The following is a 55,821-nucleotide window of genomic DNA, read 5'->3' on the forward strand; positions in this document are numbered from 1 at the left end:
GACTCTGTGGTCCTCAGGCATCATCCCAGTGATGAACAGGCTTCCGACTTCCCTGTGCACCCACCTGCCAGCCTCCACCCAGCAGCTCCCTGGAAGGCTGTTTCCTTCAGATATGGGCACAAGTGTCCTAAGCCTTCACCACTCAACCTGCAAGTAGGTTCCTGACCTGGACTCTCCAGGGTTTCCCTGGCAGCCTCTGCCATCAGTACCCCAGAGGGATGTTTCCTACTGCCCTGGAGGCTATGGATCAGGCCTGGCCTGTGTTCCTGGCACACCTTACATCACGACACATGTTTTCCAACAAGGTTTGAGTCCCAGCTTGAAGGAGAGGTCATCTTTTCAATTTGTTCCTTCCTTGGACACTCCCTCAGCTTTAGAATATTCTGTATATTTCTCTTATCACCTTCTCTAACACTTGAAGAATTAATAATTTTTAACATTCAACATTTCCTTGTTCAAGTAGCTATGTGGTTTCATTTTTTTGATTTACTCCTGACAGCTACATTAGGCATTTGTGTAGTTTCCAACGTGGGGCTATTATGAATAAAGTTGCCATGAGCATTTTTGTCTTTGGGTGGACATAGCCTTTCATTTTTCCTGATAAACAGCTAGAAGTGAAATTTTGGGTCTTGGGGTAAGTGTATAAGAAAGTTTAAAGGAAAGTTTAAAGTGAATAAGAAAGTGTTAAAGAAAGTTTAAAGTTTAAAGAAACTATTTTCCCAAGTGATTATACCATTTTATTTTTCTATCAAATTGGCAATTTGTATAACTTCTTTTGTGACCCATCTGTTTGTCTTTCGCCCATTTTTTTTTTACTTTGTCTTATTAAGTTGTCATCTTATTTTGAGTCATAATGGTATATTTCAAAAAGAAGAAATTTTAATATTGATGAAATCTGATTTATCTTTTGATTTTTATTTTAGGGTTACTGCTTTTTACGTTCTAAGAAATTGCTGTCTACCATAAAGTTGAGAAGATATTTTTTCCTGTATTTTCTTGTAGAAGTTTTATAATTTTAACTTTTATATTTAGGTCTATGAACCATTTTGAGTTAATTTTTGTGTATATCATGAAGGGTTCATATTTTCCACTCCAACATCCAGTTATTGCATCACCACTTGTATAGATTATTGCATCACCACTTGTATAGATTATTGCATGACTTTGGCACCTTTGTCAAAAACTATTTCTGCAGTGTTCTGTTCTGTTGATCTATCTTTATGCCACTACCATTGTTACTTTATAATCAGTCTTGCAATCCGATAATAAAATCTTCCAACTCAGTTCTTCCTTTTCTAAATTCCTTTAGCTATTCAAGGTCTTTTGCATTTCCAAATAAATTTTAGTATCAGCATGCCAAATTCTTCAGAGAAAACCTGTTGGGATTTTTACTGAAAATGCACTGATTCTAGAGGTAAATTTGGGAGGAAATGATATCTTCACAATATAGTGCCTTTCAGTCCATAGACAGAGTATGATTAACTATCCATATCTTCAGGTTTTAATTTTTGTCACACTACGTCTCTGTCCATCCTTCTGCAATCACATCTCCTTTTGACCACAGCTGGGAAGTTTTCCATTTTTAAGACCCAGATCATTAGACTGGACCCATCCACGTAATGCAGGCTAATCTCCCTGTCTCAAAGTGCTTAATTTAGTCATATCTACCAATTCCCTTCTGTCATGTAAATTAACGTAGTCACAGGTTCTGGGCATTAGGATGTGGGCATCTTTAGGGGTTTCACTATTCTGCCAGCCACACTTTACCACAAATAATGTCATGATGAATATTCCTTGTACATGTGCCTTTAATGGAGATATATACAAATGTATAGGTCATAGGATCTGCATATAATTAGACCAGGTAATGTCAGCTTGCTCTTCAAAATGGCTACACCGATTATACCTCCATGTCCTTGATGTCCCTTGGCATTATCAGTTTTCTAATTTTTACCAATTATTATTAGTATAAAGTGATAGCTCATTATTTCTTTAATTTGCATATCTCCTATTATAATGATTCTGAGGTTACTTTCATATGCTTATCAACTTTTGGAGTTTGCCTGTTTATTTCCTTTGCCCATTTCTCCATGGAAGTTGTTACCTTTTTATTGTTGATTTGCAGAACTTCTTTGTATATTCTACAGCTGTTAGTCCCTTGCCATTTTTTGGCATTGTAAATTCCCATGCTTTAATCTGTTTATCAACTTCTGTCCTTAGTGCCATTCATTAAATAGAAATGTTTACTTTTAATGTAATCAGATTACACAGTTTTTAAAATTATAGTTTGTGCTTTTGAAATACTCAAAGTTCTTGTTTTTCTTTCACAGAACTATTTATCTTACATTTTTCTCTCATTAACTTTACATTTCACCTTTCAGTTTTGGGCCTACTGAGGCATCTAGGGTTTATCTTTGTGTCTTGGTTTAGGTGGGCATGCGGTCAGGTCACTCGAGATGGCTGTTCTCCTGCTCTCTGTACACCCCTGCTCCACCGGGGCCTGTTTCACTCCCATGATTATCCGGGCCTCTTAATTATCGGGCTTAATCAGTAACTGCCTATGTGCTTGCCTCCTGCTCCAGCCACAGGTTTCCCCAGTAACTGAGAAGCCAACCTGACTTCAGTTCCCACTGTAAGTGGCAGCTCCCCTCCTCCCTGAGGAGCAAAGGTTGCTGCTGTGGCCGGCCTGCCTGCCAGCCAGCCAGCCACAGTGGGGTGCTTCAGACATGTAAGATTTCCCTATCTGATAAACTGCTGATGTCTCTGTTGCTATCTCCAGGCCCTTTCTTCCATCTTGAGGCTGAGCAACTACAAGGTTTGTAGGCCTGCGGGGTGCAGCCCAACAATAGGTGTCAGGAGACTAAGAGAACTCCTGTGAGTGCCGAGATGTCAAGAAGAAATAAGGATGGGGACTGGAAGCTTGTGGGGTGATCTTGACATTAGCTAGGGGCTCTATGGCAGCTGACTACATGAAGAAATGTCTTTCTCTTTCATTATATTGCTGGTATTTTCTTAACCTCAGAGTCTCTTTCCAGTTAAAAAGTAGCAGCCCCACGCTTGTGACTCATCTGATTGCATGGGGATGGCTGGTGAATACAAAGGCGAAGACCTGGATTATCTACAAAATACAAGTATACCCCCGACCCACCACCCCTAACCGAGCACTGATACAGATATCAACTCGGGGATAGGGACAGGCTTGTGAATCAGACATGGCCAGTTACTTAGAAGGGTTTGGTTAGGGCCTTTGGCAATGGCAAAATAAGGGGCCCCTTGGACTTCTGGTCCCAGCTAGGGAAGGGGACAGAACCACCATTGAGACAGGAATCCTGCTCTCAACCTATGGGCCAGGAGGCTAACTCAAGTCCTACAAACTATAACTGGACATCCCAGGAGTGATTGTGAATGCCACGTGAACCCAGAGGCAACTAGTCAGCACGGTCTGAGTTCAACTGTTTCCTTCCGAAGGACCGTTGCCAACCGTTGGTCAGCTCACTTCTTTGCTATCATAGGATCTGCCCTCGGGAAACTTTATAAAATGGCCCTGGGACTGGCAGCTTAGCTCTGGGTGGTTTGGATCTGCCACCGATGAGGAGAAGAATTAGACAGGGACCTAGAGATTTCACCTGTCTTCTTCCCGACCCCACCCAAGATGACTAAGATAATTAACCTGGAACCCTACTAGGGAAAGATGCCCCCCCTCCCCGTTCTATTAACTCTGTGCCACTGTTATACCACCTCTCCAGGATTGGCACCAGCTACGGGGACAGAGGTGGACTGCTGCTGCTGCTGCTGCTAAGTCGCGTCAGTCGTGTCCGACTCTGTGCGACCCCATAGACGGCAGCCCACCAGGCTCCCCCGTCCCTGGGATTCTCCAGGCAAGAACACTGGAGTGGGTTGCCATTTCCTTCTCTAAAGCATGCATGCATGCTAAGTCACTTCAGCTGTGTCCGACTCTGTGCGACCCCATGGACAGAAGCCCACCAGGCTCCTCTGTCCACGGGATTCTCCAGGCAAGAATACTGAAATGGGTTGCCATTTCCTTCTCCAAGAAGTGGGCAGGTGATATGGCATTTCAGGCCAGGACAAACACCTCAGGCAGGGATGGTATTATCTCAGAATGCAGTTTCTGTTTTTATTTTGTATAGTGGTCATGATCTCCCCTGTACTGTGCCTGTTAAACATCTCACATTTCCTCCCTCGCCTGAGTGGGGGGAATCTGTTCACGGACCGCGTGATAATGGTGGCTTCACTGCGAAATGAGTCAGACTGGTAGGTCTGCAGCGATTTTCCACAGAAGAGTGACCCAGCTAATGTGACCACGTAGGGATGACTGACGACTCTCACCTTTCTCCTGTTCTGCATGCCTAGTGCCTGGTTCTAAAATTGCCCACCTCTTGGTAGTCCCTGTTTTTAGTGTAGCAAGTATCTTACTCTTGATACCCTCTAGTTGCTGCTGTCTGTATGTCCTTCATGGTATTTGCTTGCAGAGCACCTACCTCTACATACCTGACCCCAGGGATATCATGAAAGAGAGCTGGACCGAGATTTTAAGGGTCCAGCAAGGTATATAGGTGTGGTATATGGTCAGACCACCCAAGATGGCTGTTCTCTTGCTCTCTGTACACCCACCCTACTCCACCAGTCACATGACTATCCAGTCCTCTTAATTATAGGGCTTAATCAGTAACTGCCTACGTGCTTGCCTCCTGCCCCAGCCACGGTCTCCCTGGTAACTGATCACATCATTCCCCCATAAATGGTAGCCTCCCTCTCCTCTCAAATAGCGAAGATTGCTGCCATGTCCTGCTGGTCACGTACAGTGGGGTGTCACTCCAGGATCTTTTGCTTTGGATGTGTGATATCCCCTATCCAATAAACTGATTCTGGAGCTGTCTCCAGACTCCTCTTCCCTCTGCAGGCTAGGCAGCTACAAGGCTTGCAAGTCTGTGGAGTGCAACCCAACAGCAGGGATTTCTTTCTTTTTTTGTCCAAATAGTGAAAGTGTCTCTAATATATATTTTAAATAATCCACTTTTCCTCATTGTTTTAAGGTACCCCCTCATCATATATTAATTTCCTAGATATATTACATGCTAATCCTTGAGTTTTCTCTTCTTTAAACAGAAGTTGATCTAACCATTAATAGACTTATATTATTGCACATAAGTTGTAGAGTAAGTTTACTTAACATACCAACTGAAATTTTTAGCTTGTGTTGAGTTTACAGATCAACTTGGAAAGCTAATATCTTTATATTAAACTGCCTTATCCAAGAACGGGGAATGTCTGTTCATTTATTCAGATCATCAACTCTTAAGAATTCGAAAATTCTCTCTCTAGAGGTCTTATGTATTCTTAACTATTATTTAATAATTTGAATTGTTATTGTGGATAATATATCATGTTTACTGATTATAGCTGTTACAGGAAAAAAAAAGGTGCAACTGATTTTGGTAGAGTGATCTTGTATCCAGCAACCTTGTTGCTGAATACTCCCATGAGTTCTAATAATTGTTATTCTTAATAAGGTAGTAATCAAATTATCTATAAATAATAGCTTTCTCTCTTTTTCAATCCTTCCTCTCTTTTTTTGCTTTCATGGCTTTCTACAGAATTCCTGTACAACTGTGGTGTTGGAGAAGACTCTTGAGAGTCCCTTGGACCGAGAGGAGATCCAACCAGTCCACCCTAGGGGAAGTTGGTCCTGGGTGTTCATTGGAAGGACTGATGTTAAAGCTGAAACTCCAGTATTTCGGCCACCTGATGCAAAGAGTTGACTCATTTGAAAAGACCCTGATGTTGGGAAAGATTGAAGACAGGAGGAGAAGAGGACGACAGAGGATGAGATGGTTAGATGGTCTCATGCACATAGGTGTCATAGATTTTCAAATTCTGCTGGTGATCAGTTTTTTAATCTCCCCTCTCGATTTGGGGCTTCCCTAATAGGCTGTGTCTTCCGGCTATTTCAATGGTAAGCCATTAGATCCCTGTTTGTAGGGGATAAGCTGTGGGGCAGAAGAAGCCTTCTATAATATGATTGCACCTCATTCTTTTAATGGGTCTATTTCCCTATGTCATGACTTTCACAAGTGTTTTTTGAGCTTTTCATCTCCTCTTAGGTGAGAGAGGAAATCTAGGGGGCTCCTGAGTGGGGAAAATGCCCTCCCCCAGGGTTGGGTCAGTTCAGTTCAGTCGCTCAGTTGTGTCTGACTCTTTGCAACCCCATGGACTGCAGCACACCTGGCTTCCCTGTCCATCACCAACTCTCAGAGCTTGCTCAAACTCATGTCCATGGAGTCAGTGATGCCATCCAACCATCTCATCCTCTGTCATTCCCTTCTTTCTCCTGCCTTCAATCTTTCTCAACATCAAGGTCTTTTCCAATGAGTCAGTTCAGTGTTTTCCCTGGACAGTAGGCCTTTGTCATGGAGGAGACTCTGGATGTTTTTCAGAACTTTTACCCTCTCCCTGAAAAAGATCACTAGATTTTTCTCGGATCTCTACTGTGGGTGCCTAGAAAAAAAGCCCATAAAAGTTTGCACCCTTCCCAGCCTCCAATTGTTGATCATACCTAAAGTAGTTCACACTCTGCCTTCAGAAATTTGTTAGTATTAACATTTAAGTGTTCCCATCAGGTTTTGGCTCTAGCGGGTTCTCCTGGTAATCATGCTGCTGCTGCTGCTAAGTTGCTTCAGTCGTGTCCGACTCTGTGCGACCCCATAGACGGCAGCACACCAGGCTCCGCAGTCCCTGGGATTCTCCAGGCAAGAACACTGGAGTGGGTTGCCATTCCTGGTAATCATAGACTAGCTCTAATTCTGTGTGCTCACCAGATTTCAAGGTAGCAGTTTGCCTTCCAACATCACTTGTCTGCCAGGTCCAAGAAACATCACTGATTCTTGTTCTGTTGATCTTAAAGAGAATGCATTAAATGTTTTCATTAACACAACATTTACCACAGGCTTTTTGGTGTATGTTGTTGTTCAGTCACCCAGTCATGTCTGACTCTGCGACCCCATGGACGGCAGCACAGCGGGCCTTCCTGTCCCTCACTGTCTCCCGGAGTTTGCCCAAATTCATGTCCATTACATCAGTGATGCCATCCAGCCACGTCATGCTCTGATGCCCTCTTCTCCTTCTGCCCTCAATCTTGAACTTTTCCAATGAGTCGATTGTTCGCATCAGGTGACCAAAATACTGGAGCTTCAGTTTCAGCATCAGTCCTTCCAGTGAGTATTCAGGGTTAATTTCCTTTAAGATTGACTGATTTGATCTCCTTGCTGGAGAGTTTGAGAGTCTCCAATGGACTGTCAGAGTCTTCTTCCAATACCACAGTTCGAAGGCATCAATTCTTTGGCACTTTGCCTTCTTTAGGGTCCAGCTCTCACAACCGTACATGACCACTGGGAAGACCATAGCCTTGACTATACAGACCTTTATGGGTAGACTAATGTCTCTGCTTTTCAACACATCGTCTAGGTTTGTCATCACTTTTTTGCTAAGAAGCAATCGTCTTCTGCTTTCATGGCTGCAGTCACGATCTGTAGTGATTTTAGAGCCCAAGAAGAGGAAATCTGTCACTACTTCCACCTTTTCCCCTTCTATTTGCCATGAAGTAATGGGGCCATATGCCATGATCTTAGTTTTTTAATATTTAGTTTAAGCCAGCCTTTTCACTCTCCTCCTTCACTCATTAAGAGGTTCTTTAGTTCCTCTTTGGTTTTTGCCACTAGAGTGGTCTCTTACCAAATCAAGGAAGTTGCCAATAGTTTTATTACAAATAGGACTAAACCTTACAAAATGCTTTTTCTGCATTAGGATAATTATTTTTCTCTGTTAGTCTATTGATGTGGTGGTGAATTACAGTGAATTTTTCTATTGAACACCCATATATTCTGGGACAAACACCAGTTGATCACGCGTGTGTGTGTGCTCAGTTGTGTCCAACTCTTTGCAGCCCCATGGACTGAGCCCATCAGGCTCCTCTGCCCATGGACTTTTCCAGGCAAGAATACTGGAATGGGATGCTCTTTTCTACTCCAGGGGATACTCCCAATCCAGGGATTGAACCCATGTCTCCTGCATTGGCAGGCAGATTCTTTACCACTAGCACCACCTGGGAAGCCCAGTTGATCATGATTATATCATTTTTAATACACTACTAAACTTCATAGTTTAGGATTTCTGAATCTACTTGATTCTATTTGCATTTTCTTAGTATTTACTCTAGATTTTAGAATGGATACTTAAGGAAGATTGAAGTTATTCAGTATCTTTCACCTCCAAGAACATTCCAAGGGCCAATTTATGTGCTATCATTCTCTAGTATTTTAGTTCATGACTATATTTAATTTTAAAAAGGATTATTAGTTTTCTAATCTGTATGTTAATAGTTACTGATCTTACTTCTTTGCTCATCTTTCTTTCTTACATTTCAGCCATTCCATAATTTTCTTTACAGCAGCAAACACAGTAAATGCTCTGTGCCAGGGACTGTTCGGAGCACTTTAAACATATCACCTCACTTGAATTCCCCCAACAACTCTATGAAGTGTGTACCATTTTCCTTCTGTCTGAAGAACATCTTTCAGAATGTCTCTATGGATCTCAGTTTTGTTGTCTGTCCCTCTTTTCTTAATTTTACCCTCTTTAAAATTTTTTTTTTTTCCACTGGCTAGAAGCATGGAAGTTCTTAAAACCCATGAGCGTGTATGAGATGTCTCAGAGAGCAGAAGTGGGAAAGAAAGAAAAGACAGAATGCTGGGGAAGCACCAGAGCTTAGATCCAGGTCTCATGAGCCTTCCAAGAGATGGTGCCCAGTGGAACTGCAAGGCCAAGGGCCAGAGCCGAAGCAGTGGAGTTGACTCTGAAAGGCTCTTGGTAGGCAGGTGCCAGCCTTTCTCCTGGCAAGCCTGTGCTGTGACATTGCTATACTTTATCCATCTTCCATACCCCTAGATCCAGTCCTAAGAGGACAGTGGTACTGCCCAGAGTGACTATATCCTTACTTGAGGCAGGGAGAGAAAGGGGTATTCCAGGGGTCACAGCACTGGAGGTCAACAGCTTATGCTTACTGCTTGTATCAGGTGTGGCTGAGCAAGCGAGACTGCCCCAGCCACCTGCCTGAGCAGAGCTTCTGGACCCAAGAGCTCAGAAAGCTGCAGTGGGTCAAGGGCAGTGGCCTCAGCTCCATCCTTAACTTTCCCTCTATTTGGTTCTGGGCATTCCTCATGGAATATGTGGGAATAGAAGGCTTTGAGGGCCTGTAAGCAGGGATCCTGGGAGACAGAACCAGGAAGCTGCCTGAAGCAGTCAGACTCCATGGCCCAGTGACATACTGTGACAACGGATTTCCCAGATGCCCAGGTCAGATCTTTCAGGGCTTTTTCTGAGATGTACTTCTCTCTTCTGCTTGTCAGCCAAGGCATCTTCCTCTTCCTTGTTTCAGTCCTCGAGAACTGTTTGCTCTCTCCTAGAATTAAGAACCATCTTCAGAAAGCAACACGTGAAACCATTTTCAAACTGACTTTAATAATTTTTTTTTTTTTTTGCTGCCCAAATACTGTACATGCAGAAGCCATGTGAAGGATTTTCTCCTCAAGGGAATTGGCAAGAATGTTGTAAGAAACAGCCGGTAGTCCTTCCCAGCCATCCACCTGCCACCTGGGAGCCACAACGGGTTTGGGAAGATGCTGCATATAGAAAATGTAAAAGGCTAATTGCTTCTTATCTAAACAGTGTGCTTGTCAGTCCCTATCTGCTCTCTCTCTTTGCAGGATGCATTTGGAAATTCTAAAAAAGGGGTTCTTGCCTCCTGTGAATTTACATTCTCAAGGAGTGGATGAAACAATCAGGCCAGCTTTTCCTAAGGAAGCAGCAGCCACTCTGCCTGTTGAGATGGTGTCTGCAAAAGGCATTCTGGAGAAGAGTGGTATATATATATATTTATTCAAGAAGCAAAATACTTTGAAGAGAAATAAGTTCCCTCTCTCCTCCCATCAGAGAGCCTCTTATTTTAAGATTCTCCCACCGATCCCATTCTAGAAGCAGAGATGAGGACTGACCCAGCATCGTCTGCTGGTGGGGATACTGACCTACGCAGGATGCAGCTGACGCTGTAACCTCACATCAGCCCCTTGGAAATTGTCCATTGCAGACAACCCTTAATTATCTCATCACATAAGAGGAAGAGAACAATAAACCATGAGGAGGTGGAAGGAGTAGAGTCCGCTAGGATTCCCAGAGTTCTTGTCAGAAGCAGCATCTGGGCGTGGGTGGGTGAGGACCTGCCCACAGGGCTGGAAGGAACCAGCCTGTGGGACCAGGTGCCAGGTGTATCAGTCTCACAATCCTCATCAGCTCCAGATCAGACTTTAAAAAGTCCATGGTTCCCTGGAGGGAACCATGGAATAACTAGCAAATGCTCTGGTTCTGCCGATGAGGAAGCTGAGACCCAGAAAAGGGAGGAGACTTGCATAAGGTCACAGTTTCTCTGTATATAACAGCCTTGGATTCTCTGTAGCTGGCTGTCCAGGCCATTGACCTTTGGGGCGGATGCTCTGTTGCCTTTGGGATTCCCAGGGCCCATTTCTGTTTGCCAAGCTCTCTGGAACCCAGGCCCAAGGACTTCCCTGGCATCAGTGCAAACTGCCTGGGAGGCTGAAGGCTCCTGTCCTTGCTGGCCAAGTTTCCAACCAGAACGTGGGGGAGGTTCTCCTGGAGCAGTAACACGCATGCTTTGTGGCGAGCATCCTCCCCAAGCCAGTCTGGGCCCCTGGGAGAATGCAAGTTTCCCTCACAGGCACAGCCTTACTGGGCCCACAAAGGCCTGAGCTCAGGGTTGAGGGGAGAGGAAGTTGCTTTGCTACATGGAAAGATTAAGCCCTTTGTCAGAGAACAAGGTCCCACCAGGGGGCATGCCGACACCAACACCCGAGCCGCACGTGTGTGGCTCAGCTGGCAGAGCTGCTGCCCCAGGAGGCCAAGTTGCTCTCTTTGGCATCACTGACATCACTCTGAGATGCTCAGGCACTCTTTCAAAATAACCCTTGCCCAGCCAGCCCAGGCCGATCCAGTCCCCATCAGGCCTCACTGGAGCAGGCGGGGCACGCTCGCTCTTCAGTCACGACTGTTTTTGTTTTGCCCCAATCTCTTCTGACCTGAGTGAAAAGCAGACTCGAGGGAGAAGGTAGGGGACGAGTCTATGTTCCTATCTCCTCCCTGATCATGCAGGTGAACGGTAGTCCAGTACAGGAAGCAGCATTTTAAGGAACCTCTTTCTGGGTCAGGATATTGGAGAAGAAAACTCCGGGGAGAGGCAGAGAGGGAGAGAGAAAGGAGCCCGTGGCGGGCAGCAGACCTCTCCCCCTCCCTCTCCTGGCAGCCGCCGCAGATACCCGGCCGGATGGCCAGCCTCCTGGTCCTGAAGGACACGCCCCCCCCTCCACCGACGAGCAAAGGCAGCAACTTGTCCACAGGGTTACACAGTGCAGAAAGCAACCGAAGAAGCAGAAGAGCAACCTTTTTGAAGCCCTGCTGCCTTCTGGGCTGAAGAAGATGGGGACTCAGAGGTTATCAGGAGCTCTGGAGCCCCGGCTGGGGGGTGGGGGGCGGGGGCGGGGAGCCCAGCTTCTCCTGTTAAGCAGGGCGTGGAACAAGGACCCTGGTCGCGTGCCAGGGCTCCTGGTAATGCAGTTTAAGATTGTGCTACATTTCATTTCCAAAGAAGTGCCCTTGCAGGGCTCTAGCATCTTTAAAGGGGGCGGGAGGCTTCCGCTCTCTCCAAGGCTGGCAGTAAAGAACTCAGGCATGCTGGCCCTGGTTGGTCAGGCCCCGGGGAGAACCAGTGATCCCACTAGTGGTGAGCGAGAGGGGCAACCCTCTCTCTCGGCCCCTGAAATGCTGGCAGTGCCTGGGCTTGCTGCATACTGAGAGCCTCCTTTCCTAAGAGTGCTGGGTTGGGCGAGAGACCGGGTGGGGAGTAGTTCGGGAGATGGTTTGACAAAAGGGATGCGATCCTTCAGGGAAGAACCAAGACTTGGCCCCATTCACTGGAGTCTGATTCATACCAAGAGCCCATCACAGCCATCCCTTTAGGAAAGGAGTCTGTGAAGGAAGCGGGACAGATTGAACACAGCAGAAACACGAAGACAGATGCTCTGAATCATCTGTCATGGTTCCTGCCCACAGCCCGACAGCGCTGCAGGGCTGTCTGTGCCACGTCTTCCACGAAACCTGCCTGAGCAGAGGGAGATTGAGTGACAAAAAGCCCAGCCTGTCATCAGCCCCAGGGTCCCCTGGGGTAAGGAGCGGGCACGTGGAGCTGTGACACTGCATCCAACAGTGCCTGGGAGGAATCATGTTCCTCCCCTTCCCACCGTGCCCTCCTCAAGGGATGGATGCTCCCCCTTCCAGGGAAGGCCAGCAGTCACACGTGCTCCCTCCTCCACTGGGACAGGCTTGTTGCAGAGCAGCCTCTCAGACAAGCCCCTGCATCCAGGAGGCCCAGACAGACCCGTAAGTCCAGTCGCTTACTACCACACATATATGGACCCTCACTAGACTTCACTCTCATGGGAGAAAATCCAGGTGGGGTAACTGGATTAACTTGATTTGGTACAAAGGGTTAAATATAATCCCCCAAGGTTGATTTGGGTAGGGAATGACTTCCCATTAGTGAGGTGGAACAGTGGAGTGGCCCACCTCTCGGACAGGTCAGGCCACCCCTCTGGCTAGTATGTGCCCCCTGCTAGCCAACCTTCCCCGGAGGCAAGGGGCCAGCAGCCTTTGACTCCCCAGCAGCAGCCTCAGCTGGTAGCTCCCCATCTTTTGTCTTCCTGGGTCCCTAGGGGAAGAAGGGTGACACCCTCTCTGATAGTCCTCGTTCCCTGGGGGTGACCGCATAGTCGGGGTGTCACCGCTCCATGCCACATCAGGAAAGATCTACACGGACCTATGGGTCACTAATAATCCCACCACTCCAAAGCTGTCGAGTATTTGCACACCATTCTGAGGGTGACGGCTCTGCGTCACTCACAGGACATATAAATAATCTTCTGCAAGCGGGTTTCCTTCTTCTCCCCGCCCAAGGATCCAAGACCATAGAGCCCTTGGCCATAGACACATGAGAAACACATTACCCAGTCCCAACACCAGAAGAGAATGTCTGAGAAAGAGAAAACTCAACCCAGCTGTCTCCTCTCTCTCCACAAACACAATAGTTCCTGTCCAGCTCCGGCAGGAGTCAGCCCAGGCTCTCGTTCTGTTAGTTCTTATTGCCCTCACCCACATTTTGTCCATGGGCAGTTTTCCTGGGAGGGAGGTGGTCAGGCCCTGGCTTCAGCCCAATGTGGATCCTGCCAGAAAAGGAAACCCCTTGGTGGAGAAGGGTCTGTCTGAGAGAGCCTCTGCCTCCACGTGCCCGCCTCAGCATCCATCCCCACGTACACCTGGCTTTGGTGATGAATGGAGTCCAAGCACCTCTCCATGGCTACCCCCATGTATGTGGATGAGAGTCATGCCGTGCTTGGGAGTGATGTCTGGGGAAGGGGCGGGGGGCCCCAGACCTTGACCCCGCCATGTCCATCTCCTGGGCAACCTTTCACCTTTCACACCAGACCTGAGGAGGCAGAGGGACAGATTTGGGCTCCCGAGCCAGACTTCAGGATTCCCAGCCGGCATCTCACAAGGTCCAGTCCAGGCCCTGGTGCCCACCCCGGGGGGCCCAGCTGTCCAATCAGGTCAGGGTTTGAGTGGCTTTGGAAAGCTCCAACCAGACAAGGGTGGAAAGACAGCAGAGACAGGTGCGGCATCAAGAGCAGGCCCAGCCACCCTCCGGAGGGCAGCGGCAGAGCACAGGAGGCGGGGAGGCCAAGGGGGTGAGTATTGCTTGTGCAGAGCTGGTGACTGTCATGGTCTGTAGAGTACAGAGCCAGGCTGTGCGGGAGCCCAGAGGCTGGAGCCGCAGTAAGTCTGAGCTCTCAAACACAGACCCTGGTCTGGAAATGAGCAAAAAAAAAAAAAAAAATAGAGCCCCTAATAGTCAGCTTCATGCAGCTAATCCCTGAAGGTCGGACAGGATTCTTAGAGCAAGTCAGTCCCAGCCCTCCTCCTTCCTGCCAGCAGCCCCGCCCTCCATGGCCCCTCAACAAGCCAGGCCCCTTCAGGTTGAGCCCCGAGGGGCACAGGGCCACCCTCGGGGCCTGGGAAGGACATGGGTACTGTCAGGGGCTGCCCACTCTGGTAGACAACGTGCCCTCTGAGGCCAACCTCTTGCAGGTTAAGACCATCCAGTCCGCACCTCCTGGGGTCCACTGGGAGAGCTCCTTTGGCATGTCGGGAGCAAGGAGGCTTAAAGGGATACCGGAGGTGAGCAATGCAAAATGAGGCACCCACACTTCCTGCCAAGGCACCTGGCCTGCAGCCCTGGGAACCACGCCCCCTCGGATCTCACTTTTAGGAAGGGGGAGGTGCTAGCTGGAGGGAGAAAGCTATCTCCAAGCCCTCAGCTCCCCAGCATCTTCTGCTCCCCGGGGCCCTGGCCAGGGCCCTAGGTGAGCTGCTACATGCTGTGGATGCATTCGGTAGGAAGAGCGGCTGGAGAGCTCGGTGGAAAGGAGGGTGTCAGGGTTCCCAGAGGGGCCTCAGTGTGGCCGGCTGCAATGGATGCTACATTCCTCAAAAAAGAGCAGCAGTGCTGGGACAGGCAGCGGTGGAACAAAGGACAAGACGGAAAACTAAGCAGAGACCACCAAGAACAGGCACGGGTGGGAACACGCAGGCTCTGCCCTGAGCCCGGGGCCAGGCGGGAGGAGCCAATGACCGTGTCCCCCATTCCACCCCTGGACTCTGCGGGGTGGGGTGGGGGCGGAGAGTCCTGGCCACACAATTCTCCTTTGGGTTTCTTCACAACGAGACACGGAGAGATATGGGTTTCAGCCCACATAATCACCAAGACAGGCTACACCCAGACAAATGAATAGATCTAACATGGTCACACACAGGCACACACACACACAAACACACGCACACGCGCTAGAGTCTCCAAAGACAGCTGGGACAGGCCCAGTAGCCAACAGGCATGCAGCAGGGCAAGGGAGCCAGAAAGACGTGAAGACTATGTACAGGGCGGAGGAGGCGGGAGGCAGCCACACCCCTTCTCACGTCGCACCCCGGCCTCTCCCTGAGGTCCTTAGGAGCATGAGGGGCTGGTGGCGCTCTCCAGGGAGGACTGGGACAGGCGCCTGGTGAGGGAGCCGAGCGTAGAGTCTGCCACTGAGGACGTGGGGAAGAGTTTGTACCAGCCGGTGACTGCGGCACTCAGGTCCAGCTCGTCCAGCATGATCTGGGCCATGCCCATGAAGCACTTGTGGTCCATGCGGCCGTAGTCTCCCCAGACGATTACCTGCCAGGGGGAGGAAGAGGGAGGAGCTGAGCCAGCTCTCCAACTCCAGGGCTGGGCGGTGGGCCTAGGAATCGTGTAGAGATTTTGCCAGGGCACAGATGGGACTGCGAGAGGCAGAACTCAGACTGACTCCAGGCAACAACTTATTAAGCACTTGTGGTATGCCAGGCTTATTAAGCATTTATGGTATGCATTATGGTGTACAGCCTTTATATATATTCTCTCTGTTGTTACAACCATCTAGGTAGAGGTGCTATATGGATTATTATTTCCACAAAAAGGAAATGTAGCTCAGAGCGAACAACTAACCCAAAGATACACGGCAGTTGGTGGCACAGCTGGGATTAGAACCTGGCCCTGACTTCCAGAGCCTCCTAGCATCCAGGATGACAGGCTTCCAGAGCTGGAAGCAGGCTGAGAGTCCAGGACCTGGGCCACAGCTATTGCTCTGCTGCTGGATCACAATAGGAGGATAAACATTACCACCTGGTGGAAGAAGGCGGTGGTCAAACTCTGCTTCTAGGGGACTTTCCTGTCCCCTAGGAAAGTCCCCCAGTGGTTAAGAATCTGCTTTCTAATCATGGAAGTGCATATTAGATCCCTGACTGGGGAGTTAAGATACCACATGTCTCTTGGCCAAAAAAAACAAAACATAAGACAGAAGCAATATTGTAAAAAATTCAATAAAGATTTTAAAAATGGTCCACATCAAAATAAAAAAATCTTAAAAAAATAAAACCTGCTTCTACCTACCAGCTGTGCAACCTGGGGGTAATCAAGTTATCCCCCCAAACCTTGGTTTCCTTATGAATCAACAGGAGGCAATAACACCTCACTAGGTTGTAACAAAAAATGGGTAAAGGGTATAAAGTGCTGGCACAGGATAAACCATAAATAAATTTTAAATGACAGTCTGTAGTCTTTGAGAGTTGCCCCACCCCCTGGCCTCGTGACGCTCACCTGCAGCACCTTGCCCTGGGGTCCCTCGTCAAAGAGCAGAGCCTGCTGGTACAGGGGGTCACAGGTCTTCTTGGCCACCTTTGTCTTCTTCTTGGCCAAGCAGGCCCCATTCTCGAGTAGGTAAACCTTGATATAGGTGGCTGAGGGATGGAAGAGAGCATGATGGGGAGGGGTCCCAGGGAAACTGCTGTGGCCTGCCCCATCCCCTGATTTCCACGTGATCCTGGAGGGGAGCAGGGTGAGCAGGAGGAGCTGACCAGTGGACAGCAGGTGGACAAAATGGACTCAAATACCAACTCCTCTGTCCTCCCCTCCCATTCCTGCCCCCGACTGGCCTTCCAGGCAATCGTGACTCCATTATTGAGAATACTGATTAGGCCAATGGGGAGCCAGGACTTGCTAGACCCAGAGCTCAGCTGTTAATCCCTCCCTGGCAGGACCCCATTTCCAAGATCCCTCATCCCAGCTGCTCTGCCTCACCTGGGAGGGATTTGGAGCCGGGTTTGGGGGTCAGGCCCCGAGCCTCAATCACTTCCACCTCCAGCTGGCCACTCCGGTCCATGATGGCAATGTGTACATCCCCTGCAAGGGGGAAGGAGGACAGTCGAGGCAGAGTCAGACCAAGGGGCAGGCTGGCTCACAGCATGCAGTCTGCAGAGGATGCTCCAGTGCTGAAAGGGCACAAGACAGACGAAAACTGCATGCGCTGGAGCTGCTCTCCAGAGGCCAATTTAAAGCAGTTGAGAAATGTTTTGATAGGGCCCTTGGGGTGGAGTGGGGGCGTGACCCTCCAGAGCCCTGCTTAGGGAATCACAAAGGTAAGCTGGGTTGGGAGAAGGGAGGGGGCTCTGTTTCACTGAGCAGAATAGCAAGTTTGGGGACAGATTTCTGTATCAGGAAGACAGGGGAGGCTGTGTGCTCAATAGATGTCTTCACCTTCTACACAGCGGCCATCAGCTACTCCCCTAAATAAACATCAAATAGATACTTAAAGAATGTCGGTTTGGAGAGGTGACGAGACACAAGACTGCCCAGGCCATGAGGCACGCCCCGGAAATGAAGGCCTGTTCCCACCCTTGATAAAAGATGGGAGAAGGCAGGAGATGTCCCAGGAGTACAGAGTTGTTGTTCAGTCCCTCAGTCATGTCCAACTCTTTGCAACCCTATGGACTGCAGCACGCCAGGCTTCCCTGAGCTTCCCCATCTCCTGGAGCTTGCTCAAACTCGTGTTGATTGAGTCAGTGATACCATCCAACCATCTCATCCTCTGTCATCCCCCTCTCCTGCCTTCAATCTTTCCCAACATCAGGGTCTTTGCTATGAGTTGGCTCTTGGTATCAGGTGGCCAAAGTACCGGAGCTTCAGCTTCAGCATCAGTCCTTCCAACGAATATTGAGGATTGATTTCCTTTAGGATTGACTGATTTGATCTCCTTGCAATCCAAGGGACTCTCAAGAGTTTCCCCCAATATCACAGTTCAAAAGCATCAGTTCTTCAGTGTTCAGCCTTCTTTATGGTCCAACTCTCACATCCATACATGACTACTGGAAAAACCATGACTTTGACTAGACGGAACTTTGTTTGCAAAGTAATGTCTCTGCTTTTTAATACACAGTCTAGGTTTGTCATAGCTTTTCTTCCAAGGAGCAAGAGTCTTTTAATTTTATGGCTGCAGTCACCATCTGCAGTGATTTTGGAGTCCAAGAAAATAAAGCCTGTCACTGTTTCCATTGTTTCCCTGGGTCACGAACATCTTTTTTATATAGTTCTGTATATTCTTGCCACCTCTTCTTAATATCTTCTGCTTCTGTTAGGTCCATACCATTTCTGTCCTTTTTTGTGCCCATCTTTGCTAGTCACTTGGGACGTCCTTCAAAGGAGTATAGAGGGAATTCTCTGGCAGTCCAGAGGTTAAGACTCTGCTTCCACTGCAGAGGCACGGGTTTGATTCCTGATCAGGGGATTAAAATCCTGTATGCCGCGTGGCCAAAAAAAGGGGGTTCAGAATCATAAGCATGATGCAGCAAAATTAAAATGGGCGAGACTTTGGGTTCAGCCACTCATTTTAGAGTCTCTGAACTATTATGCCACTGTGTATTTGCACACTTTGGAAGATGGGGACTTATGACTTTCAGGAGACATCCTGCAATTCATCCCTCTCCCTCTAGCTATTCCTGACCTCCCCATGGGAATGGGGAGGGGGAGGTTTCAGGAATTAATTAATCTTAACTCTCATTGTGACATCCCCAACAAGGAAAGCCAATGCAAACCTGTCCTTCCCAATTTAGGACACCAGGGGGCGCCACACACGAGTGTTCCAGGCTGCGATGGTGCATTAGCCTTGTGCAAGTGGCTGGTTTTTCTCACCACCTCCCAGCCCTTGGCTGGGCCTAGAGCTAGAAAAAGCAGACTCTCCAGGCCCTTAAAAGCCTGAAAGCAAGGACTGGGAATTAGCCAAATCCTACCCAAGAGCCAGATGGGAGCTGCCACTTACCCTCTGAGGGTCCCTATGGACCCCTCTTCCAGTAGACAAAGGCTCCTGTGTGAGCCGTTTCCAGGAAGACAGGGCAGTGCAGTGGGAGGAGTCCTGGCCTGGAATGGAATGTCAGCTCCACTGCATGGTCACAGCAGGGCACTGTCTGTACTCAACTTTCTCATTTGCTGTGAGGTCGAAGGTTAGACACTGTCTATGTGAGGGCTGAGTGCAGACGTCTGGGTCAGACACTGCTCAGGTCAGACTGATGGGGAGGGAGGGGGTGGAGGCGAGTGGGCATCTCTAGGGAAGCTAGCTTGGGAGCTGCTGCTTGAAGCCAACACAGCCAGAATCTGAGGGAGAGAGAGGGGGAAGGAGCCAGAACTTCAGCTAAGAGGACCAAGAATAGACCGTAGGGAGTACTTGCTAGCTACAGAGAGGAGGGATGAGAAAATTACTAAAAGGCTTCTAGGTGCCAGGCACTGTTAGAAGTAACAAGTCAAATAAGACACAGTTCCTAAGGCGTAAATGAAATATTTCATGCAAGTCATCAAACAGGGACTCAAAAAATTGTCTTCAGATTGCAGAACTAAGGCAGCCATTATTATTCCCATCTTACAGATGAGCAAACCGAGGCTCACAGAAGGGATGTGACTTGCCCAAGGTCCCACAAAGAATCAGTGACAGAGCAGATTCCGTGGATGTCGATGCCATGATAATCTTTGTTCACCGTCTTATGCCTGGCACTAGCATTGCCGGGCACATAGTAGGCGGTGAGATAGTGGGTGAGAGTGGTGATGTGAGGGAGGGAATGCGCCAGAAAAGCTGCTGCAGTGTGGCCAGCAGAGAAAGGCTGGAACCCCTCTCCTCTCTGCTGTGGGAGGGACTGAGACTCGCTATGCTGACGCCTCCTCACTGGCATAAGAGCCGGAGTGAGGGCTCCTTTCTGCTGCTTATATTGCATCATGGGGGGCCCCCGCTGAGCTCACCTATTCTGCTGCATGGCTGCCACTGCCCTACTCACCCTACCCTTAAGAAGACTCACCCAGGACTTCCCGAATGGTCCAATGGTTAAGAATCTGCCTGCCAATGCAGGGGACATGGGTTCAATCTCTCAAGCAGGAAGACTTCACTTGCCTCGGGGCAACTAAGCCCACATGCCACAACAATGGAAGCCTGAGAGCCTTGGAGCCCGTGCTCCATAACAAGGGAAGCCACTGCAATAAGTCCGAGCATCGCAACTAGAGAGCTACCCCCACTGGCTGCAACCAGAGAAAGCCCAAGTGTAGCAATGAAGACCCAGCGTAGCCAAGATTAAAATAGAGAATAAATAAAAGAAGACTCACCCATTGGCGGGGTTGCCAGCGTCTGTCGCCCCACAATCTGGGCTGGTCCCAGCCCATCCAGGAAATCGCTGAACTGGCTTTCGGCCCCAAGCCGGGTGGTGGGGAAGATGAACCTGGAGAAGGGGCAGAGGGGTATGTGAGGGCGTCTGGGTGGTGGGAGGCAGTAGCGCTGCCCCTGGGGCACTGGTTACTCCCTCTGTGCCCCAATCTGCCCTGGACATACTGAAAGTATACCACTGTGACTGGGGACACACAGAACTGTTCATCTCTGCACATTAAAGAAAAAGACTTTGATGTCACTTGAGCAAAGAGACTAACCATCATGATATTAAATCTTCAAGCGCTAGGATTTCTAAGGTGACCCTGAAAAGGCAGGACTTGCTAGATACTTTGTGTCCTCACCAGGGGTGTAATGCAAAGAACCAAAGACAAAGGTCAGATATTTCAATGCCTGGAGCAAGTTCCAAAAACAGAGGTTGAGTTGACTATGAGTTTGAAATCCAAGTCAGGAATGTCAGGTGGCGCCCTAAACAGCAACTGAGACCGAAATAACACAATTACAGGGCTGAGATTAATGACAAGTGATGGGGGTGGTGGTGGTCCATGGCTGTGTGTGGAAATAGGAATGAGAAAAACTGACAGTGATTGAAAGTTGGCCAGATTCCAACAGTGTACGCCATGCTCCAAATAGGTATCATTTCATCCGGACAACCACTGTGGGTGGCAGGAGCTATAATCCAGTGCTACAGTGGAAAAGACTCTGATGCTAGGAGGGATTGGGGGCAGGAGGAGAAGGGGACGACAGAGGATGAGATGGCTGGATGGCATCACCAACTCGATGCACATGAGTTTGAGTGAACTCCGGGAGTTGGTGATGGACAGGGAGGCCTGGCGTGCTGTGATTCATGGGGTCGCAAAGAGTCGGACATGACTGAGCGACTGAACTGAACTGAACTGAACAGATGAGAAAACGGAGGCTCCAAGAGGTAAGAGACTTGTCTTGCCTACAAAACAGAGCTGACACTCAACTCACACAGGGCGATGGTGAGGATTAGGGCAGAGGGAGCAGGAGAAGTTCCAGACAGACAGGAAATGATCTGCGGCAGTTATTGCCACTGCTGGTGTGACCATCATAGGAAATGTGCTACTTTTGCATGTCCTCAAGCCTGGATGTTCTGGGTGTGGCCAGCAGAGAAAGGACAGGTGAGGGAGGGCTGGCCCAGAACTGCCCGGGGGCTATAATGGATCACAAGATATTCCTAGATCTCCTAGGACAGCCTAGGCTCCTGCCTCGAGAGAGAAAAGGCTGTCCCAGGAGCAATCCCCTGTTGGACCCTTTGGACTGAGTCTCCTTTGGCCGGAGACAGGCAGGAAGAGGAGACAGGCTGCACAGACTTATCAGCAGGGCCTGTGTCTCTTCCTCGCCAGGCTCAACCTCCACTCCCTAGGAAGGGGCTTTGAGGCCCATCCATTTTTATTGGCCAGAGTTAGCAGAAGTCTAACATCACATTTTTTGGATAGTGGGATCTGAAAAACTTAAATGAATAGCAGACAGTCTCAATTCATGTACTTGCCTCAAAACTCCACAGATCTGTAAAACACAGGCTGGTTATAAAAGTCATCACCTCAGTAGAACCGAAAGTTACCTTGCAGGTTTGCTAAATTATTTCAACTTCTTAGGTCTCTGGCATATCAATGGCCCAAAGGGAGTTTACTGAACATGCCTTATGAATAGATGTATACGATGAAATATTTCTCATCAGAACAAGAAGACTAGAGCACCTTTTAACTCAGTATTCCCAAGGCTAGGCACCCATCTCACACAGTATCAAAAGTGAGCATGATGGACCTCCCTGGTGGCACAGTGGCTAGGAACTGACCTGCCAATGCAGGGGACGCAGGTTTGATCCCTGGTCCCGGAAGATTCCATGTGCAGCCGAAAATAAATAATAAAGTGAATAAATATAGTGCCAAAAAAAAGCAGGCATGATCCCGATGTTCATAAGCAGCACTATTCACGATAGCCAAGATGTGGAAACGATCAAAATGTCCATCAACAAATGAATGGATAAAGAAGGTGGGTGTGCTGCTGCTGCTGCTGAGTCACTTCAGTCGTGTCCGACTCTGTGTGACCCCACAGACGGAAGCCCACCAGGCTCCCCCGTCCCTGGGATTCTCCAGGCAAGAACACTGGAGTGGGTTGCCATTTCCTTCTCCAATGTGTGAAAGTGAAAAGTGAAAGTGAAGTCGCTCAGTCGTGTCCGACCCATAGCGACCCCACGGACTGCAGCCTACCAGGCTCCTCCGTCCATGGGATTTTCTAGGCAAGAGTACTGGAGTGGCTTGACATTGCCTTCTCCGAAAAAATAGTACAGATGAACTTATTTACAAAACAGAAACAGACATAGAAAACAAACATAATGGTTACCAGAGGGGAGGGATGGAGGGATAAACTGTGCATATGGGATTAACAGATATACCCCACTATATTAAAATATAAACAGGGCACTACATTCAATATCTTGTAATAAAACTAAGATCATGGCATCTGGTCCCATCACTTCATGGGAAATAGATGGGGAAACAGTGGAAATAGTGTCAGATTTTATTTTGGGGGGCTCCAAAATCACTGCAGATGCTGATTGCAGCCAGGAAATTAAAAGACGCTTACTCCTTGGAAGGAAAGTTATGACCAACCTAGATAGCATATTAAAAAGCAGAGACATTACTTTTCCAACCAAGGTCCATCTAGTCAAGGCTATGGTTTTTCCAGTGGTCATGTATGGATGTGAGATTTGGATTGTGAAGAGAGCTGATCGCCGAAGAACTGATGCTTTTGAACTGTGGTGCTGGAGAAGACTCTTGAGAGTCCCTTGGACTGCAAGGAGATCCAACCAGTCCATTCTAAAGGAGATCAGTCCTGGGTATTCATTGGAAGGACTGATGCTAAAGCTGAAACTCCAATACTTTGGTCACCTCATGCGACGAGTTGACTCACTGGAAAAGACTCTGATGCTGGGAGGGATTGGGGGCAGGAGGAGAAGGGGACAACAGAGAATGAGATGGCTGGATGGCGTCACCGACTCGATGGACATGAGTCTGAGTGAACTCCGGAAGTTGGTGATGGACAGGGAGGCCTGGCGTGCTGTGATTCATGGGGTTGCAAAGAGTCGGGCACGACTGAGCGACTGAACTGAACTATCATGGAAAAGAATCATAAAAATAATATAGACATATACATCACCAAATCACTTTCCATATACCTGAAACATAATATTGTAAATCAATTATACTTCAGTTTTTTAAAAAAGAGAAAGGATAACAACAAAAGGAAATATAACTCAAGAGGTCACAGAATCTCAGGAGCTTAGTACCGACAGTGCTGAGATTGTGAACAAAGATTTTAGGGTCAAATGTCCTTAGTTCAAAACCTGACTCCACTACCACTTTATAGCTGTGACTTGGGAAGGCGCCATACCCTCTTCCTGTGCCTCAGTTTCTCCACTTGTAAAATGGAGATACTGCTGCTGCTGCTAAGTCGCTTCAGTCGTGTCCGACTCTGTGCGACCCCATGGACGGCAGCCGACCAGGCTCTGCTGTCCCTGGGATTCTCCAGGCAAGAACACTGGAGTGGGTTGCCATTTACTGGTAGCACCAATATCCCTGAGGGTTACTGTATTGACTGAGACACTGTTTTTGACTGGTAGATCGCAGAATAAGAGGCCCTGATCTGAAGAGCCAGCAGTGCCCTGCATATGGTAAGATAAATCCAAGCAGCTACTCGCATTCACAGAAGCAGGCATAGTAGTGAGACGTGATCATAGAATCTCAAATAAAAGGGCCATAGAATTCTGAAATTATTGAGCCTTAATGAAGCTGATTCAGAAAATCTTAATCATATATCCATCATTTCATAGATTTGAAGAGATCAAGGGAGTATCTAACCCAGAGACTTTCAAATTTTTGACTGCAACCCATATGCATATGTAAGAAATATATTTAACGTCATAGACCTACATGCATCTATATACACAAAAAGAAGTTCACAAGGTAACTCTTCCTTCCTCCAATAGTATATACCTGAATTTTCTATTTCCTTTTCTAATGCTGGTTTTGACCCACTAAACTGATTTGACTTCCTGCCTGTGAGTCAACACCCAGTTTGAAAAACACCAATCTAGTCCAAATTCCTTCTCTAAGCTCCAAGTAAGTCTACCTGTGAGAATGCCTTTCATCTGAGCTGTACCAGCTGTTTTGCATTTAAAAGATTTTAGGAGCCCATTTTCCTTTCCAGCACTACCCCCTGGAGTGGAAAAGCACGTAAGTCCTGGGAGGTGGGAGGCATGAAACATACCAAAGGGATGGGCTGCTCTTAGGTCACTGGAGTATTCTGATGGGGGACAGCTGCCAGGAGCAATAGGGAGACCGGGCCCAGGCAGCCGGTGTCCAGGGGACGGGGACAGAGGGGGCAGGGGTACAGAGGAACTCAGATATCTGGCCTGCAAACCCAACCATATTTTCCGACCCTGCGCCGTGACCAGAGGACCCAGGTGGAGGGCGGGGACACGGTGGGGGCGGTCCGAACGCACGTGCCATCGGAGCTATTGCTGTTGGTGCTCCCGTCTGTGGACTCCCGGCTGCCCTGGCGAGGGACCCGACTCCGCATCTCCACGGCAACGCCCGTCTCCGTGCTCCGCCGGATGTTGCTGCGCAGTTTCTTGGTGGCCCCTTCTGTGACCCCCCGAAGCACAGACAGGGAAGAAGGTCAGATTGCTGTTGAGGTTTCGCTGAGATCACTGCTGAAGTCAACCTCTTGGGAGGTGGCAGAATAGGCAGGGCTCTGACTGGAGGCAGGGGCAATGCTGGGATGACCTCTAGAGCCAGCCCACAGCCTGACCCCCGATCCTGCTCAGCGCAGTGACGCAAAGCAGATGAGAAGGATGGCTGAAGGCAGAGTGGAGATGTTGGGGCTCTGGGTGGAGAGTCAGCAGAGTTGAGCCCTTGTCCCTCAGACTCATCCTCACCAGGATCCCCTGACCCACACCTTCCCACTCAATCTCAGCCCTTACCCCAAAGGGTTAAGTTTCTTCTTCTGGAAAGTTTGCCTTCTCCAGAATTTTCAGATTTTTCATTTTCCAAGTACTCTCATGAGCCCTATCATTCATGGAGGTCACAAACCACCTCTGTGAAACTTTCACAGGTCCTATAAAAAAAAATCTATGCAAACTCTGGTCACTCGCAAACTAACAGGCTCTGAATGTGGAGGGGGGTGTGTGTGGAGAGGCCACTAGAGACAGAAGTCAGAGAGAGATTGCTAGGTTGACCTGAACTGATTTTGGCTTTGAGGAAGAAGTCTACAGAAGAACCTCAGAAGCTGTGTGTTGAGAGCTTACCCCCAGTGTCTCCGAACCTCCTGTCTGGCGGGGAGGGGGCTTGACATCTCTAACCCCCCCTCTTTTGTCTTGCAAGGAACATGGGACACTTTGCTTCTCTGAGCAGCATACCATCCTGCCTGGTTTCCATGGCAACCTCCTCAGCATTGTAGTGTGGTCCCTCTAGACACTCTCTCCTCCTGGGGGCAGGGCTGGGGCAGTGTGGGGTCAGAAGACAGTTTGTGGGTTTGCAGGGACTTCCCCTCCTGGAGCTTGTATGCCTGAGGAGCTTATGGGGAAGGAAGTGGTGGCACTCAGAGAGGGAAGCTTTTGCTGTCATTGGTTAGAGGCCCAGGCAACTTAAGAGTGGAGTTGCTTACAGTGATGGGGAGAGGCCAGGGTGAGGCAGGCAGCACAGAAGCACTGGGAAGGTGGAGCCGGTCACCCTGGCGATTCCCACTCACATCCAGCAGTGGGTTGGGAGAGGATGTTCAAGACCCCAGCCTGGGAAAAACAGGGACTTTATCCTCCTGCTTTGCCCTACTTATTTTTCAGGAAGTCCCACTGGGAGAGGAAAGGCTGAGAGGGGCAGCGTCACTAGTGAGTGTGATGGGGGACTGGCAGTGGGGTGCTGGTAAGGAGGCATGTCTTCTCTGAAACCTTGCCAGCTTCTGGGATACTGGAATAGCTACTATCCAGGGATCAATAAGACCATCAAAGTGTCCGTGTCTCTTACACCACACACATTCACACAGAGTCTTATTAGCTCATGCATTTCTTTTACTCACACACACACACACACACACACACTGCCAACAATCACATATATTGATACAGTGATCTCACATACAGGGTCATGTGTTAGGTTCACACATCAGTCACATATACTCACAAATGGCCCTACCAAGTCTTTGTCATATATACACATGACATAGTTTGCACACGCATGTGACCTTCACACCAGAGCACTAGGAGTTGAGCCCATCTGCTCAATCATATATATGGATGCAAATCCACAAATGGTGTGTGTCCCACCACACACGGGACTGGGCAATAATTGTAGCTGGGGAAGACTTGCCCTGTCCCTTCCTCCTAACTGCCACAGCCCCTCTAATCCAGTTAGAAGACAGAAGGGTCTGTGGGGGCCACACTTTATCCTCCTTCACCTCAAATCCCCCCAACATATATCCTGAGGTGAAGTCAGAGCCTTACTACTCATGACCCCAAACCCCCCACTTCTAGAGCTTGGGAAAGCTTTGACCCATTTGAAGGAAGTTTACTTTCTTTGAGCTGCCCGACCTACTGTGAGCCCCTGCTTAGGGGAGTTACAGAATCTTGAAATGCCCCTGTCATTTCACAGATGGGGACCCTAAAGTCCAGGCACTCATAGAACTGGAGTGAGCCTAGGCCCACTGACTCCCAGTCCACTGATGTGCTACTTTTCACGCCCCTCCACCAACTCCATATTGGTTTGAGCCGTGATTCAGCAGAGATTAAGTTCTGCGTCTCTGGGTGGGAAGGAAGGTCTTGCAACCTCAGTGAAAATTCCCCTACTGCTTTCACACCAGTCCAGTATCTGAACCCTGTTGATCTAGGAAGTAACTTTATGTAGCCTGTCTCCCTAGAGAATTGGACCAAGTTGTTTGCAACAATTCTGTGGTCCTTGGGGACCAACAGACTCCAGAAGCCATCCCATCTATCCCACCACAGACAAGGAAGAAGAAGTCAGCCTCCAGCAGCACTACAGGGGATCTCCTGGAATGATCCTGAGCCCTTACCCCACCCTGGTCCAGAGTCCAGAGCCCAGAGCGAGGCAGCAGCTGTCCTTGGTACTGAAAAGAGAAGCTCCGTTTGATCAAAGGCAAGAACAGCCAAAGATGGCCCTGTGTGGACCCAGCCGAAGGTCAGGCCAGAACCCACCTGGGTCCTGGGAACCCAAAACTCTGACCCCACTTGCCTCTCTGCTCCCACAACCTGAAGAATGTTAGATCTAGAAGGAAGCTGGGAGACAGACTTTTAACCTCCATTTTACAGAAGAAACAGAGGCTCAGGGGGAAAGTGAGTTTCTCAAGGTCCCTCAAGTGGGACCCAGGACTAGTACTCTAAAGTTTCAGGGTGAGTTTTTGGAAGGCCTTTCTAGGGCAACATGAGGAAAATAAAATGGAAGGAACAGGCAAAAAGCAGGGGAACTAGAGGAGAGGCTGGTGCAATCATCCAGGCTTTGAAATGAAGAGGAGGGAATGGGCAAGGCTCAGGTCAATGAGAGGTATGGAAGATCCTGTGATGGGCAGACCCAGAACCCAGAAGACTGGGTCCCAGAGAGGGGTCTGTCCCCACTTTACACAGCCCTGCCCTTCAGGGAACTGGGCCATCCCAGCAGGGGCAGCAGGGGCACGCTGCTAGGATCTTACCCCAGAACAGAGCTTCCAGGGCCAGTGCCCACAGTGATCAGCCCCATACCTCCCTCTGGGGCCAGACCGTCCCATCCAGGAGGATGGGCTCTAAACTGGGACACTGGCAACCCCAAGGCCTGGGAGAAAAATACAGGGACAAGGAATTGTAGATGGGAGGGGAGTATGCTACAAGCAAGGGGTGGCTAAAGAAGTCACTTCTTTTTTGGCCCTACTGTGTGACCATCAGTAATAATAACCAACAATTTACCAAGTATCTACTATGTGTCAGGCAAGAAGTGGGGGCACCGCTACATATCCTATCTCATTCAGTCCCCTGGACAACTCAGCAAGGCATGTATCATTGTCCTCAAGCTATAAACGAGGAAGTGGGCTCACAGAGGTGAAGCAGCTTGCCTAAGCTGCCCAGGTGGTAAATGGCAGGGTGTCTCTCTGAAGGTCGATTTAAAGTTCTTATCTTTTCCAGGCTCAGATGCCTCATCAATGAAATGAGTACACCAGACCAGAGGGTCTCCAGGGCCCCTTTCTGCTCTGACATTTGGCAACTGGATGATTCACAGAGGCCTTCAGTTAAAAGGGCAGTGGGCAATTCCCCGCACCCCCCAGGCCTCCATCTGTGCCCTTGCACACTACAGGGACAAGTGATCCAGAAGCCCCATTGTTGACTGTTCCTCTACAAGGCAGGAGGTCATCCTGGTGTCTGCTCTCCCTGCCTGCTGACTGTGGAGTCTGGGTAGGTGGACAGTCCCAGGCACATCACTGACATGTTTGTCAGTCACTTGGGCACTAGCCCTGGCCTTGGAACACTGTCTCTCCAAATCATCTGGGCATGAAGAGACCTTTGGGTCTAAAGCTGAATCAGCCAATTCAGCCAGAGATCAGCAGGGCTTGGTTTCCTAAAGCCAGACTCCTGGGGCCCAATATCTCCTCCACTGTCCTAATCTAGTCTCCCAACCTTAATCTCACCCCCTTGGTCCTGTTCTAGCCCAACTCCTAGATTCTTAGATCCCCATCTCCCTGACTCCCTTAGTGTCAGGCACATTCACAAGGACCATGCCCCGCCAGGGATGCTGATAAGAATCTCAAGCCCCCTCCCCGTCTGGCATTTCTTTGAGCCAGAAACCACATCGCAGCTTGATTGCTGGAAAAGACCGTCCCACATGCTCCTGTGGAGGGCTTTGTAAGAATCTATTTTAAGGCCTGGAAAAATCCCCCCCACCCCCAGCCCCAACTGGGAGTCTCGAGGAGCATTCTCCCCAGATCCTCTGGTGCCCCCACCCCCTCACCACCCCCATCCAGCTGCCTATTTGATGGTTTCTTAGGGAAGTTGTTACTCTGAGCAAAATAAGCAGGAAGAGATTTTAAAACAAAACCAGCTGGTGTCTGGGTTGATGCCACCAAGGGAGGAGGTCCTGGTGGGGAGGGAGGACTGCCTCCTCTGTGACGTGAGCTGCAGGGCTGACAGTGTGTGAGAAGATGGGTCACCCACCAGTCTGGGGCATAAGTGGGATCCTATCACCAGCTGTTTGGGAAAGTATAATGTATTTATCAGGAGGTAGCTATTAAGGTCGGAGAAGGTAATGGCAGCCCACTCCAGTGTTCTTGCCTGGAGAATCCCAGGGATGGGGGAGCCTGGTGGGCTGCTGTCTATGGGGTCACACAGAGTCGGACACGACTGAAGTGACTTAGCAGCAGCAGCCAGCTATTAAGGTAGTGCGTGAATGTAGCGTCGTGAGGTATTGTGCGCACGTGTGATGTGTTTCTGTGACCACGGGCCACTGAGGGTGCATGTATGTTACTGTGTTTTCATGGTCCGGGTCTGTGCATCTGTATACAGAGGACTGTATGTGATTTGCATGACTGGTTTTATTGTGACCATGTTTAGTGTCAACGGATGTCTTGTGTTCTCCTGGCAGTACAGGTAGCTTTTATGAGCAACTGAGCGTGCTAGTCATGTGACTATGCAGGGCATGTGTCTTTGTATGTGTGTGTCTCGCTTGTGGATTGTAACATATGTGTGCAGCTAGTTGTACTTAAGAAACTCAGACATCACAGGCGAGACTGAATCTCCTGGATGTGTCCGTGAAGTGGCAGTGTCACTGAGCACAGTGTTAGGGACACGATGGCTCTCTAATGAATAATTGCTGACTAGTGGGTCAGTCTGTGTGTAGCGGCAGCAGAGTATAAAGGTTGGGAGCTCAGAAGCCCGATGCTGAGGTTTGAATCCAGACTCCACCACCGACTAGCTGTGCAGATTAGGGCGTCTTCCTTCCCTTCTCTGTGCTTCAGTACCTGTCTCAGAGCTTACACAGACTGGACCCAGAACACCACCTGCTGTATGGTGGTGCGACATTAAGTGTTTGTGGAAGTAGGAGTGTACACCCACGAGGGCAGTCCCTGGGCATCCTGTGACCGCAAAGTGAGCTGCCCCCCAACCCCAGCATGGGGTGCCCCACGGCCTCACCAGCCTGGGGGAGCTGGAGCGTGCTCTTGCTCCACTGGGTCAGGCCCACGATGGCCACCATCTTGGCCCCGAGGCTGCTGCGTCGCTTCTTGGCAGTGCTGGTCCCGGTGCCGTCCCCGGCCTGCTGGGACCCACAGATTTCCCCACTGATGCTGGAACTCCGCACCACATTCCTGGAGGCCGCAGCCGAGGCCGGACCTGACTCCCCGTTAAACATGGTCCACGGGGCGGCAGGACCTCAGGCAACCCTGTGGGGTAGGGAGAGAAAGGGGTCACACATCAGACCCCGGGCCACTCGACCTCGGCCCCAGCCCTTCCTAGCTGTGTGACCTTGGACAAGGCACTCAGCCTTTCTGAGGTCACGAGGATTAAATGAACAAGTCCGTGTAAAGGTGTGCACAAAATCTGGCTCCATCAATGGGATTGTTCCCGTCAGCGGGTGGCTGCCCCGACAAGCGACCTGGTTTGGCAGGGAAGGTGGAGGCTGTGCAGTCAGGTGGCCCACTCTTGAATTCCAAGGGCCTCTACACACTAGCTGTGTGACCTCGTGACCAGACATCTCAGGGTTTCAGTGAAAACCTCAGCAAAATGAGAAACGGAAGCACTTACCTCATAGGATTGTTGGAAGGATTAAATTAGTGCAGATGAAAGTGCCTGGAACCGTGTCAGGCAAAGCGTAAATATTCAGCAGGCGTGACTGTTGTTTTCACAGCCAGAAATGACAGCAGAGAGAACAAATGTGGCTCTAGCCGGGCAGACTGCCGAAGGGGTCCTCCTGCTTGAAGGGAGTGGGACAGAAAAGTGTAAAGAAGCAGGAAAAATCACCCTTAATTGCATGGCTGGGAGGCAGCCACGACAGGCATTTTAACCTATTTCCTCCCAGTCTCTTTTCTACACATTTTAAAAAATAACAACTCATCCTGCCAATATAATTTTCTATCCTGCTATTTTTCACTTAATGTTATATCACAAGACCTTCCCAATGTCATTAACACTTTGTAGAACTGTTTAAATGCCACCATAATTTTCCATTGTATGGAGACAGTATAATTAAATACTTCAATACAGTTACTGCTTAGATCAAGTTCAACTTTCTCATCTCTCTCCCTTTCCCTTTCTCTCCTGTCTTTTAAACAGCATTGCAATAAGGATCTTTGTACACTGATTTTTATCTGCTTATTTCCTTAGGATCAGCTCCTGGAAATGAAGTGACTGGGCTGTCGGGTGTGAACGCCACTGGTAGCTTCTCCCTTCCTGCTTCCTGGCAGCGCACTGGTTTTATCCACCCATCCTTGTTTCAGAGGCAGCTCTTGACCTGTTTAAAACAATCAGTGAGCGGCATTCACCTTGGTTACTCTTACTGGGCCAAGGGTGGGCATATGACTAAATTGGTTCAATCTGACTTAAGGGGAAGATTTGGATTCCAGGCTTACAAGAGAGGTAGGTGCTTCTCCTTCTGTGTGTCTCTCTTTTCCCTTCCTCAAGACCTCTCCCTGAGAGACAGCCCAGCCTAGGATGAAGCCAGTGAAGCTGAGGGTGGCACAGCACAGAGATGCCACCCTGGAACCCGCCTTCTCTGGCTTTCCAGTTATGTGAGACAATGTGCTTTCCATTGCTTAAGCCAGCTTGAATCGGGGTTCCCTGTTACATCCAGAAGCATCCTACCTAACACTGACAGCATAAACATATTTCTGATTCTAGGAATACATTGCCAAATTCCTTTCCAAAGTCGACAAATTTACTCTCTAATGCTGCATTCAACATATATTCAAAGGGAATGCAGCCAACAGTTCACAGTAACTGGGTTTCCCTGATGGCTCAGTGGTAAAGAATCCACCTGTCAAGCAGGGGAGGCAGGTTTGACCCCTGTGTTGGGAAAAATCTCCTGGAGAAGGAAATGGCAACCCACTCCAGTATTCTTATCTGGAGAATTCCATGGACAGACGAGCCTGGTGGGTTACAGTCCATGGGTTTGCAAAAGAGTCAGACACAACTTAGCCACTAAACAACAATCACCATGACATCTTGATGTTCTCTTTGGGCTTCCCTGATGGTTCAGGTGGTAAAGCGTATGCCTGCAATGCAGGAGACCTGGGTTTGACCCCTGGGTTGGGAAGATCCACTAGAGAAGGAAATGGCAACCCACTCCAGTACTCTTGACTCAAAAATTCCATGGACAGAGGAGCCTGGTAGGCTACAGTCCATGGGGTTGCAAAGAGTCAGACATGACTGAGCAACTTCACTCATAGTAACTATATATTGGAGTGGGTTGCCATTCCCTTCTCCAGGGGATCTTCCCACCCCAGGGATTGAACCTGGGTCTCCTGCATTTCACACAGATTTTTTGCAGTCTTAGCTACCAGGGAAGCCCAAATGGAGTATTACATTTCAAAATTGTCAATTATTATATTATATACCTATAACATATAATACTGTACATCAACTATACTTAAATTTTAAAAACTATCTCCCCCCCAAAAAGAAGTCAGTTATCCCTAAATTGACCTATAGTTTCAGTGCAATCCCAATCAATATTCTAACAGAGCTTCTTGTAGAAATTGGCAAGATAATATCCTAAAATAACCAAAGCAATTAAAAATTTTTTTTCCTATTCATTTTTTCACATGGAACCATAAAGGCCTACAGCACTATGTTAGATCCAGGGACAGAACAGTGATTTGGTGGTTCTGTACATTACAAAATGGTCACCACAAGTGACTCCAGTTTGAACTATTACTCATATTCATGCTAAGGCTCATCATTTTATTTAATAATATCCTTTAGAAAAATATCTTTTCTCGGAGAATAAAATTAAGAAAAGAGTAAGCCCCTAAAACTCCTGGGCCTATGCTAAGGTGCCAACGATGCAGTAATGAGCCGGACCAAATGCATCCTGCCCTGCCAGAGCCTCCGGTTCAGGGGAGAAGACAGACAGTGAACAACTAGTTATGCAGCTCAGTGTTTAGTGGCAGTTCTGATGACAGCTAGGAAAGAGCACAGAGGGCATTGGAACTACTCTGGGAGCAGGATTGCAGGCGCCCAGTGTTCTCTTTAGTGTGGATGTGGGATCTCCTGCTGTCGACCTCAAAGTCCAAGGCCTGGGCAGAGTTCAGAAGGGACGGTTGCAGGTGGGCTCTGCCCCTGGCCCTTCCCAGTTCTGTCCTGGCCCCCGGCACTTTCCCCAGGGAGGCCCTGTCATCCCAAGGGAATCTGATTTTTCAAAAGGACACAGAAAGGGGAGGGGAAACGAGGGTGGGAAGGGAAGGCATCACTCCAGGCGGATAGCAAGACAGGCCCAGACAGCTGAACATGGCTGCCTGTGCTCCTGGTTAGCACGGCTCCTGTCGGCCTAGCAAATGAGGGCTGACAGTAGGGATGAGTCAAAGCCATGTCTTGCCTTCTTTGTGGCTGTCTGGCCTGTTCTCGCTGGCCCTGTGATGTCTGCAGTCTCGGATTGTATTTCTCCATCCATCCCCCATCAACCTTGCAGCTAATGGAAAGTGCCCCTGGACTTGGGTCTATGATGACCTCTTTAGTTTCCAATTCTCGTGCCAGTCTGTGTGTTTGTTTGGTATCTGCATGGTCTTCTGGTGGACGGTGGGAAAGGGCTTATCTGATACTTTGAATTGGCTACAGCATAAACCTAATTTACTCCTTAGGGTATTTCTGTTACATGCGCAGTTATCTCCATGTCACAGATGAGAAAAATGAGTCTCAGAGAACTGAAGGCCTCGCCCATTCAACCCAGCTAAGAAGTAGCAGCCAGGCCTGACTCCTGTTCTGGGTCTCTTGTTCTGACAAAGAGACAGATACACTCAGCAGCCCCTTCCCTTTTGGCCCAGAGCTCGCCCAAAGAGGGGAGCCCAGCCCTCCCGCACAGGTTTGACCTGGATCTCCAGGCTGAGAAAACTGCAGGCAAAGTATCTGTGATCCGAAAACCTGCTCTGGCCCAAGTTCCCAGGTTGGCAATGAGCATCTGAGGGGCAGCAGAGACACCACTCAGACCACAGCTAGAGAAGCAAGTGCTTCCTGGGTGCCACAGGAGAAGAGAAGGAAAGAGGGTAAGGGACAAAATTCTTGACCCTGCCAACCCAGGGGCTCATGTTTCCTCGTGAATAATGAATGGAACCGACAAGCAGATGGTTTGACATCCAGGACTCTGCACCACCCACAGCCGCGTTCTCATCTTTAACTGCCCGGGAGAGCTGTTGAATGTTTAGGAGGGCCCAGGGTCTCAGGGCCTGACCTCTGGTCCCAAGTCCAGAGCAGGGCAGCTGGGGAGAGTTCAGAATCAGGAGGTGGGATGATAATGTCTATACAGATTCTTTGTGTGACCTTCTCTGGGCCTGGGTTCCTCATCTGTGTGTAAACCGAAAGGGTCGGATAAAGTCTGACTCTTGAGTCCTTTCCACACACAAGGCAGCAGCAGGCTCAGAATCAGAGCTCCGGTTGCTTCTTGGGCATCCAGTCTAGCTCAAGATGGACAAGATGGAAAGCCAGCTGGAGCCAACCACCTGGCCTCTATGAGGAAGGCAGTGCTGCTCACAGCAGCCCCCCAAGTCATCAGAGCACAGGGATGGGAACAGGGCAGCAGGTGGAGATGGGAGCAGAGTGGAGAGGGGCCGACACACAGCATTTTACATATTGGTGGTCCTAAGAGGTGGCTAAAGGAATGTCTGCAAAAGTCACTGCAACAATGCCCTGCTTCCAAGCAGGACTGTCCCTTTTCCAACCTGGGTCATGGCTCCTGATGGAAGGAAACCCTCCCATGATCTTGCCAGGTCATGGAAGAATCACTCTTAAGTTCTCCCTGCTGAAGCCTCTGTGGTGACAGCTTGGACATCCCCTCCAGGGGTCCCTTCCCACTGTCCCCCGTACCTGCCAAGCTCCATGCCAGCAGATACCTTCCAAGCTGCCCAAGGAAGGAGTGTTTTCTTTCCAGCCTTCAATGTCTGACCTCTGCCCTGGGGTCTCAGTACCCTAAAGGCTCCCCACACCCTCCCCTGAATCCTGACAAAAGCAGGACTCAAGTTTCTGCCTGGCCACCCTGGGCCCCTTGCTCCTTTTGACCATGTGTCTAACCAAGTAATAAACCTTCTCAGAGCATCAGTGAAAGTGAAAGAAGAGAGTGTCAGTCTCTCAGTCACGTCCGACTCTGCAACCCCCTGGACTCCACCAGGCTCCCCTGTCTACGGAATTCTCTAGGCAAGAATCTGGAGTGGTAGACATTTCCTTTTCCAGGGGATCTTCCTGACTCAGGGATCAAGCCCGGATCTCCCACATTGCAGGCAGATTCTATATCATTTGAGCCGCCAGCGATGCCCGTGAGTGTCAGTAAGGCTACCCAAAAGCCCAAGATGAAACTACCTGCTCACTCTTTCAACAGAAAATACCAAGGAATCTGTCCCAGAGTGGTGGACTGTTAGTCTGGAAGGAATAGCAAGTTACTAAGGCTCTTACCACCCCTCCCTAGACATCACTAATCCATCTCTCCCTCTCACTGGGGCCATAGTTAACTTCAGAATTCTTAACACAGTGCTGCATCACCAACTGATGAGAACCAGCTCATGAGGTCAAACTGATTTGCCTCCCTATTCCAACCCCAAGCCTTTCATTTTGCAGAAGAGGGAAAAAAGGCTCAGAATGGGAAGGAGACACAGCCAGGGTCACAGAGAAAGCTGTCAACAAACCCAGAGCTCTAACCCAGGACTCCTAACTCCCAGGTCCTGTACCACCTGTCAGGTGTTTCCTCCTCCCCTCCCACCTTAAAGAAAATCCCAACTTACCGAACTGATGAACCCAAGTGTAGTGTTCCCATCACAGGGGGGCGTGCCCCTCCCAACAGCGCAGCCCTAGGGCATTTACACAAGTGTTGTGTTGACTTCTGAGATACCAGTTTTCAAGAAAGGAGGTGAAGACAGTCAAAGTAGCTTCCAGGAGGAGGTGATGTGATGAGAGTCTGGAAGAAAAAAGGAGAGCTTAGAGGAAGGGTTGGAGAGGACACCTGTCTTCCAGGGCTTCCAGTAGCCTATGGAGTAAAACAGGTAGACTTTGGAGATAGTTGTGTGTACTTGAGCCAATCATTCAAAATCTTTGATGCTCTTTCCTCTTTTAAAACTGTACAAACTCCTGGGTCCCCTAACCTGCCTTTTAGGGACCTCAATGGTAAATTGCTGGTGCTAATGCCAAGGGACTCCTCCAGGTCCAAATGCTAACGAATTCTAGATCCTATTCTCCCTTTGTCTTCCCCCTGACTGATAGGGTCTGTGCCCCTCCCCAGACGCTCTGTGACACAACCAACAGTCAGGAGTGTGTGTACTGGGGAGAGGGTGCTGGAGGGCAGAGGCCCAACTCCCAGCTCCAGCTCCTGCCCCCAGTGTATGACCCTGAGCAGGTCATTCAGCTTCTCTGAACCTCCATCTCCTCTTCTATAAAATGAAGTTTACTGGCCACCTGGACCCAGCCCAGCTCTCTGGGCTGGACTGGAGACCAGATGAGTTAATGAGCAAGAAAGTACAGTGATTTGCTTTTTTAAAGCAAAGTTCTTATATATATATATTTATCTATTTATTGGCTGTGCTGGGTCTCAGGTGCTGCACAGGCTTTTCTCCGGTTGTAGCAAGCAGGGGCTACTCTGTCATGGTGGTAGCTTCCCTTATGGAGCACAGACTCCAGGGTGCTTGGGCTTCAGCAGTTGTGGTTCCCAGGCTCTGGAGCACAGGCTCAATAGTTGCGGTGCAGGGGCTCAGCTGGTCGGTGGCACGTGAGATCTTCCCAGACCAGGGATGGAACCCATGTCTCCCGTGTTGGGAGGTGGGTTCTTCACCACTGAGCTACCAGGGAAGTCTCAGCACAGTGATTAAAAGCAAAGGCTTTGAGACTTGCCTGGTGGTCCAGTGGTTAAGACTCTGTGCTTCCACTGTGGGGGAGAAGTGGATTCAATCCCTGGTCAGAGAGCTAAGATTCCCAATGCTGCAATGCTGTGCAGCCAAAAAAAAAGCACAGGCTTTGGAGGCAGACTTAGTTCAAAACCTAGATCTGTCACTTACAAGCTGTATGACGCAGGGCAATTTCCCTGAGCCTACAGTTCTTCCTCTCTGAAGTGCAGATAATAATGCCTGCTTTAGGATTCTTAGATGAAATATAAGTATTGCTAAAATAAGGATTGGTACATGCTACATACTCAGCTGGGCCATCATAGGATTATTTTGCATAATGTGCCTTTGTAAACAGTAAAGGACTCCATAGGTGTTGGTGCTTATTGGTCTGGATTGAACACCAGGTACAACCACTTCATGGGAAGGCTCCAAGACCAACAGGACCACCTCCCACTGCAACCCTGGGTGCTTCCACCCAGAGTCTAGCATAAATGTGAGACCTGGGTCCCTGCACTTCTCAGTTGAGGTGGGAGCTAGCATGTGATGCTGTGATCTTCCCTGCCAGCATCTCGGCTCCTGGCCCCTGAACGGATACTGGATGTTAGGTTTAAGGCCCCTGCCTCAACCTTGATCCAGCACTAGGGCTTGCCCACCACACCACTCAGGCCAATCTGTCCCCTTGTCAGAAGCCAGATTTAACCTCAGAATCCCTCTTAACACGGTACAGCCTTACCAACTAATGATAACCAGTTCATGACGTAAAACTGATTTTTTTAAACCTGTATCTGCAGAAGGGGGAGGTCCCTCATTTCTAGCCTTCACTTTCCCCCAGGGTGAAAAAGGTGGGTGACAGAGCTGGTGCATGGTTGGGGAGGGTGAGCTGGGCCCAGGGAGGACACCAGCCTGAGTAGGGAGCACTCTGCCAGCTCCTCTCCTGATCTTTTATCTGCTCCAAACCGGGTTTGCACACACACTAGGCATAACAGGGAGAGACACAGAGCACAGAATTTCAAATGTGTGACTACACAGCATACAGACCCATATAAATTATATTCATTTAAAGACACACTCACCTGTGTACACAGACATGCGCATGCACACACACACACACACACACACACACACACACCTAAGATACTCAACCACACCAACGCACACAGAAGCAGCTACACTGACAGCCACCGGCAGATACCCACACACACACACACACACACACACACACACACATCCCTTCCCCTGGCTCCTGCCCAGCTCAGAGAGGCAGGATGAACCTCATCCCTTCAGTGGGCAGGGAAGTAGGAAGTGTCCTACCTGGATCTATGGGTTCCCTTGGCCAGACATACACACTAGCTCTGAGCAGACACTTGTGTGAGCCTGCACACGCGCGCGCGCACACACACACACACACACATTCATACATGCTCTGGCCCCCAATCTCACCCTCCTGGCCCCCATCCCCACAGGCCGGACAAAGGATCTCATCGTGAGGTTTGTGTCAAGGAGATGAGAAGGCTGGCAGGGGGCAGCTGCTGTCACCATGGCTACAGAGCTGACCCACTTCTCCTCCACCCAGTCTGGACCACCTAGCCAAGACAAGGAGGGACAAGCAGCTTTGGGCTGGGGGGCCCTCTCCCGTCACATGAAGTAAAGGTATGGCCTCTGAGGGTGTGGTAAAGGAGGAGTTGAGTCTGCATCCTGATACAAAGGCCACAGCCAGACATCGCCTGGGCAGAGCAGGGTGCTAAGCACCTGGCGCCTGCAAGACTCAGGTCTCCCCCAGCCTCGGGGCTTTTGGCCTCATGGGCCCACATGGTTCACGCATTTGCCCTGGACCCATTCTCAGACACAGTCCTCAGAGCAGGGCAGGGGGTTGGGTGTCTGGACCCAACCTGTGTCCTCCAGACTCCAAAGACTCCCGGACACCCAGGGTGAGACAGACCCAGAGCTGAGCAAGCCCGGTCTCCTGTTCAGGACAAGGTTCCTGAGGGTAAGGCTGGTCTTCCCTACTTGGGCTGGGGGCTGCTGGGGGCACAGCCAGGTCTCCCTTCCTCAGACGGGGCTGCCTGTGTCTTCTCTAAGCCAGGGGGCTCCTGAGGACATGGCCACATATCTTCCTTCAGAACTGGGTTCACAGAGGAACAACTTGGCTCCAGACAGCTTAGTCTTGTGAGGAGACGGCTCACAAGGTAGTATGAATCACTCCTGCATGACAGCCTCCTGCGGCTCCCCATTTCCTTCAGGAGAAAGTGAAAACCCCTCACAAGGCCCACAAGAGAAGTGACCCAGGTCATCTTGGACTCCTGCCCTTCCTCTGTATTCCAGCCACACTGGCATTCTTTTTATTCCTCAAAAGGACCATTTTGCCTCCTGTCAGCCTGGAATGCTCTTCTCCAGCCTGTCCCCACCCTTGTGTTCTGACGACCTGGCATCGGCCTGTCACACCACCTTTGCTGGCTCAGCCCCACTTCTAACCCTAACCTTTGCTGGCTAAGCCCTCCTCAGCGCTCAGTCCCTGACTGGATGTCACATCCTGGGAGACCCTTTCCAGACAAGGTTAGACCCCCTGTCGTGCTCCCCCAGACCCTATACTGTCTTTGCCTGTTATGGGTTGAATTCTGTTTCCCCCCACCCTCTAAAAATGATAAGTTTAAAGCCCTAACCCCTGGTATCTCAGACCTTGTTGGAAATAGAGTTGCTGCAGATGGCAGATGTGGTTAGCCAAACGAGGTCATCCTGAAGAAGGGTGGGTCCCTGATCTAGAAGGACATATAAGAATATGGCTATGGGAAGACAGAGATAGACCACAGAAAGAATCCATGTAATGATGAAGGCAGAGACTAGGGTGACAGAGCAACAGGCCAAGGAATACCAAGCATTGCCAGCTGTCACCAAAAGCCAGGAGAGAGCCATGGGACAGCCTGCCTCTGAAGGAACCAACCCTGCTGACACCTTGATTTTAGATTTCCAGCCTCCAGAGCTGTGACACAATAAATTTCTGTTGTTTTAGGCCACCTGCTCTGTGGCACTTTGTTACAGCTGGTCCTAGGAAATGAATACACTGCTTGTCTTATCTTGTTCAGTGCCTGCCTCCCACACCATGCCTGCCACCCCCACCCCCTGCCCCAGCTGTGTGTTGCTTAGAAAGAGAAACCATGCCATCTTCTGCATCCAGAATCCCCCAGTACCTGGCACACAGTAGGACTCTGTAAATATTTGTTGAATGAATGCACGGTGACCTAAAATAAGTATTAACATAAAAAATGGTATTTATAGCTGGATAGTAGAATTGTGAGTCATTTTTATTTTCTTCATGTGACATATTGTGTTTTCTAGAGCTACTATTTTAGAAACCATATTAATGCCCTCATAAAGAAAAAGTGAAAATACGTATTTTAGTTTCAAAACATACATTAAAATAACAGACATTTCCACCAGTGTTTGTGTTGTGAACAGGGAAAAGTTCTGGTCTCTTGATAACTGTCTTTTTATTGATTAATTGATTTCTTCTCATGTCACAGGAGTGCCTTCTGGAGTCAGATTTACAGCTTGAGCTCTGGGGCCTTGCTGGACATAGATTTCAGGGGAAAACATCCAGGCAGAGTGCACATGCTTCCTGGCCATCTCCATCACCCAGCTCCTCTCACAGTTCGTGGCCGGATGTGGCCGCTATTGCCCGACAGGGGTGGCGAGACTTGGTCCTTAAGCATCCCACTGGAAAACACCCTGGGGCTGAAGGCCACTCCCAAACAGAAGCAAGATGCTGCCCTCAGTGGACACACCAGTCCAGAGCTTCTCAAGCTTAAGTGCACACAGAAATCAGCTGGGAACCAGGTTGAAACACAGAGTCTCATTCCAGGGGTCACAGGAAGGTGGAGCTTCAGTGTTTGCATTTCAAGCAAGCTCTCAGGTGATAGCACGAAGTTAGTTGGAGGACCACCCAAAGCATCAAGAGGTAAAGATAAAAATACCCTGGCTGCTCTGCAGAAAGAGTGAACTCTTTAGGATGGGAAGACCACAGCAGGCATCAGGGATCAATTCACTGCAGAACACCTCAAGAGACAGGTGCAATGTGGAGAGGAAAGAGGTGGAAACTAGCTGGGAAGGACCAGAGGAGGAATGGGATGTTCAGAGGCTGGTGAACAGAGCAGTGCAGTTGAAGCAGGAGGTGGGTGCAGCTGCAGAAGAGAGGGCTGGGAACGTAGGCTGGGAACAGCCCAGAAAGGGCTCTGAATGCAGGGCTGAGAAGGTTGGCTTTAATCCTGAAGGGAGTGAAATCTGACATGGCTTAGATGTAACATTTTACAGAGATCAATCGGACACAGGGCAGAATCAGAAGAAAGCCTGACAGCTGGAAGAGCAGTCAGGAGGCACATAAGAAGGACCGCACTGCTTCAGACAGTGTTGGTGGAAAGAGAAAAGGGGTGCAGGAGTCGCGGAAGGCCTTGGGGGACTGCCTGGAGCTGGTGATGGGACAAAGTCAGGGGAAGGGGAAAAAACAGAATCCAACGTGATTTACAGGAAGGGTGGGGGCTGACAGGTGCCGCCAGCAGAGCATGTGGTCCTGGAGGGAAAAGCTGGCTTAAAGGAAACATGAGTGCCCATTTCGGATATGATGAGTCTGAGATATTTTGCAATTCCCCCATGGAGGTATTGGGCAGGTAAGCAGATTCCCTGGAGTTTAGGAGAGCACAGTGGGTGGGCAGGATGTGGGTGTGTACCCCAGAGGGAAAAGTGGGGTGTGGAAAGGAAGGAGAATGCCCAGAGGAGGGTAAGGAAAGAGTGAGAGGTAATGCCCAGTTAGGGGGAGGAGGAAAACGAAATCCACTGAAGGAGGGAAAGTCAGCAAGTCAGGGTAGGAGAACTCAGAGAAAATGTCCCAAGTACAAGGATGACCAATCTGAAGACCTGACCACACCCTGACATGGAGACCAAGGAGAGGCCTGTGTAGCTCAGGATGCAGGAGGGCAAGGGAAGCCCAGAGCAAGAGCACAGCTTGAATGGAAAGCAGAATTTGAACTAGTGGAGAAGGGAGCTGGATTCCCTGGGGAAGGTCTGGGTTGCAGCAGGTTGCCAAGGGGCCTGAGGCTCCCAAGCCCTTATTCCAGCTCAGCCCATGCACAAGAACGATAGTATCCCCAACCCACAACCCCTGCACATCCACCGACTACAGAACGCCCAGGGGCAGAGCAGACAACTGGGGGAAGAGGTCTTTGGAGCAAAGTCTGTTGCTGGGTAGCATAATTTATCATACAATTAGGACTCTTTCTAAGAGTGAACAGAAACACTACTAACAATCACACTACAGTAAGTTAAGACTGTCCCAGGCAAACCTTAGCCCTGGGGGATACTGCTGCTGCTGCTGCTCAGTTCAGTTCAGTTCAGTCGCTCAGTCGTGTCCGACTCTTTGCGACCCCATGAATCACAGCACGCCAGGCCTCCCTGTCCATCACCAACTCCCGGAGTTCACTCAAACTCATGTCCATCAATTCGGTGATGCCATCCAGCCATCTCATTCTCTGTCGTCCCCTTCTCCTCCCTCCCCCAATCCTTCCCAGCATCAGAGTCTTTTCCAGTGAGTCAACTCGTCGCATGAGGTGGCCAAAGTATTGGAGTTTCAGCTTCAGCATCAGTCCTTCCAATGAACACCCAGGATTGATCTCCTTTAGGATGGACTGGTTGGATCTCCTTGCAGTCCAAGGGACTCTCAAGAGTCTTCTCCAGCACCACAGTTCAAAAGCATCAGTTCTTCGGCGCTCAGCTCTCTTCACAGTGCTGGATCCCCCCAAATATTCATTTGGTCCATGTCCTCCCTTCCTAGAAGGGGTGGTGGAACTGACAGGTGATAGCGACAGACTAGCTCAGCCTCAGAAGCAGAAGCCCCGCTAAGGATGTGGGTGGATACAGAAATCTCTCCCTCTCTCAGCCCTGCTTTAGTCTTAGAGCTGACGCCCCCGCCAGGGACGCGGCAGCACCACGGACAGCGCCGCCACTCCCGCCCACCCCCCACCCGCCCCCATCGCGCGCTCCCTGCTCGCCTGGCCCTATTTGGTCAGGGCCACGGCTAGGTCGGATCAATATTTCACAGAGTAAGGGGCTCCGGTTACCAGGCCCGCTCTGAGCCGGAAGGCGCCGCCTGCGCCCGCCTCCTGCCCTAGGGACCCTCCCAGGGAAGCCAGCAATCCTCGCGGCCCCAGCCCAGACAGACACCGCTTTCAAAGTCCTCCGCCTCCCGGCCCCGCAACCCCGCCCCGCACCCTCTCTGAGGCACAAAGCCGCAAGTGCATGCCACATGCTTGCACGCAGCCACGCAGACACACCACACAGCCAGACATGCACTCTACAAAGATTAGGACATACACAAAACAACAGGCACACACCACACCCTGCACGCAAGCAACCTAGACACACAGCACACACACACACACACCAGATGCCTCACAGACACACACTACACACAGACACATTCACCACAGACCCACAAGCACATCACACAGAAGACACCCTGCCATTCACACGCACACTCACACAACGCACAGAGCCTCCCCACAGAGACCCTCCGACTATCACTCAGAGGTCCATTCACCATGCACTCATACATACAAACTCTCCCTCAAACACACACACAAAATATATGCCTTCACAGAGACCCTTAGACATTTGCCGTGGATACACAAGCACATGCCCCACACTACCCAGGCCCCCCACCCTCCTGGAGGGCAGGCCAGCCCTCCCACAGTGAGCATGAGAGTGGGGGGGCAGCAGGTGGGACTTCCCTCCTGCCCACCTGGCCCTGGTCTTGAGCCCTAAGGATCCATCCTCTGTGTCCTCTGAGGGGCCCGCAAGGTCACTGTCCAATCCCCAGGGGCAGGAGTTCAGCGGCACAAAGAGGTGGGAAAGGGGACAGAAAGCAGAGCAGGGCCTTCGAGACCCCAAAGCTTCCTGGCTTTGCTGTGGCTGGGCCCTAAGCTTTGGGGACAGCCTCACCCTCACCCGCGGCCCCCACGGCCTCAGCGCTGTCTGGGACTCCAGCCCTCTGGGAGGACTTGAGGCCCGTCTTGTGCACGGAGATCGGGCGGACTGTGGAGTCTGCAGGTCCTGCTCCCCCCAGGAGTTTCCTAAGTCCTGCTCAGAGGCGAGGGACACCCATCCAGACACCCCAACTCCAAGAGTCCCCCTCTCAAGCAAGGTGGAGGACAGTGGCCCACGTTCTTCTATCTACACAACAATCATGGCAGGATTCTCTGAAAGCACTCCATACCAGGGCACGGTGTGAGGAGAAGGGAGTAGGCTGGCACAGTACAAGACACTCCCAAATTCTTCAGGCAGATGGAAGGGAGCTTAAAGATTATCCAGGTCCACATACTTGATGTCTCTGGACAACTTCCCAGTCTTGCACTGTCTACATAACACTGTGTGTCCCTCAGTGATTTATGCCAAATCTCCACACCCCCGTATGGCTCATTATTTACTTTCTTGAAATTGACACTATTAACTTAAATGCATTTATTTTAAATAGAAATTTTGCATGACTATATGGAAAGCCAATACCAATTTTAATAAATAGAAAATGACAGTGAAATAAGTACAGTGAAAACAAAGATATATTATTAAAATTTAGCTACACAGAGCTGCCGTCAAGATGTCTGCAGGGTTTTTTGTTTGTTATTTTACTATGCCACATAGTTTGCGGGATCTTGGTTCCCCAGCCAGGGATCAAACCCAGATTCCTGCAGGGAAAGGGCCAAGTCCTAAGCTCTGGACTGCCAGGGAATCCCCAATATCTCTGTTTAAAGGGGAGGGCAGCAAGTGTTGGAAAGTTGTTAAAGACACATCGCCATGGCACTTTCTTTATGGGACAACTGTGGACTTGATAGGGTTGAAAGGGAACCAATTTTCTCAGTATGTGAGCCAAGGGCGGGCAGTAACACGTCTATGAGCCACTGAAAGTCATCTCAGTTCTCTCTGATGGTAGCAGGCCCATGTTGGGAAGGAAGCTCTAGGCCTGCCTGCCTCCTGCAGAAGCTTGGATGGCGCAGAGGCCAGCTGGCGCCCTGTTGCCACATTCCATTCTGGTAATAACAATCCTTAAAAATTGCTAGGTTCTCTCCTATTTACGAATCGTCCTTACACCTACTATCTAATACAAGCCTCACTGGCAGGGATGACCGTGCCCATTTCTGAATGAGAAAATGAGGTTCTGAAAGGTTAAAAGACTCCCAGAACCACACAGCTACATGGGGTAGGTCCACAGAGAGGAGCCCCTCAACTCCCAGGCAGATGCTTTTCATACCCTGCCTGCATCCTTCCACCCCACAGTTGAGAGCCCTTGCTCTGAGCTGGCCCCACGCTGGGCAGTAGGGAGCAGACACGGTAACCTGGTGTCTGCCTGTGAGGCCTAAACGATCCTGAAAGGCAAAGGGGCAAGTGAGTAAGGAGCTAAGGTTAAGAACTTTTCCTTGGGAGTCACACACTGCTGTCTGTCCCGAGCCTATAAATGTCACTTCTCTGAACCTCAGTTTCCTTGTCTTTAAAATGGGGATAACAAAGACTTTCCTGGTGGTCCATGGCTAAGACTCTGTGCTCCCAATTTTAGGGGGTCTGGGTTCGATTCTGGTCAGGGAACTAGATCCCACAGGCTGCAACTAAAGATCCCAAAAGATGCAACAAACACAGAAGATCCTGCATACCACAACAAAGACCTGGATCAGCTAAATAAATATTTTTTAAAAATAAAATGTGAATAATAATAGTATCTATCTTATACGTTGTGAGGATTAAATGAAATAATACATGTGGGGGCTTCCTTGGTGGCTCAGTGGTAAAGAATCTACCTGCCAAGGCAGGAGACACTAGGGAGTTTGATCCCACATGCCCAAGAGCAACTAAGTCCATGAGCCACAATACGTCTGTGCTCTAGAGCCCAGGCACCTCAACTACCGAGCCACACGCCCCAGCTACTGAAGCCCTTGCACCCTACAGCCCATGATCTGCAATAAGAGAAGTCGCTGCAATGAGAAGCCCATGCACAGCAACTGGAGAGTAGTTCCAGCTCGCTGCAACTAGAGAAAAGCCCGAACAGCAACAGAGACCCAGCACAGCCAGAATAATTTTAAAAGAATTTTAAATAATAATAATGCATGTTTATAGAGTCTGGTACAGGGTAAGCACTCAAAAAACTGCTTATTACCAGGGAAGTAGAAGACTAGAAATAATACAGGTAAAGAATGCCTGATGGGGAGAAATGAAGGCATGCATGGTGCTTCACTGAGGGGAGGAAATGAGTTGAATTCTAGGAGATGAATACGATTCTGGCAGAGAGAACTGTCCTGACTGCTCATGCCCTTCTCAAGCCTCTCTCTCTACCCTAAGGAGAAGTGAGAAAATCAGGGTCTCACCTCCCTAACTCTCTGTTCGGGCCGCTGAATGACATTTGACAGATTCTTCAGTTCCTGCCCTGGGTACTGCTGCCGCCCCAGGAAAAGACTTCCCTTACAGTCAAAATGCTTGGTCTGTTTTCTCCAGGTGCCACCAGATAGAAGGCTGGGGCCAGGCCCACCTGGCACTGTAAGGATTATAGCGGATGTCTCTTGAAGTACTTGTCCAGATAACTGCCAAACAAGAGCCGTGTCTGAATGTCTGACTTTGTGATCCTTCCCTGCAGGCTGCAGTTGATTGGACCAAGGTGGGCACCTGACCTCCCCAGAGCCAATCAGATCCTCTCCTGGGAGTCTGGACTTGGATCTGCCAAGCCCTGGGTTCTATCTCTGAATGTAGCTGGAACTGAGGGATGAAATACAGGAACTATAGGTGGCCCCATGTCTGGAAAAGCAGAGAAAACCCAGTAGGTGAAGAGAGAAAGGTGAAGGCATTCAACAAGGCACAGAAATCAGTTGCTTCAATTTCTCTTGGCCAACAGGTCTCATCTTCTAGAAGCTAATGATTTTCCTATTCCTTAGTTCCCTTGTGTCTTTATAAGAAACTCTTCTTTATTACTGAGGCTGGTTTGAGTGGGTTTCTGTATATAAGCAAAGACCTAATTAAGGACAGGGGAGAAGCTGGAAACCGGAGGCACAAAGATGAACAGTCACTATGCCTGCATCGGAAGAGCTCAGTTTCACAGGAGACAAGGAAGAAAAGATGTAGACTCTGTGCAGATATGACTGAGGGTTGGGGTGGGGGTGGGGGACTTGGCTCAGGAAGGGCCGGGAGGGTTCCTCGGAGGCTTCACAGCAAAAAAGGCAGCTAAGCTTGATTTTGAAGAATGAAGGATGTTCTCCAGGGAGACAAAGCAGAGGTTGGGAGGCATTCTGGGCAGAGGGAACTACATGGGCAGAGGCACAGAGGCACAAAACAGCCTGATTTGTTAGAGGACCAGGAGTTCAAAGTGCGGGGAGGGGGAAAAAGGGGAGATGAGGCTGGAGGGGGTACAGATCATAAAGGGCTTTGAATCCCATGCTAAAAAGCCGAAGCACTTCCTGCCCTCAATGGGGAGCTATTGAAGTATTTTAAGTAGCAGGGGGTGACAGGGTCACTTCTGTGTTTTGGGAAGATCGCTCTGGGGTTGGACAGAGAAAGGCCTGGAGAAGGCAAGCCTGGAGGCAGAGAGGCCAGTTAGGATGCTGCAGCAACGATTCATCTAATCCTTTCATTCATAGAACAACTCACTGTTTACCTACTATGCGCAAGGACCAGGCAAAACTAGATTCCTGATCCCACAAAGTCCATGGTCTAGCGAGAAAGAGGGACGAGGAAAAGCAGGTCAGGCGTGATGAGTGTCGTGAAGAAGTACAGTGTCCTATGAGGGGGCTGATGTTTAGTTTCTGGTTTAGGCTTCTCGGCAGAAATGATGTTCGAGCTGGTACCTATCTGAAGGAGATAGATAAGGAGGGAGAGGGCACTCCAGAATGAGAGGACAACAGCTGAGGGAGAGGGCGAATGGTACAGACAATCCAAAAAGGTAGGCAAGGACCAGATCCCACAGGGCCTTGCAGACTACATCAGTCTGGCTTTTATTCCAAGAAATCTTGGAAGGGTCTTAAGCAGGGAAATGACACAATCAAATGTTTATCTTTAGAAGATCACTCTGACTACAGTGTGAAACATGAAATGAAGCCGGGCAAGAACAGGAGACCAGTTTAGGAGGCCGTCACTGTGGTTCAGGTTGAGAGCTGAGGCTGGGCTGGAGCGGGGCAGTGGACAGAGAGAAAGATGACGGAATGGGGAGGGAGTCAGGAGAACCAGCAGCACTTGCTAAGGACTGGCTGTGGAATGTGGGGGTGAAGGAGAGGGAGGTGTCCAGGAGGACTTCCAGCTTTCCAGCTTGAGCAAGTGGGTGGCTGGTGGTGGCAGAGACAAGCTGGGGACACGAGGCAGAGCAGGTGCCAGCGGGAGGAGCTGGGGCCCAAGTTTCCACCTGAGACTGATGGTGAGACATCTAAATGTGGTCCATGAAGTAGTCAGTCAGGTCTTGAGCCCAGAAGAGAATAAAGTCAAGTCAAGGAGATTACCCGGAAGTGGGGGAAGAGTGGGCGGTACAGGACAGCTATAAGGAATCGTGGTCACAGCAGGGCTTGGGAGCAGAGGCACCAGAAGCTCTGAGCTTGGAAAATCAGAACCGTGAAATCCAAAGGCCACCTTTCAACCCTGGGAGGCATCTGGCTTCAGTTCCATCTCTCCTGGCCAAGTATCACTTCTGGGCACAGGCACTTCCCAGCTGAGATAGCCCTCCCTTCCCCACATAGCCCTTCCTTCCTTCTCGGCAAACTCCAAGTTACCCTGCAGACCTGGCTCATCCTGGAGAAGACTTCCCTGGTCCAGGCATGTGCTCTCCCATCTGACAACCTGGGGCTGGAACCCCAGCTCTGTCACTTGATGGGTGTGTGACTTTGGCCAAGAAGCTGACTCTCACTCTTACCATCTGTACAATGGCAATAATCTTCCTACCTGTTTCATAGGGCTGTTTGAAGATGAAGATGTCGAGTGCTTAGCAGAGAACCTAGCACACAGTAAGCACTAAATAAATGTTTCTATTATTAACATCCCGCCCACCGAGGGACAGTTAGTCATGCCCTCCACCTGGCACCTCCAGGGACTATTTGCAGTCTGCGTTGCTCCCTGCCTCTTCCTATTCCAACCGAGTTTGTGGGGCCATATAATATGCAGGGCCCAGTGCTAAATGAAAAAGCAAGACCACTTGTTCAAAATTATTAAGAATTGCAAGATGGTGACAGCCAAACATTAAATGAAGTGTGGGGTCCTTCCAGGCACAGGTTGCTCGGTGCAACCACAGCCTAGTGGATCCAGCCCTGCCCCCACCCCCTGCCAGCCCAGGGCCCGGCCTGGATTCAGGGTCAGCCTCAACGCAAGAGAGTTAAAATGCCAACTGACATTGCATAGGGTTTTGTGATTTCCATCTGGAATTTCATTTTATCCTTCCTATGGACACATAACATCAACATAGCCGAGGATACTGAAGATCAGAGACAGGTGTGCCTCCCCAGAGGTTCCCCACCCCCATGAACTGCAGAGCTGGGATGTGAATATACGCCTGCCTGGTGCCAAAGCCCTGCCTCTTACGCTCTGGTTCCCCAGGGAGGTTGGGCGAACAAGGGCCCAAGAGATAAACTTCGTCAACAAAGCCCAGAGAGAGGGAGCTGAAGGGAGTGGGACTGGCCTCCTTCCCCCAGGAACGGCGTCACATAAACAACCTGCTCCCTGGGCACCCAGGCTGCTGCACAGGGAAGGGGAATGAGAGGGCAGAAGGTCACCCCTGAGAAGGCTCTGCCTGAGGGCCACAGACCCCAGCCCACACACTCTGGAAATTAGACCCTGCCCTTTCTGCTTCAGAATCTTTAGAGGCTGCCATCGGCTTCAGGGTAATTCCCGAGTCTTTAGTGTCCTGCTGGACAGACCAGGAGGTCTGGCCTGCCGGTGCTGACTCCTATCCCCTCCCTCCCCCTCCTCCCCTCTGCTGCCCTCCCCACCATGCCAGGCCTGTTTCCGCAACATCAAGGCCTTAGCACACCCAGTTCCCTCCTCCTCTGCCTCCTCGACTCCTTGTCATGCTAGCCTCCCTGCATCTCCTTTTTTCCAACACATGTCACATGTGTTATTACCTGCTCTGGGCCATCTCCCGGCTAGAACGCCCACTCCATGGAGGCAGGAGCTGCCTGACACACAGAACTTAGTGCATCAGGTGTCCTGCGACAGATGCAGAAGGGCCCTGTACTCTTTCTCCCCTTCCCCCCACGCCTCCCCAACTCTCCTTTTCTTGTCCAGGCATCCTGAACTCAAGGTGTGAGGAGCCCAAATTTACAAAGGCAAGAGAATCATCACATAGCCTGCACCCTCCGTCCGTCAGTCCTGGCCTAGGGGCTGTTCATCCAGTTACACTGAATCCACCAAGCATCTTCCAGATGGGGTGGGGCAGAATGGGTGTAAAGGATTCCTATTTTCCAGAGATGTCTGAGTCCTGAAGTGTAACAGAGGCTGAAGTGGAGGATGTGGGTCCTGAACCCAGGTCTCTGGTGCCCGAGAACCTGAAGTCCTCTCTGCCTCTGTGACTCACTGTTCCCAGGCAGCTCACCTCCAACCAGAGAGCAACTGTTTCCAACTCATGGCCTCAGTTCACACACAGCCTGGGTAGCATAGCTCCTTTGTCAGGTCAGCAAAACACCAGGGCAGGAGATAGCTCCACTGTCAGTGAGAAGCCAGTGCAGAAGGCACCCCTCCCCTGAGTTAACAAGATGCCAGTGGGGGAGAATCACGCCCCAAGTCAGCCAAACAGTAGAAGGGGAGAGATCCCTAACTGTCAGCAAGGAAGCATTCTTGCACCCCAAGTCAGCAAAAAGGCCAGTGTGGAAGACACTTCCCTACCTCCCCCTGCCTGTCTTGGGTATATACAAAGTCCTCCAAGGTGGTTCTCCTGGGGTGGGGGTGGGGGTGGGGGCTGGGGGAGTCAATGGGGCTGGGTTTCGGCTGCTGCCCAGGGCAGACAAGGCTGCAACCTGGGAGTGGGACAGACCCGGGTGAGAGTTCTCACATGGCACTAATGAAATCAACCACCAGCCTGCCCCCTCCTCCCCAGGGACCCTCCAGCATCCAGCTGATGCAATGCCCAGGCCAGATAATTGTTTTCTTCCCTCCTTAAAGGGCCAGCTGCTGTTGTAGCTGCAGGCATCACCCAGACCCCTGACAGACACCACAGAGCTTAGCACCTGGTTAGGGACAGGGCACGCCCAGAAGGGAACAGCTCAGCCCCGGGCTCCACACAGTAAAATCCAATTATGTACAGAGAACCAGAAGTGTCTGTGGGCAAGGAGGGAGGGAAAGAGTAGAGTTCAGGCAGAGACAGTGCCTGGCCCACTGAGACCTCACGCCCCAAGGGATGGGATCTTGGTCCCTGCTGAGTCCTCAGCCCTGGGCTCCTGTCTGCCTGTCCCAATGGGTCCTTGGCCCTGGGCTTGCTCAGGAGTTCAGCAGTTACCTACTGAGGTCCCCTGAGTGCCAGCCTCTGTGCTAAGCGGCTCAAATCCACCATTTCATTTTCTCCTCCCAGTAGATCTAGAAGGTGGGTATGTTTTACTGAAGGAGGCTCAGAGAGAAGTGATTTCCTCAATAGCGCATAGCCAGAAAGTGGCAGAGCCTGGGTTGGAAGCCAAGTTTGCCTGACTCTGGGCTTCGTCCCTGCAGAGGGTCGGGTATGTATGGAACCCCAGGGCTGGCGGTTTCTAAGCCAGGCAGTGGGACAGAGGGCGGGGAAGGGGTCTGTGGGCCCTAAACAGGCTCTGAAGGGCACAGAGCTTGGGCTGTGCACAGGTTTCACAGACCCCTTCCCCCCACCTCACCTCCACAGGAGAATGCCCCATTAGGCTGCCCACATGTCCCCAGGGATAGTTGGCAGCTGCCTGATGACAGACTAATTGGTGGCTGACAGCAACGGTGGGGCTGGTTAGTTAACCCCTTGGTGACCAGACCTGGCCCAGAAAGGCCCTTGGCCCACCACTTGAGGCCCCAAATTCAAGGACCCCAGACTTAAGTCATCATGAGCAGAAGACTGGACTGAAGGGGTGGCAGTCTTCCTCTCTCCCTCCAGACCACACCCCTGAGGCTGGAACTGGACAGTTATCTTCATCCAGGGCCACCAGCCACAAAGGGCCACATCTAGAGAGCCCCCAGGTGGCAGGGCAGCCAGCGCCCCTGTTCTCTGGCCTTGATACGGCATTGCTCTCCCCAACCAGGACCACGGAGGCTATGGGCCTTCCCTGGGTTTCCAGGCCCAAGGTACTGGGAAGAAACCTCCTTCTCAGGATTGGCTGTCCAAAGAAGGTAATATGGGCATGAGTCCAGGCATCGTGGGGCCAGAAGGTGAAAACACCCTCCTCTTGAATGAGAGAATGCCCAGTTTGTGCACCAAGGGTCTTGCCAAGCCTCCTTGAACCCTGGATTCCCCACCATGGATTAACCAACTGCCTTTCCTGGCTTCCCAGGAGTCCCCTCTCCCCACCCTAGGGCTGGAGTGGGCATTACCCTTTTTCTTTATATGGGGCGGGGGTGGAGGGTCCTCTGGGCACCACCATTATGTCTCATTGGAGGAAAGAGTGGCCAGCTTCTCAACCAGGGCACAGGCAGCAAAAAGAAAGGCAGGCTGCCTGCCAGCTCCCTTTCCAGGATAGATTTTAAGCACTTTCCAAAAATGCCATGGGAGGCAATGCTGTTGAGGAGCAGGGGCCCAGGTGCTCTGGGCATCAGCAAAGAACTCAAGACTCCGGGGCCCTCTACTCCATTTTCCGGGCTTCTCCAAACACCTAATGTTCCTTTCTCAAACCTTAGCCCCCACCCGAGTCATCACAGACACTGTCATCCTCCCCGAACCCGCCGCCCTAGACCCTGAACACTTAGGTCCCTACGTGGTGCCTCACCATCACAGACCCTTCCCCCGCCCCGTGGTCCCCCGGACCTCCGCCATCCCCTCCCCACATCCATTCCTCGGCAAGCAAGGCCTATCGACTTACCCGGAGGTGGGGCCGGGGTCCAGACAGGGAGGGGTCTCGGCTGGCCCAGGCGACTCCGCAAGGCGGGGCAGGTGCTGCCCCGGGACCCCGCCCCGCGGACCCGGCGGTAGGCGCGGCCCGGTCCCAGGCGCGCGGCGGACTCCGAGGGGCAGGGGCGCGGGGCGGGGAGGGGCGGCGAGAGAGGCTCACGGGGGCATCGCCCGCCACTGGGCCGGGCACCTCCGCTCCGCCCGCCTGCGCTGCCGGCTCCGCAGCCCCCACGGTTCTCAGCCGCCGCCGGGTGCAAAGCCCAAGCCCCGGCTGGCGGGAGGCAAAGAGGGAGGCGGGGCCTGATGGGGGCGGGGCCTCGGGGGGCGGGTGGGGCCTTTGGAAGGGGTGGGGCCGGTGGGGCAGGGCTTATGATGGTGGGCGGGGCCTAAGGGAATCTGGAGAGACTCGGTTTGCCCGGTTGGGGGCCATCTACGCTAATAAGGCCTCGAAGGGGCGGGGTCAGAGGACACTCCAAGCCTCTACTTTTCTCCAGAATGCTCCTGCTAATGCTTGTCTCCCACCCGCCCCCACCTCTACGTCTTTCTGTCCTTTCTCATCTTCATTCTCTCTGAGGATCTCCCAGGACCTTACTGGCACCAAGATACCCCTGTCACACTGTGGACCAGATCCAGGAATGTCAGATGGTGAGAGAAGGGGGAAATGACCTACAAGCTTCAAATCCAGTTTACAGAGGCAAAACCTGAAGCCCAAAGAGGAGAGAAGGCTTGCCCAAGTGCCTGCTATGAAGAAAAAGACTTTACGATGTTCCTTTCAGACAGAGGGTAAGAGAGTAGTGTCCTGCCCTGAGACCCTCCACTCTCCTCTTCTTCTAGAGCAGTGGTTTCCAACTTAGGGGAGTTCTGCTCCCCCAATTCCAGAGTGTCTGGAGACATCTTTGGTTTTCACGTCTGAGATTGCTACTGGCATCTAGTGAGAAGAAATGAAGGCTGCTGCAAGACATCTACCAATGCACAAGTGAAGTGAAGTCGCTCAGTCGTGTCCGACTCTTTGCAAACCCATGGACTGCAGCCTACCAGGCTCCTCCATCCACGGAATTTTCCAGGCAAGAGTACTGGAGTGGGTTGCCATTGCCTTCTCCAGGGGATCTTCCCGATCTAGGGATTGAAACCAGGTCTCCCTCATTGCAGGCAGACACTTTACCATATGAGCCACCAGGGAAGCCCCAACCAATGCACAGGACACCCCCAAATGTCACTAATGCCAAAGCTGAAAAACCCTGCCCTAGGACTTTGCTCTCTGCCTAACTGGAGCTTCCAAGTGGGCTCCCCAAGCACTGGGATTCAAGGACGCTGTATACAGTCTGTCCTGGAGTGGTGCCTGTCCCATCTTCCTGTGCCTAACGTTGCTTAGCTGGTCAATTCCACTTTTGGGCTCCAGGGTTCTAAATTCACTGACTTACAGAGGCGCCAGTATTATTACTATTTGCCTTCCTAACTGGAAAATCCCATGGACGGAGGAGCCTGGTAGGCTGCAGTCCATGGGGTCGCTACAAGTCGGGCACGACTAAGTGGCTTCACTTTCACTTTTCACTTTCATGCATTGGAGAAGGAAATGGCAACCCACTCCAGTGTTCTTGCCTGGAGAATCCCAGGGACAGAGGAGCCTAGAGGGCTGTCGTCTATGGGGTCGCACAGAGTTGGACATGACTGAAGCGACTTGGCAGCAGCAGCAGCAGCAACTGTTCCCTGAAGGTAGGCAAAGCAAGTAGTCCCCCTGCTGAGGGCATGGATTACAATGTGACTGGGGAATGGAAAGGTGAAGGGGGAGGGGGAGGGAAATGACTGGGATTATTTAATAAAAACAACCCTCCTGGGGATGGTGGAGGTGAAGGACAGGGAGAGCAGAGTCTGTGAAGATGTGGAAGAGATGGAAGGAATCCAGATTGCTCTGTGCTCCTCCCATGTGCCCCATCACAAAGCCGTGTAAACCAGTGGCTCCCTTGGGAACTGAGGTCCCTTTGCACATCTGATGAAAACTTGGACACTCCCTCTGGAGAAATGTGCAGATGTACACTTCTTACATAATTTCAGGGACTTCAAAGCTCCATAATGACTTCCAGAAGGATTGGGCAGGGGGTAGAGGGAGGGATAGAGGTTGATCCTTAAGTGCACATGGGAGAATAAACATGCTGGGACAAAAAAAATAAAGCCAGAATAAAGGAATGAAAAGGGATTTGCTTTACCTGATTCCCCCCCCACCCTCCGCATAGCTCAGCTGGTGGGGTCTTACTTCCTGGACTGGGGATTGAAGCCATGCTCAGCAGTGAAAGTGCCCAGTCATAACCACTGGCCCTCCAGGGAATTCCTGCACCTTCAGTTCAGTTCAGTCACTCAGTCGTGTCCGACTCTTTGCGACTCCATGAATTGCAGTATGCCAGGGCTCCCTGTCCATCACCAACTCCCGGAGTTCACTCAAATTCATGTCCATCAGTTCGGTGATGCCATCCA

The 55,821-nt window shown here is 50.4% G+C and overlaps 1 protein-coding gene across 2 annotated transcripts; it reads right to left on the reverse strand.

Moving 5' to 3' along the window:
• Positions 1 to 9,267: 9,267 nt before the first annotated feature.
• Positions 9,268 to 53,613, reverse strand: RIMS3 (regulating synaptic membrane exocytosis 3). Of its 2 annotated transcripts, none has more exons than XM_055403070.2 (9): positions 53,324 to 53,613; positions 36,219 to 36,391; positions 31,042 to 31,207; positions 30,433 to 30,680; positions 24,775 to 24,916; positions 20,186 to 20,298; positions 16,847 to 16,948; positions 16,367 to 16,506; positions 9,268 to 15,406 (listed from the first exon to the last, which is right to left on the reverse strand). In XM_055403070.2, exons 4-9 carry the CDS (start codon positions 30,647 to 30,649, stop codon positions 15,194 to 15,196), a joined length of 927 nt encoding a protein of 308 aa, XP_055259045.1. In that variant the 5' UTR covers positions 30,650 to 30,680; positions 31,042 to 31,207; positions 36,219 to 36,391; positions 53,324 to 53,613; the 3' UTR covers positions 9,268 to 15,193. The 2 variants fall into 2 exon arrangements, with proteins under 2 accessions (XP_055259045.1, XP_055259044.1); XM_055403069.2 differs by having other exon boundaries at positions 31,042 to 31,210.
• Between the last annotated feature and the right edge of the window lie 2,208 nt (positions 53,614 to 55,821).

The sequence above is a fragment of the Moschus berezovskii genome, chromosome 4 (genome assembly GCF_049115385.1).
Source record: "Moschus berezovskii isolate FMDL1 chromosome 4, NW_MosBer_1.0, whole genome shotgun sequence".
In the NCBI taxonomy this organism is placed as follows: Eukaryota; Metazoa; Chordata; class Mammalia; order Artiodactyla; family Moschidae; genus Moschus; species Moschus berezovskii.

Coding starts and splice junctions, on each gene's coding strand:
- RIMS3 (XM_055403070.2), bottom strand. CDS start 30,649: ATGTTTAACGGGGAGTCAGGTCCGGCCTCGGCTGCGGCCTCCAGGAAT. Junction 20,299..24,774: donor AGCAATAGCTCCGATGGCAC/GTGCGTTCGGAC, acceptor CCCCTTCTCCAG/GTTCATCTTCCCCACCACCC. Junction 16,507..16,846: donor CGGCTCCAAATCCCTCCCAG/GTGAGGCAGAGC, acceptor TCCATCCCTCAG/CCACCTATATCAAGGTTTAC.